Here is a 72,089-nt window from a genome sequence, read left to right as displayed (position 1 = left end):
TTCCTCTCACGAGCTTTCAAGAGCTCGGCGTTGGTGAAGTTCATATCTTCTGCAACAATAAAAAAAAAGAGAGGATCAATGACAACATAGAAGATGAAAAAGAAAATGTCGATGATAAAAGTAAGTTATGGATGACCTAGGTATTTAGGAGTCCTTGAGAGGCGAACGCCCTCAAGGACTGTTGAGCAGTCAAGGATGGGAAGTGGAGCAAGGAGATTCAGGAAGGCTTTGTCGTTGGCAGACAAAGATTCCTCTGAGGGATCGGTGATCCCGTTGGGCTTCTCCGTCCAGTAAAGAGGAAAAAGGGCAGTCCCGTCCCTGAGGGTGAAAGCCTCTGGATAGGCGGGATGAACCGCCACACGAAAGTACCTCCGGGCAAAGGAAGACTTCGCGTTGCTTTTATGGGGATACAAGCACTTCCGGCCGGCTCGGGCCTTTAAGGAGATCCATCCTCTATTTTTGATGTACTTGGAGTCAACATCATAGAGGTAGAAGAAGCTGGCGGGAGATGGGGCGGTGCCAATCGCGGCGCATAAAATTTCAAAACACCGGATGAAGGCCCAGGCGTTGGGGTGAAGTTGACAGGGAGCCGCGTTGATGTCGCGGAGGACGGTTTGGACAAAGGGCGAGAAAGGAAGCCTGACTCCAAGCTCGCCAAACATGTATTCGTACGCAAAGAAAAAGTGGGATCTCTTTACGTCGCCGTTGAGCTTATGAAGCCAGGGGCGGTCCTCGGAACTGCAGGTCCAAATCCTGAGTTTGGCGTTAAACTCATCATCGTCAGACAAACCACCCAGGGTGCTCACGAATTGCACGATGAGGTCACTGGAAGGGGAAGAGTGGTGAAGGTTTTTAATCGGTAAGGAGGGATCTCCGGGACCTCTAAGCGGAGGCCGCCGGCTGCGGTGGAGTCAGGGTCGCTCCCGGAAGAGGAAGAGGAGTGGTTAGGGGAGGGGTGATTAGGGGAGTTAGGGTTTGAAGCCATTTTAGACAGTGAAATGGGAAAAAGGAAAAGATGAGTATATATATGATGCAGAGATAAGAGCAGTAGGACTCACCGGAGAAGGATGTGAAGAGTGGGTAGCGGAAAGGGTGATAAGCGACGGCTCCAGAGCGGAAGTTGGCAGAGGGAGTTTGGTAAGCGATCAGGGAAGTGAAGAGAGGTCTCGGAAAGGGGTGATTGTAGGGAAGAAGGGTTTTTATAGGAAAAGGGGGAAAGCTGGAAGGGTGACGCGTGTTGGACGCGTGTGGAAGGTTGGAAGTCATGATGCTTTTTGGGAAGTGGGTCGCGTGTAATGGGGAGTTACTGTGCACGATGGGACAGTTATGAAAAGTGAAGTGACGGTTCCGGAGAAAGAGGAAAACTGATGTAATTGACGCGTCACATGGGGTAGTTAGGAATTTGAAAGGGTTTTGAAATAAGAGGAAGCGCGAAAGGCCTCGCCACCATAGGAACCAAACACCATCGCCTGACAAGTAACACCAGCATTAAAGTTTAGTCACTCGCCAGGGACTTTGTCAGCCGACGCTTGGGAGATCAGTACCCGATCATTGCTTGTCGCCTTTCTCGCCGGCGAACGATCGTTCACCTACTCCAACCAGTCGCCAGTACGGAACGGTCGTTCTCGCCGCTTGTGGACTTGTGAACTTGTGGACTAGCCGGTTTGGGTTGCTCGCCAAAACCAAAAAATGCTTGTTTCCTTTAGCTTACGCCGTGTTGGCGACGTAGTTACTCCTTTTTTTCAAGCCATGTTGGCAGCTTAGATCCCAGTGTGCTGTAGGTACATGTAAGGGCATTTAAAAGACATGCTTAGCTCTCATACTTCGAGCTCGGTGTCTTGTGGACTAGTGGACTGGGCGAGCCCCTAGAGGGGCAACTCCCAGTGTGTAGCCCGCCCCAAGGTGAGGGCCTGGCCTTAAGTTGGGCCTTAGCTTCGGAGGCCCAATTGGCCCAATAGGTAGTATCCAAACTCTATAAATAGGAGGTAGTTACTAATTGTAGGGGACTTTTGGCTCATTTTATGAAATTACGCATGAAATTCAGCATTCTCTCTCATTCTCATTCTCTCTCTAGCACAATTCTCCACACTCTAGGTACTATACCTATCCTCAATGTTCATTCCTAGAACAAGTGTAACACCCCGATTTCGGTGGCGTCACTTTAGTAACCAAAAATAAAATAAAGCGGAAAAGCAGGTATTTTTTTTCCTTTTTTTTTTTAAAATAAAAAGACTTGCCGAAATAAAGACTCAACCCCAATCGCGATTAACAGCGATTAATATACAATACAAGCACAGCCCTCGCTGCAACTAAAAACATCGTCACGAGTGTCCTCAAGTGACGGAAAGTAACATCAAGTAACTAAGGTGTTGCCCAGCGGCAGACAAGTGCGACTCATAAATGGAGTCATAAGTCTTATAAATACAGTCCTCCGAAAAGTAAGTCAGCCCAAAAAGGCTTCCAAAAAGACTTCTTACGTCCAACTACTCCATGCGATTCCCGTCTACGGAGAACCACACCGAAAGCAACCTGTCGGAAACTACCCTGTCCCAAAAGTACAAATGACGAATCAGAGCTATGACAGTAACAACCAACTCAAAAGACTCTAACCACCCATATCCCACACTACTATCATCGACTCTCCCTCGATCAGGCATGAAGTCCGCGTCCTCGTCGAAAGCTTCAGTAATAGTCATTTCGCTCCGGGTCTTTCCCGCACAACGAATCATCACGAACCGGCTGACGGACGCCTGGCAGCAGGCCGACCGCCCAAACACAAACATACAAACAAAGCCAAGGCGCTAGGGTCAACTTACAGAATACAATAGATATACAATCAACATGCGATAAAAGGGGTATATATATATGTTGTATATATACATATAAGTTCTGCATTGCCTACCCTAAGGTATATACATGGCATGTTATCTAATCTCTAGTAACAACACAATATTCAATATCTCAACAATTCAACAAATAACATAACGATGTTCACCAATATCAAATCATCAAAAACTCATAACGATGTTTATCAACATCAAATTATCAAGATCTCAACAAATATAGTTAGAGTGCATGTTATGTCAATGCAACGTCAATTCAAAAGGTTCCGGAAGAAATAGGCTGGGCACGATCGAGTCGGTCCTAGCACTGGCATTGTGTCGACCATAACCCTCGAGTGTCACTTACAACCTTGACATAGTCGGATCAGTCCTAACCCTGTGGGTCGACTTTTCCCTCCGCTATGCCTGACATCAACAGGTCGATCCTAACCATACGGTCGATCATATCCCCCATCGAATGCCCGAGTTACCCGAAGGCATGCTGTACCCGAAGGTATATATTGTACCCGAAAGCATATACTGTACCCGAAGGCATATAGATATACTGTACCCGAAGGTATATACTGTACCCGAAGGCATATAGATATACTGTACCCGAAGGTATATACTGTACCCGAAGGCATATAGATATACTGTACCCGAAGGCATATAGATATATTGTACCCGAAGGTATATACTGTACCCCGAAGGCATATAGATATACTGTACCCGAAGGTATATAGATATACTGTACCCGAAGGTATATACTGTACCCGAAGGCATATAAGGTCGTCATTGACCAAAAACTTGCTTAATCAGCAAAAGTGTTAGAGTTTATTAGCTCTACTGTACCCTAAGGTAAATGTCGATTCGGCGACAAAAGACAATTAATTATGAAAGGAGTGCAATCACCCTTGATGACTTCTTGAGTCATCTGACTCATCAAATTTCGATGGTCAAAAACTGCTCAGCGAGCGAAAAGTAACAATGTACTTGGAAACTTATAGTTCCCTGACTTATCCTTCAGATAGTCAAATAAATAAAATGCTCATCGAGCGAAAGAGTATAAGCATACTCAAAAACTTTTGAGCTTCCTCAAAACTTCGATTCGGCGACACTTCTCATTTTTCAAAATTAATATCCAAATCCTAGAAGTTCATTTGAGATCCTTAACATTTAGTTAAAAGAGTTTGAATGTTGTTTAAAGCATTATGGAATTTCTTATGAAAATATTTTCTTTCCAAAATTATAAGTTCAAAAGATCCCGATATCCCCAAAATCCCATGAGAAGGTCTTGAAACCACAAAAGAAGACAAGAGCATGAACCTCAGTTCGTCCTGTCGAAATAAACCTTTAAGAGTTCGCCACCAACGGGGCATAACTAACTGTTATTCCTCACATTTGGTTAGTCCACGAATAACCGATATAAGTTGCACAATATGGTCAGCATATTCCAATAATAATTGCATGTTCCAGAATAATGTGCACAAGTATTCACATAGCCTAAGATTAACCATTTAATCACTTAGCAAGTATGGCATGTGAATTAAGTAATTGCGGTAAAACATAACCCTGTCCTATCCACTAGGAAGCAGTAATACTGAAACCAGTAAACGGCCGAAGCCTCTCAAAAAACGGAGACACACGTCTCATATAAGTTCATTCGGCCGAAGCCTCCAGAAAACACTTTCCAATTCAAAGCGATAAACAATATCCAAGCAATATTCAATATCAAGCAATATTCAAGTCGAAGTTATCGACGCCTACAATACAAATAGCTAGTAAGTAAGTTGCCCTAACCTCGAGTTGTTCTAGTCTCGCGGTGCAGGTCTCGCACACAAGCTTGTTCAGTCAATCCCAAAGTTTCCACAATCGAACCTTTGAGCAAACAAAGCAATAATGAATCAAAACAAGTTGATACCGTCGAAACAATCCTAACTAATGTTCGACTAAGCTCAAGAAGCTTCAGAGTACCACATTTAGGCACGAATGGAAGGGCTTTCCCCGAATGGATGGGTTTTGACTCGATTCAAGTTTTGTACAAAAACACTTTATTCGCTAAAACGTGCATAACTCGAGCTACAGAACTCGGAATGATACGAAACCGGCGCCAAAATTTCGACAATTGAAAGAGCTACGCAATGGCTCAGGTCATAGAGACCCAAAAATTAGTTTTGGACACGGTACCCAAGCAAATAGGTTTCGGTCACTATGGAAAATAGGGTTTTCGAACTTTTTCTTCGATCTAAATCAATTCCTAGGTATTCTTAGGCGATATCTAGGCCAGGGAAACTCTCAGAAAAATTATCGGGTCGAAAATTGTCGCAGGGGTATTTTGGTCATTATTTTTAGCTCGGAAACTCAAAATCAGAATTTCGAAAAACAAATTAGATGAGCTCGATCCTAACGACATTTATAACAACTAATCCTACTAAAGCTAAGCTCAGTCGTGAATTTTCAGCTTAAAGAACGGAACTTTACCCAGAAATGGGTTTTTCCAACAGAAATTGATCCCGGCGGCATTTCGGCGACATTCAGCAGAAAACAACCGGATATTCACGCTCTAGAGCACGTAGGCAATAAGTTTAGACACTGAAATCAGCTTATTTGGACAGTTTTACAAAAAGCTCAAAACTTTGAGCACAGAAAGACATAGAGAAAAGCGACAGAATTGACGATCAGAAGTAAGGAATAGTATCAGTACCTCGATGTCTACGCGTAGCAACGAACGGAACGACGATCGGTCAAGATTTGGAAAAAAAATCACTTTTCCTCCTTTCCTCCAAGAGCTCTCGGCCGTGTGTGTGTGTTTTGGGATTTTTTTGTTTTTTTTCATTTTTCATACTATATATAGGAAATGGAAAATGCGGAAAAATGAGAATTTCGCGATTCTGATTTTTCCTACTGATTCCAACTTATTTTAGACACGATATTCTTCCCGCTGAATCTTCTAATTCTTCAAAGAAATATCAGTATGATTTTTTGGTTTTCGAGGCTTGTTTTTAATGTGTACCGGCTTAAAAATGCACTTTATGCACTTTATGGTTTTGACCTCGGATGCAGAAACTTCCTTATGAAGAAAGATTCTGAACGTCGATTAGAGTGGGCATGCGCGAATGAAATCTTTATTTGAAGCTCCGAATGGAAAAAGTCTTCATCGTCCGTCGATTTTAGGGTTTCTGAACTATTAGGGTTTCGGTTTCGGCAAACTTCCGAGTATTGGAAATTGACGTTCGTACATTCCAGGGTTTCGTATCGAAACGCTCGTTTTGAAAAGGAATAAGATAAAGTCTTATATTCCTCTAGAAGATTTTTGGAATTAGTTTCCATCGTGTATTAAAACTTAAACTAGCCATTTCTAGCGTTCTTGACCTAAGTTTAAGCGAATGCTAGTCATGTTATAACTTTTATCGACTCTGATACGATCCTTAGCCTTTTCCTGAACTTTCTCCTTCACAAATTAATTCCATTCCATAAACACTTGTTCAGGTTTTCCTTCACGTCACATTAAATTAATCGTGAAAAGGAATTTTATTCGGTTTATTCCAAACTTAAAAACTTGGGTCTCACAACAAGCGCCATGAAGGAAACATGAATGCAACAACTAGCGTCTGAAATAACCATTTGGTCCCTGCCACCTTCTTTTACGGTTCAGTATCTCATATTAGCTTTCATTTAGTATTTCATCGGCATTTTAATTAATTAATATTCGACTAATGTTTTTCAAACAGATTGATATAAATGAAAAGATGTCTATTTTGAATCTGAAGGCCAAATACAAATCTTGGATGCCTGCTTCCCCCGCCATCAAATATGTAAGATTTAACACAAATATAACCTGAATATAATATTTGTGAAACGATGATTCTTAGAATTGATTCGTTATGTAGATATACGTTCCGATACTGGATGTGTCAACGGATCACTGGTACTTAATGGTTGTATCAATTACTGACCGAGTCATTCATCATTTGGATTCCAATATTCAAGAACACCAAATAGAGGCGCAGAGGGAAACGATGACAATCTTGGTAGAAGCAACATTAAAACAATTGGTAAAATTATCAAAATATTGAATGGGCAGTGATTAACGTCTGTTTTTAAATTATTGTAGTGTAATGTAATTCGCCAACTTCTTACCCCGCCCGATTATCCTTCGGATTTTCTAGACAATGTATTTGACCAGGAGAAGTGGGAAATTACTGATGCTGCAGAGATTCCCGTTACTCGAAACAGGTTTCATTTTTTTTTCGCGGGTCTTGAAATGTTTTGTTTACCTGTTCCATTATATAAATTTCGACCGAATTCATTTTTTTATTTTCCAGGAACGACTCTGCCCTTCGCGTGTTGGATTGGATGGGTATGGAACATAAGTTTACTGTCAATATCCCTCCAAAGGTTAGTAAAACTATAGATGAAGCTTACCGTTATTAAATTTGTTATTATGTTAGTTCACTTATGGTGGTGACTAATTTGCAATATTGTATACCTAGATAAATGAACGGGCAGTTAGGATGCGACTCGCAACTGAAATATTCATAGGTAAGCACAACGAGCTTTGGACTGCACAATTGATGAATGATACAAAAATATTCTTTGCTCAACTACCCAAGGTCTAACAAAGTTGTCTTCGTATACGATGATCCTTATGTTACGTGGATCTGTGGTAAATGTGGTCATTTTGATTTTTCGTATACTTAAATTACTTTGACATGCTTAATGTAATGAATGGGGATCGTTTGTGCGCTCTGGTTTTAATAGAAGTCCTATACGGATTCCTTACCTTATTTTATATCTAAATCTCTGTTGTGCTTCAAATTATGGGGACCCAATTTATATCCAATTTTTTTTCCTATAAAAATATATAAAAAATCTTATGTGCATATCGGAAATAAATTTGACTTGGATTTTAGAATCAACTATGGCAGCTGAGATGTCTACTTCTTGATAATTGAACCTTTTTTGTTAGAAAAACCGGGACAAATTACACAATCGAATAAAACTTATATTTCTTAGAAAAAAATAAGTTCCCACAAAATAAATTATACAAATTATATAAACGAATAAAACTAATATTTCTTAGTATAAAATAAGGTCCCATTAAATAAACTTTTTTTTGGTACACGATAAAATAAAATATGTTAAATTTAAATGATTTTTTTCTTTTTATTAGAACAATCATGAATCATCTTAATTCCTATGGAATGTGATCACGCAATTGTTGCTTGTAATTTTCCAATATATTTCTGCATTGGAAATATATATCTTTGCATTAGAGATTATTATTTGACTTAATTTTAAAATTTTGTTTCTTTCTTAAAAAAATGACCAAGAAAAATTGATAAATGGTTTCTAAAAAAACAACAGAGGTTACAAACTGTCGATTAGAAGTCATTTTTGATAAGAACGTTACAAAAAATAAAAACTAATAATCACACTTGCGGTGCCCATTATAACCCACACCCCGTTCATTGATCACGCACGGGGCCCGATGTGTCCTTATCTATTTGCCCATTACCTTTCTTTTCTGATCACATTTTGAGTTTTCTAGAATGAGATGTGACAATAGGTAAGCAATGTGTTGTCACATCAACTCTATCACACCTACTTTATGTCTTTCAAACGTCGAGATCTTCAATATCTAATAAGATTATGCGAATATTGTATGTACACATATTGCTTATCTAAAGCCTTTACGCACTTCGGAAAGCGGTGTTGCACATGGGTCGACAAGACCTTTACGGCACCCATCACACTTATGGATCACGTCCTTATTCACCTTTATGTCACCTTGAAATAGAAATTTTCTATCTTTTTAAAATAGGGTACGTATGTTGCATACTTGCATATGATATTTTTGTATGGTTTTGTCTAAACCACTCTAGGTAAACATTGGATAAAATTACAATTGCTTAAGTCATTGAAAACCAACGATTTCCCAATTTTAACCCACGTGTGATGAACACCAACGATTTCCCAAGATTGATCTCAGCACATGTTGGTGATTGAACCCAGAAAATGTAGAAGTATTATTGATGAAGAACCCTAATCCCAAATTGGGAATTAGGGGAAAGATACATGAGACAGATGCCAAACACCCTCTCTAACCCTTAAATAAGCAACTTATCTAATGATGTTCTGCATTTCGTCATTACATTACATCAAAAGACTTCATAATAGACTTAGCCTACATAACGTAAGGAAAAGACTCAACACTTACATAACTTATCTATTTTGTTTGAATCCTTTTGGAATCAAACTTTCAACTTAGGAATTCAAAAAACAACTTTTTTCATCTTAAATCGACACCCGTAGGGATCAAGTTATTTATTTCAACAAGTAAATATTAAACTTGTTTATTTATTTCAGCACATGTTGGTGATTGAACCCAGAAAATGTAAAAGTATTATTGATGAAGAACCCTAATCCCAAATTGGGAATTAGGGGAAAGATACATGAGAGAGATGCCAAACACCCTCTCTAACCCTTAAACAAGCAACTTATCTAATGATGTTCTGCATTTCATCATTACATTACATCAAAAGACTTCATAATAGACTTAGCCTACATAACGTAAGGAAAAGACTCAACACTTACATAACTTATCTATTTTGTTTGAATCCTTTAGGAATCAAACTTTCAACTTACGAATTCAAAAAACAACTTTTTTCATCTTAAATCGACACCCGTAGGGTTCAAGTTATTTATTTCAAAAAGTAAATATTAAACTTGTTCATTTTCATATATTTCTTAATTTGTTGTATTTTTAAATTTTGCTTTCAGATATTTAATAAAATAAACAGGTAATTTGAAACAAATAAAACACGATTATATAAGAAAGTAAGATTTACATATATTATCATGTAAGCATTCCTGGGCACTTTCACTCTTTCACTGTGACCACTGACCAAGTCCGTGCTTTATTATTTGGTGCTATTGGATTAATTCATTGGCTGAATTCCCGCTGGAGGGGTGCTCGAGAGTACCTCGGCAGGATTCGAATCCCTATTTTATTTTCTTGTTCTTGCTCTCTGTAATTACCGTGGTTTGAGATACTCGTAATACAACTATAGTACAATTTTGCTTATAAAAAAACATATTTAACCTTTCATTATTTATATATTATTTTACTTTCCAAAAGATTTAAAAAATCCCAATGGAAATCACATTTAGGATCAACAACTAAAAGCTAAAATAAAAGTGATGGTTTTGTTAGGTTTACTGATAGTCATATTTGTACTCATGAATCGTATTTGTCGTGGTACCTTGGCATCAAATGGTACAATAATTCTGTTCGGCAATACTAACAAGAAGATAAACATGAGTTCAAAATTGAAGCAAACATTTGGTACATCAATCCTCTTCCTCAAACAAACGTAAAAGATAAAAAAGGGCTGAGATGTTTTCATGGATAGGATTTAACGCATTAAAGAGAGGAATAAAAACAAAAACAAGCAATAATAATGCAACAATGTCAAAATATATTCATATGTGATAAGGTTATCTTCTAATCAAGTTGTTTGCAAGAAACTCATTAAAGGAAGATGAATGACCACGATGGACAATCCGAAATGTACTGGAGTACGGAACCAAGATCACATTTGTCCTGGTTTCATTTATCCCAACTTGACAAAGTTTCCACGGATAAGGGTCGTTTATGTTGTAAGCATAAATTTTATCTCTGGTGGCAAAGATTAAGCAATCTCCATTGACAACAGTGTAGTGATTTCTTATCGGTTCCACGTACATAGAGAAGAGAGAAAAACTTTCACCGGACAGCCCTAGTTCATCCTTGGTAATATGAAGAATTTGAACCCAAGTAGCAATTACAGAAGTCGAGTCTGCACAAGTCCACACAGAGAACGAAGAGTTGATAAACCTTACGAGACATAGACACTCTCTCGAAGTCCATCTAGATCCCCATGTGTAAACCCCAAACTTCCCGTCGAAGGGTTCCTGGAGAACATCAATTGGAAGGTCCAACAGGACAGATGTATGATCATGGAGTGAGTAGGCCACTACGTATGGCAAATAGAAGCGATCAGATCCGAAGAAGCTGTATTCATAATTATCAGACATAAAATATAGCCAATTATTAACAATTGCTGGTTGACCAAGATTGACATTACGGTCGCCCAAACCCATGTTTGGGTTAATTACTTGCCAGTAGTCCCCTACAGGGTTGTACTCCTTTAAGACATAATAGTGTTTGAAAATCGAAGGGCCTCGGATCATTGAAAGCAAGCGGTAGTCATTGGCAGTCGGATTCGAAGATGGGATGATAATTATATTGAGAGTACCTTCAACATAGTAATTAGGGCACGGTGAGGTGAGGGGAGTCCATGAACTGGTTACAGGATCACAGATGAAATAACTGAATGGGTTTTTCCGCCTACAACGAACCACAACTAATCCATTCCACGATGAAATGATCTGGCCAGACTGTTCAATGAAATCCAAAAACTCCTTTGGAACGCCATCAGAAGGCCCGTTCTGTAATAAATGAAGTAGGTGAATCCCTGAATCATATATTATGTGAGAGACCGGAGACGTGAAGATATGCTGATCCCCAAGTGACAGCATATGACTTGCTTGTTCTGCACAAAATTTGGGGTTTGTGGTGTAGTCGAATAGTTTCCCTACACACTTAAACCTACATACAATGAAGGCCGGTAAAAGCTTGAACACGTTGGCCAGTTCATCAACCCAGGAGGTCATGCCTGGACTGAGCGGAACACAAAAGGAAGATGATTTCAACAGGAGAGGAAAATAAGAGGGATGAAGAACTATAGAAACGAGAGCAGAGTAGCAAAATTTTGATTGTCACAGGAATGTTTAAATAGGTGGTATGAACCAGAAACGAATAGCAAACGAACTAGATATAAACGCATGGGATAGATGTGCTAGTGTGATATGATCCGCAACATGCAACATTTATCATAAGGAAATATTACTATTATCATAAAATACTTTGTACTTTTTTTTATTACAAGAATAAAGTTTGGCCGACTAAGAGCATCTCCAATGAGATTGCTTAAATCCAGTTGGCAACATAAGCTACGTTGCTTATTTTTTAGCACCACTGAAGCAACATGACGTGGCAGTTGGGTTGCTTAAATTTAAGCAACGGTTGCTTATTTTCTCTCTCCTTACTTTTTGACTAAAAATTCATATTTTCTCTTTCATTCATGTGCTTGTATAGTGTCATTACCTTGAAATAATATAAATATAAGAGGTATAATGGGACCCAACTAAAAGTAAACTAAGCAACCGTGGTTGGAGCGAATTCTGCTTGGGTTGCTTAAATCCTATGTGTCAGTCTGTACCCACCGAAATCGTTTTTAAGCAACCAAACTAGCAACATGTTTTTGTTCACTCATACTAGTGTTATTTACTCTCATATTAGATTCAATTAAGGTTACTTGAGCATGAATGTACGATAGTGTGATCATATGTGAAGACTTTGAACATTACTATGAGCTTAGGAAACGTGTATTTCTAATAGATTTCAGTAGCCACAATTACCTTTATTAAATTGGATAGTCAACATTTCATCTTTGTTGAAATGTTGACAAGATGAAATGTTGACTATTCATGATACTAATGGTAATTATTTACTCTAATGTTTAGGGTTTAGGGATATATTACTTATATGACACATCTCATGTTGTTGAATTATAAGTTTTTATGTCATTCAAATACAAACATTGTTCATTCCCAAAACCGGATACCAATACATTCGATAGTTTAGTGTGGTATATTAAAGAATAACTAGGTTATGAGATTTTTCACTTACAATAATAGGCTAACTTTACAGTGATTTGTTTTCAAACTTAGCCAAAGGGGTTAAGATTAATTATGCATGTGATTAGACAAAAAATAATCTTGACCCTAAAATTTATTACACATTAGTTTATCCTTCCTATGATTTTATCCCAAGTCGTAAACTCAACCTAGTTATTTTATCTTTTCATCCTTTTATTATTACGGGAACACTGTAGCCTTGCCGCAAAGGAATAGTAGCCGTGCCGTTGAAATACCATTACCATGGCTACGAGCTCAAGCGTTAAATTTTAAATTATTATATTTATTAACTGCACCACCAAAAAAGTCAGTTCAAAAGTGAAACACTGCAGATGAAACTACAATAATGCAAACGTGCATCATGAAAACACGTGCCGCGCTTGCTGTTGTGTATTTCGAAGGGTGCCGGGAAAGGTTATGTATGTCATAGTAAGCGCGTGACCATATAGCGTGACCATATAGATGTACGTCGCTCACAGTGCCTGACGCAAGTTGACCTCGATAACTGCGTCTGACGTACCGCAAGAAATTAATTACCGTGAAGAACAATACGTGACTACGTGTGATACGATTAGCTCGCCCCCGTCGGCTGAAGTAAATCTGAATTGGATTAGCTTGAAAAGTTAAAGTTGATTTTGACCCATGAAGGAGATGGGTGCCGTGAAGTAAAGCTGTTTTGTTGACATAAAGGAGATAGGTTGAAAGCTTCGTCTGACATAAAGCAAAAGATCATGATAAGTTACGGCTACCTATGTCACTTGATCATCAACTAGCCTCGGGTTTCATTCTATTCAAGATATATAAAAAAAAATCAGATGTTAAAATATAATTATTTTTAGTTGTCGCGCACCTATTATAACCTGTCTCCCTCACAGCACTACACCTCACCATAACATGACTGACCTAATGTGGACGACTTTTAAAGTGGTCTAATTTTAGAGCACTTTTTTTAACCTGCTATAATTGGTAAATCCGTAAATACATTTTTCTTAAGAAATTTAATATATGACAAATTTTTAAACATATTTGTATTTTAAAAGAATGTGTTGACCTACTATACCCGGTTAAAGTAGGAGGTATAAAATTACACTATCTAAAAATGGTGAATATTAGAAAGAAAAGTTTTGTATGGAGGATATGTTTCTCTACGTTATACAGAAAGTGCATGAGTTTATCAATTAATGTCATAATTTAACTTAAACACAATTATTATAAATGAGTTATATGAAGAAAAAAAATATAAGTCATTGGTCAGCTATTTGAATACAATATGAAATGAGGCATATATGTGAAATAATGAGAAAAAAATGCTTAGAATGTATTAAAAACAATAAATAGGGAACCAAAAAAAAGTTAAAACTAGATGTGCTTTGAAACGGATGTATCAGGTGTTTACCTTGTCAAAACAGGGTTTGGATCCTCTCCATCCATGTTCCCTCCATCCTCTCTCCATCCAAATCTGGGCCATTGATTTTGAAATTTAAAGGCTTGGATCTATTTAAGAAGAGAGAGAAAAAATGAATTGTATTTAAAGGCTTGAATCAATTTAAGAAGAGAGAGAAAACATGAATTAATCCTCACCTTTAAAATTTAAAATCGATGGCTCAGATTTTGGATGGAGAGGGGATGGAGAGAAGTTGGATGGAGAGGAACCAAATCCGTCAAAACATGTCCTTGTTTCAAGTAGTCGCATAGATATGGCACAGGAAAGTAATTTTAACCCATTGGGAGTCCCTTTTCTGAGCCGGTTTTATAGCTATTGGATAAATCAAATCTTATGAGGTGACAAGTTGGTAGCTGCAAGTCAATCACGTTCATGTCATTGGCTTCATTTAGGAAAGTCTCCTTCTGTTCATGCAGTGTGTAAATTATTACTCACTCTGTTTAAAGAGTTGATTAATTAACAAATATTTGATTGAAATACCAACTCTCACTATCTTCTTTGTATAAGAAGTTTATACAAAGAAGAAAAGAAATCTTATTATTGGTTAAGTAGATTGTGAGAGTTGGATAGACTTTGTTAATAAGAGTGATATTTACAACTTTAATTTATTATTAAGGACCGATGAAATATGATATTAAATAATGATATATAATCATGAAACAGAGAAAATAATCATTGTTTTTACAAACCAAGTTATGTTTTTGAAATATAGTACAAATTATAGTATTATCTACTTATAGTATGAAACTGAGTATTTTGGTATTATGACATTAGGCAGAGAAGTGGAAGTCACCAAGAACGATAGAACAAGAGCAAAGTGTCCTTTATGGAAGGCAAAAGAAGCTCCTCCTCCAACATAGACAACGAGGATATCACAATGTAAGCACATTCACTACCATTTATTACTTTCACATGAAAAAAATGGGTTTGTGTATATGAAATGTTAGTATGTTGTCTGTGGTGGGGGACGGGTAAGACAAATGTTCTTGAGCTTTTAAGACAAATGCTTTGATGCAGGTCAACACCTCAATCTGAGCCCGAATCTTCTTGCGGGGATGTAGCTCTGATTTACTCCGCACTAATGTCTGCATTTTCGGACTTCAAAAGGGACCAATGGAATCGGTTGGAATTCCTAAGGTTAAAAGTTCCGTCTCTATTTAATGATGTGGTCCACATGTCTGGGCGCGTAAAAGTAATATAACCGTATTATTTAATATATTTATTTATTACTTAGGTCTTTCCATTTACTAATTTCCAAATGGATTCCTTTTCAATCAGGAAACTGCTGATGGAATAGAAAATCTCTCAACACGGTTTGCTAGGTTAGAGGCTAAGATTGAAGTCACGTGCAAGAATTTTGATGGTATGATAACTTCAGTGTCCAGACAGCGAAGTGGTTCCATATCTGGCAACCCTTCGTCATCTACCTCTCCAGGGTCTACGGCTACTCCGTCTGCGAGACCACCCAGACCACATTCGAAAGTTTCTCATGCAGCTATTATGCATAATAAGCGACTTAGAGGTTACTACGGTAGTTCTCCCCTTGCACCTATAGGTGCCACTCAAATGTTTGGCCGCTATGACTCTTTTAGGACAACTCAACCTTCAGACGATGGCGCCGCCGTGGACAGTACTCCCCGAACTAGCCACACACCCAAAAAGAGTTGCATTGAAATTGGTACTCCCACCAAGACGGTCAATGTACCTATTGGTCCGGGAATAAAGATGAAAACAATTCGCACAGACCACCCCATAGCTTTGACGAATAAAATGAATAGCTTCCCGCACAGTGTGACAACTTCAACCCTGTCCAACACAGAATTTATATCAACGGCTAGGCCAACAACCGGTCCACCAAAATTTCCATCAAATTATGGTGGTGTCCAAACGCGTGCTGGGAAAAAAACATTACAACTAAGGGAAAATGAAGAGGCGCTCCGATGTGGACCACTATCTATGGTTGTTATGCCAAATGTGAGTGCAGCATCGCTATCCCATTTTTCCTGATATTATCCACAATATTGTGCAAATGTTTGACGTTCATTGTTCGTTTTCAGTCAATCAAATATAAATTTAGACCTCCAAGTGATCTGGGTGTCCCGATCGCAGATGCACCCTTTGTTGCTTACCTTTTTCACACCAATCTAACTCATAGGTAAGTTTGTAATACACAATAGATGTAGTTTTTATATTGTTGGTGACGTAAATGTTGTACCACCGAATCATCTGACATTTTTCACCGACTTCCGCAGCGAGGAGCTCCTGAGGATGAGAAATCTTGTTGCCACCCGAAAAGATTTTGAATGTTTTATCCCGTTCAACAGAATTTCTTCCAATGTATGTCTTGTTGTTACGTGTCTCATTACATTGTTCGTATTGTTGTTAAAATTATAGGTGTATTTATTGTTTTCTCTGTTACAGGTAATTGAATGGAGTTCTACAAAGGCAACACTTAATCAACAACTAGCCTCGGAACAAACCATTTGGTCATTGCCACCGTCGTTTGCAGTTTAGTCTCGGTGTCGACTATTTGATATCACATATATAGTACTATGGTCGGCAAATTATTATTTTAAAATTTCATTTGTTGTTCAAACAGATAGACGTAAACGAAAGCATGACAATCTCAAACCTGAAGGACAAATACAAAACTTGGATGCCTACTACCCCCTCTATCAAATATGTTAGATGCAAATACTTAATTAACATCTTTAAAAAAGTCCTTTATAATGTGTTAAAAGTTGATGCTTAGTTTTGCTTCCTGCTGTAGATATACATTCCAATAGAGGAACGGTCGACGGATCACTGGTACTTAATGATTGTATCTGTTACTGATGGAGTCATTCACCATTTCGATTCAAATCTTCAAAAGCACAAGATAGAGCCCAGAAATGAGATGATGAGGAACTTGGTATCCTTTACGACTATTTCCGTGAAAATGTACACAATAACGTCTGTATTTACATCTTGTTTGCACTTTGCAGTGTTTGGTCGTTGGCCAACTTCTTCCCGCGCAGGATTCTGCAGTCAATTGTTCAAAAAACGCATTTAAAAAGGACGATTGGAAAGTTATTTGTGGTAGTCCGATTCCCCCATCCGGAGAAAGGTTTTTTTTTTTGACTTGTTTTGTTTACCTGACATTCTCAGTGTTCATCTAATTATCGTTTGAATTTATGCTCATATTTCCAGTTATGACTCCGCGCTTCGCGTGTTGGATTGGATGGGTATGGAACATAACTTTAGATCCAATATCCCTGCCGAGGTTAGCAACATCATACATGATTGGTTGCTTGCCAATCAAAATAGCTATTTTGCTTCAACTTTTCCTGACTGCTTTGTTTTGCATTAGTAGATTAATGAAAGTGCTATCCGGATGGAAATCGCAATTGAAATGTTTAGGGGTAATCACAACGAGCTTTGGACTACAAAGATGATAGAAAAAGCTAATATATTCTGGGCGAAACAATCTGCGTTGGACTCCAAACATGATACACAAAGCTAATATATTCTAGGCGAAACAATCTGCCCCTTAACTAAATTTCCTTCAACCACAATATTGGGTTGCTGCGTGCATCTCTTGGCAAATGTGGTCATTTTCATTTTGTATACAATATTTAGATTACTTAGACATGGATGTCATACTTAAGTGGTCATTTTCATTTTGTGGGATAGAGAGTATGTCGCATAAAGATACCTGGACATTTTATGGCTGAAGTAAACCTTATTGGTGCCTTTAAATATTTCAACCCCCTTATACTATCGCCGATAGTATTGGAAAACAGGGCTATGAACGCACTCTGCCTCAGCCTATGTCAGAAGTTCTCCCTCCCCCTTCCTTGAAGGGTCTCATCTTATTATGCTCCTGCAAATACGGTTCTGGTGTATTAGTAGTGGAATCAAGATGCTGGCGTTGTTTTCCCTATGGATGCGCTCTTAAAGCTGTTGTGTTACTTTTTTATTTTTCTATGCTCTGGCGTGATGTATATCTGTAGTTGTTGTTTCTGTTCTTCTTTCCCTTATGTCTTTTATATTTTTATCCTTTCTGCATTGGATTTTATCATGTTAGTCCCTTTGCTTGCTTGTATCTTCTTTTTCAGGTGGACTAGAATTCACCTTTCTTAAAAAAAAGGGGCTTTGTCATGGATTTAATGTTTAGTGTGGCATGTATGATCCTCTGAACTGTAATGTGACAAAAAAAAATTTATCTCAACTGGTTTAGCTTTGTCTGTTACTCTTCCTTTATTTTTTAAGTGTCATCCTAGATAGTGGGTTATTGGAGTCTTTTTTCCAATTCTATCGTCTCACGTCATAATCATGAAGTTATAAAGCTTTCTAAATAAGATAGTGGATAATTAATTTTTTTCTATTCTCTCATATGATAAAACCATTTATCATTCTTCCCTCCATATTAGAATTAAAAAAATATAAACTCCCTCCAATTACATCTATTTCTTCTTTGACATAATTTAATATTAACACCTTTTTCTATATAACTTTGGAATATCTTTTCGGTACTTTCATGGAATTTAAATTACAGTTACTAGCCAAGACTTTGATTTGATGTAATGAGAATTTAATTTTCATTTACTAGTAAGGGTATAATAGATAAAAAAGGATCAAAACATGCACATCTAAGGGTACAGTTAAAAAAACAAAGAGTATGAACAAGCCATTATTCTTTTTTTGGCCATCATCACATATTTTTAACCATAAACGGTTAGTAGTAAATTTAATGTGATATTGGCTAGTTAATACCATCGTATATGGATGTCTGGTTAGTTGTTACCATAAACGGTACCTAGTTTTTAATATCTTAAGGAAATATAAGACATTTTACATTAAACTATTAAAACAATATACAAAATACCCCTCAAATTAGTTGTCTCAATTCTATAAATTTGTTCACTCTATCATTAATTATACTTCCGATGTATAAAAAAATATCATATCATTAATTATAAAGAGAAAATGTGAAAACTTAAATATAATGGAAAGTATGCTATTTTCGTAAAGTAATACATTAATCATATTTTTTGCATATCCAAAAACAACTAATCATAGTTATTGTTTTCTAAATATGCGATCTTTGTTGTAAGGAATGGTAGTAAGTAAGCCACGATTATTGACAGTATTTGGGCATGAAACCCGTGTTGTTCTTATTAGGATAAAGACGGATTCCATGAAGCTTCCTTATGGAAGAACGTGCCTGACATCATAAGGTGAACTAGATAATTGTGAGACATAAAGCTAATGAAGGACCAACAGTTGAGAACATCTCAGAGTGTGTGCTATCGCGCCGAAGGACACAATGAAGCGTGACATAAAGCTGAAACATCTCGCAAGTGTGTGACATAAAGCTGATACCTCTCAATAATTGCGTGACATAAAGTTGGCACCTCGATTTTTGCGAGACAACTCCTTTTAGCTGGCACGCCGAGTTCCAAGAACTACACGGGAGCGAGCCAGAGTCACTATTGTAGCGAGCCAGAGTCACTATGGTGTGATACAGCATATTTGAGACGACAGCGAAGTCATAGTCGAATACTCCCTCCGTCCTCGTTTATAAGTCACTTTTACCTAATTCTCAAGAATTAAGAAAAGAAGTTACTAATATTAAATTTGTAAAAAGTTTTATTGAGTTTCCTAGATTACACATCAACTTCTCTCTTCAAATTAATTTCTTTTTCAAAATTACATTATGTCTTTCATATTAAATATAAGGGTAAGTTTGGAAAAAGGCATTAAATACTACATTGGTAATATAAATTAACTTATATTTTGGGATTAAAAAAATCTCAAAAAGTGGCGTATATATGAGGACGGAGGGGAGTAATATCCATAAGTTATGTTGGGATATTCGGTAACGACTTTGTGCTAATGCAACTGAAACTCCTTAATAATGCATTACAATAATACAAAGGCAACAAATAATGGATTAAAACATTACATCACGTTAAACAGTTTCCATAGCACTTATCCAACGATACCGAATGCGAAAGACATGCAGCATATGGCCTTACCCGTCTGTGGCGTCCTAGTAGGCTGCAACATGAAACAAATTAAGTTAGATTTATACAGTTTTTTTGTTTTTTTGTTAATCATGGAAATGATCACTAAAAATCATAGGTATTAAAAAAATAACACCTTCAAAGTCATCAAATTCATGATCCCCTCCCATGGAGGATCCATCGGTGGACGTTCCTTTAACCAATGGGCAAGTTAAGCGATTGTGGCCAATCACTTTGCATGCGCTACACTTCAAGGGTCGCTTGGCCCTCAATCGAGAAGTTGACGATCCACGGGGACGACCCCTGCGCCGGTGAGTCGTTAGACCTGCGTTAGCAGATGGAGTTCAGTGACACCTTCTGGAACTGAGGGATTGTTTTTATTCTCTAAGTGTTGAGTGTGACCTCCAACAATCTCCCATGTCTTGCGAAAGTCATCAATAAGCGGACAAGCAAGTGTACACATTTTCCTACAGGCTTCGAGCATACAAACATACCTGGCAAGGACCGCGGAATCTCGGAAAAGCGACGGGGATGACCCCGACGTTTCACATAAATGATCCTTTGCACCTTGACTCCACCTTTCAAGCACAAGTGACTTGGGAATGTTATGTATATTGAGATCAACCAAGACAGCAATGATGTGGCCACAAGCTAAACCAATGCTTTCCATTCTCATGCATGAGCATCGGAATTCATATGTAGCCGTATAGTATAAAACAAGCCACTCCCTACTAGATTCCTGGGACCGCTTGACCGTGTACATGGACATGCCAAGGGTATCTTCGCAATTAGTAATTATCATGTCAGCGGCAGATACAATGGTGGGACGGAATCGGAAGAATAATTGTCGGGTCAAAATACGTGAGGCTGAAAGCTCAATACTTTGAAAAAGGGGTGGAGCTTTCAAACCCGGGTCTCCATAGCCTGAACGAAAATCAGCTTCAACTTCTCTATGTCGCATGTATTCGAGACAACGATGAAAGTGCTGTAGAAACTCTTTCAAGTTGTATCTTCTCTTGAAAAACCTCCCAAGTTGGGCGTTGAACCCTTCACACCGAGATGTAGTCCTAAATCCGGCAAAAAACTTACCACGAAAGTAGGCCGCAGCCCACGTATGTCTTCTGGCATACATGTCAATAATCCACGGATGTTCATGTAAATTAAATTCTTCAACCAATGATTCCCACTTTCTTTTAAAATCACCTATTTGAAAATCACCGAACATACAAGTCTTGAACTTAGGGAGGAAGTCAGGAATTTTGATATTATCGGTTGCATTACACATCAAGTGCCACGCACAGAGTCGGTGACTGGCATTGGGAAAGACCCTCCGAATGGCATTCCTCATTGCCTTATCTCCATCTGTGATAACTGTTGTTGGACTCTTCTTGTCCATTGCCTCCAACAACTGCTCTAGCAACCATACATATGTTTCTTCTTCCTCGTTGCCAATTACAGCACCACCAACAACGGTTGTTTGATTATGGTGATTGACACATGAAAATATGACGAGGGGACGCCGATATTTGTTTTTTTTATATGTGGCATCGAATGCTAAAACATCCCCAAACACGCTGTAGTTCATCCGACCTATCCCGTCACACCAAAACAAATGTTCCAGATTTTTATCAGCGTCCTCCGTGTGCCGCACAAACATAGATGGGTCTTTGGTACCTAACGAGGCTAGATAATCTAATGCTCTGCGTCCATCTGAAACATGTGCTCGTCGTTGCTTCCCAACTTGGTTCTGCAGATCTTTCAAGCTGTATTGCGTGTTGTTATAGCCCCCAACCTGTGCAACATGTGAATTGTAGACGTCGGCTGTTGTTAGACCCGAACTCAAATGAGTTGTCAAACTCAAGATATCCGCTTCGTGCAGCCAACATTGCTGCATGACTTCTTTGGAGCACCTCGTGGTTATGAGCGTGTACAAACAAGCTGATGTACCACCTTTTTGAGTAACCCTGAATATGGACCCGTAATTTAGCTTTGCATCCACACCTATAATTACTCCTAGCCTCAGCTGTCCGCTTCACATCACTGTTCTTGTGAAAGCCTTCCCTATGACACACAAAAGTTTGTTGGCGTACCTCTCCTTTCTTGGTCCAGCGTTTGGTGTCTTTACGAATAGAGAATCCGGACAATCTTCCAAACCAACAGTAGAACTCGAACGCCAGCTCCAAGCTCACAAATGAAAACCTCATGATTTCCTCCAGTCTCATGGTCATTAGATCCAGAAGGAGAAAGTCATCCTTTGAATCAATTCTGACAGGATTGACCGGTATTTTGCCATGCATTTCGTTATAATTTACCCCCGCTACATCATCTGTATTGTCAGCTGGGTTAGCTGTGTCAGGCGAACCTTCGTCCTCATCACAAAAAGAGCTGTTTTCTTCGCCATCCAGATCGCTTGTCGACCTTTCACCAGAGTCAAGCTCATCCTCATGAAGATCATAATCGCCGTGGTCACCAAGGCCCTCACCCTCAAATTGATAAGATGAATTGTTGTTTTGTCCATCATCGTAGTCATTGTCGTCTTCATTCATAGATTGACCGTCATCACCGTGAAAATAATTTTCAAGGGCCTCAAAATCATATTCATATTCGTTCTACAAACAATCAAGAAGGAGACTCTTAGAGTGCGCAGCCATGGTTAACGTATGTTACAAGGACATAATACACCGGTCAATACATACCTCCTCATTTGCTGACCACGAGTCATTAGATGGTGAACTCTGCGAGTCCTCATCCAGGCCAAAATTCGAGTCAACCTCCATGTTGTCGCTCATTGGATCAACTCAGACCTACACAAGAGATATATATGTATATATATATATATATATATATATATATCAAATTTATTACCTACTTAGAGGACCTTTGACGGAGTAGAAACTCCGGCGGCATCACTATAGTTTTTAACTTCCATAAAATAAAATTAAATGCATGAAACCAAAGACAACAATAACGCACACAACTCAAAGGAGATGAAGTCGATCTCAAGGAGTATACTCACAAACAAATTTCTTCACAAATCCGTGAACAGCACACGGGTAGCCCGATAAATCAATATAACCACGCCAACAATAGTAAGCCGTAACAGATTTGAAGGCCTCACAATGCAACAGGGAGGATCTTATTCGATTGTGGAAGACAAGATAGGGTTTGGATCTGCTCTACAAGGAATACACCTAGTTTTCGTGCTCTAGCTATGCAAGGGAAACGCTAAAAAATAAACATTGAACTGGTCTACTAGAGTGTTATAACTCTTCTTGTTGCTTATCAATGGCGTGTGGAGATGAGGTAGAGCACAGATAAAGATGAATTGGCTGAAGTAGTTTGTCTAAAGACGGATTTGTGCCTGTAGCTTTGCTTAAACCACAAAAGTACCCCTCCCTTTTTTTCCTGGACTAATTCTTCATTGTTTTTCCGGTGGGCTTTACCGAAACAAAATGTTAATTTTTTTTTATTTACGTATGTAGGCTTTTATTGACAGAAAAACATATAGGCCGTTTTTTGTTAACGTGGTCGACGGCCCAGTAGTTACCTAATGATTTTTTTTTTGGCTGATTTGAGCTTAAAAACATAATCTTTTATAGCCGATAATATAGCTGAGTTAACCCTAGCTTATGATCATAGACAATTATAATTGGTTACCTTATTTGGTACAGTACTATATTTTGTTCAACCTCGAGCATAGACAACTGAGAGTTTAACTAAGACAGTATTCACGTTACATTGTCATTAAGTCAACTAATGTTAGTTAAGTTGATAATTTTAACAATAAACTTGGTTATTCAATTGAGAGTATTTTATATGTAGTCATCAAGTTACTTTGTCAACAAATAACTAATGTTAGGTCAAGTGGATCATTGGAACAACTAACCCTATTATATGAATGACTAGAGCATGACTAAGTAACATTTAGTTAGAAGGGTCATTGGGATAACTAACTCTCCTCCATTGTAGACTAAATTTCATCTACCTTTAATTGTCTATCAAATAACTAATGTTAGGTTAAGTGGATCATTGGAACAACTAACCCTATTATATGAATTGCTAGAGCGTGACTAAGCAACATTTAGTTAGCAGGGTCATTAGAATAACTAACTCTCATCCAATAAAGACTAAATTTCAACTACTTTAATGTCATCTTCTTCGTTGTAACAACTAATAATGGGTTAACAAGTCATTGAATTAGATAGTTGTAGTTTAACCTAGATGTTCAATAGTCCCTCCACCAAGGGTAGTACTTCCGACATTTGTCGATAACCAACACTCGTTTAATCGAACCATATAATAACTAACCCCAGGTTTATTCAAGATTATAGAAGTACTAACATTATGTTAGGTAAGCCATTATAATAGATAACATCAGTTTATACGAGATATTAGAATCACCAACGTTTGGTTAAGATGTTCATCAACATAATTTAACTCACTATATAATAACTAAGGGATAAGGTCCCTACTAATAATTGGTTCAAAAGGAGATAATAAAAGATGACTGTCGGGACTATTGTACTCCTAACAGTTAGTAAATAGGGACATAGGGTCAGATGAAAAACTAAATTATTCATCATTACGTTGCTTTAAGTGTACCGTAATTGTCATATAATCAAATGGAAGACCTCAGTTATCACTGAGGTCATGGTAAAAGTCTCAAAAGAAAGGTGGTATTAATCTTTATCCATCTTTAACGAATTTACATAGAGCACAGATAAAGATGAAATGACTAGCAGAATATGCATTCATGTGAAGAAAGTTGAATTGGCTCAAGTATTTTGTCTAAAGACAGATTTGTGCTTGTAGTTTTGCTTTTTTTTTTTGGTCAATTGCCTGTAGCTTTGTTTTTTTTTTTGTCCAATCTTGTAGCTTTGCTTAAACCACTAAAGAACCCCTCCCATTTTTTTCTGGACTAATTCTTCATTGCGTTTCTGGTGGGCCTTACCTTTAAAATGTTAAGTTTTTTTTTCCTGTAAGCCTTTATTGACAGAATAATATATAGGCCGTTTTTTGTTAACGTCATCGACGGCCCAGTAGTTACCTAATGTTTTTTTACCTGCTAATTTGAGCTTAAAAACATAATCTTCTATAGCATATAGGTGAGTTAACCCTAGCTTAAGATCATATACAATTATAATTGGTTACCTTATTTTGTACAGTACTATATTTTGTTCAACCTCGAGCATAGACAACTGAGAGTTTAACTAAGACAGTATTCACGTTACATTGTCATTAAGTCAACTAATGTTAGTTAAGTTGATAATTGTAACAACAAACTTGGTTATTCAATTGAGAGTATTTTATATGTTGTCATCAAGTTACTTTGTCAACAAATAACTAATGTTAGGTCAAGTGGATCATTGGAACAACTAACCCTATTATATGAATGGCTAGAGCATGGCTAAGTAACATTTAGTTAGAAGGGTCATTAGAATAACTAACTCTCCTCCATTGTAGACTAGATTTCATCTACCTTTAATTGTCTATCAAATAACTAATGTTAGGTTAAGTGGATCATTGGAACAACTAACCCTATTATATGAATTGCTAGAGCGTGACTAAGCAACATTTAGTTAGCAGGGTCATTAGAATAACTAACTCTCATCCAATAAAGACTAAATTTCAACTACTTTAATGTCATCTTCTTCGTTGTAACAACTAATAATGGGTTAACACGTCATTGAATTAGGTAGTTGTGGTTTAACCTAGATGTTCAATAGTCCCTCCACCAAGGGTAGTACTTCCGAGTGTTGTCGACAACCAACACTCGTTTAATCAAACCATATATTAACTAACCTCAGTTTATTCAAGATTATAGGTAAAACTAAACTATTCATAATTACGTTACTTTAAGTGTACCGTTGCCGTCATGGAATCAAATGGAAGACTTCAATTATCACTGAGGGCATGGTAAAAGTCTCAAAAGAAAGGTGGTATTAATCTTTATCCATCTTTAACGAATTCAGCAGGTAAAACTAAGACAACAATTTTGGGAAAAATGTCAAAATCTGGGAAATATCCAGATCTGGAAAATATCCAGATTTATTAGCCGGAGAAGACGAATGTGTGGTGGCGCTAAGGCGGAGTTCCGGCCGGAGATGAATGGACCACCCACGATGATGTGGGATTCTTCTAGAGGAACGAAGGTGGTGGATCCGCGGACAAGTACACGTTTCAGATTATGAATGTCGCCGGAAAAATGATGTTCGCGGTGTCTATCTTGATGATGATGAAGAACACGGTGATGCTGATGATGATGATGAAGAACACGGTGGCGCTACGGCGGAGTTCCGGCCGGAGATGAATGGACCACCCACGATGATGTGGGATTCTTCTAGAGGAACGAAGGTGGTGGATCTGCGGACAAGAATTCTCGTGTCAGATTATGAATGTCGCCGGAAAAATGATGTTCGCGGTGTCTATCTTGATGATGATGATGATGATGAAGAACACGGTGATGAAGCCCAGATCTATTTTAGAGGACTAGTACCTAAAATATACCATATTATAGGCGTTGGATATGAAATTAAAGAGAAAAAGGGACTGTAAGTGGAAATGAATCTTGAAGTTTGAAATAGACCCCTAGTGGATTTACAAATATGGCGCCAAAAATAAAATATTTGCAGTTGTAGTCCTTTTTTTTTTTGGTGGACCGGTACCTCCTCAGAGAGATGCCGTATGGAAGATTTCCCCTAAAAATATATGCAAAAAATATAATAAATAAAGTTTAATGGATATTCCGTCACAACACATGAATAGCTATATTGGTCTTAATTTACTTAAAATAAAAATATATTTTTGGATTTGTTGAAAATTAATTAGATTTTGTGTAAATAAAATTTACACTAACAATCAATGCAATTCTTAGAAAAATGTCTAAAAGAGTAAGGTGCTCATGCATGTGGTAGGAGAATGTAATTTTACAGATTCAATAATTTAGAAATTTAATTCTTTACCTACTTTTCTTTACGTTTTCAATTACTCCAACGCCAAGATTTATATTGATTGGTATATATATTAAAAATATCCACCATTGGCTCTCCCCACCATGAACCATCACCATTGGCTCTTCTTTTAAAACAAAATGAAAATGATAAAAGCTGCTGCTGCCGACAGTCTCTGGAGAACAAACTCCAATCAGAAACTATATACGTACATTTACTCCCCAACGCAGAGAGACATAATGTGAAGCAGCAGCTTCAAACCTACCCTGTTCATTTCTTATCACACGACTATTTTATAAGCAGCAGGCTTATGGAGTGTACGAGAGGCTTTTGTACCTTAGTAGTATAGTTTTTTTTGGAAATTATGGCTTTGATGTACTTTTTCTTTTATTTATCAATCTAGTATAAATCGTCATTGACAATGGCGATTCTATTTATTTTTTTTAATTTTTTTAAAGAACTGCCAATAGTATTTGCGTTTTTTTTTTCGTTTTTTATATAAATCGCCAACCATGTTGGCGTTTTCTTATTTTTTATTTTTGTTTTTTCTGACAATCACCAATTATGTTGGCTTTTTTACCTTTTTGTTTTTATTTAATCACCCACACGTTTTTTTAATTTTTTTAAATTAGTAATTAAAATGGTATTTAATCAATTGATATTCACACAGAATTTTGTGTCATTACTCACTTTTGCAGCACTTTAATCATAAATATTTGAACCGATATTTAAAGATAAACATATGCATTACATAGTTTAGTTGGGGATGAAGAGTATTGACCATCTTACTCAGGTCCCAATTGCATGCCAAATCCTCAGCTTAGCGCGAGAACTTGCCGGTAGACCAAATAATTTATTATCAAAGTGCTGCAAAAGTGAGTAATAACATAAAATTGTGTGTGAGAATCAATTGATTAAATATCATTTTAATTACTAATTTAAAAAAAAACATGTGGGCGATTTTAAAAAAATAAAAAAGGTAATAAACGCCAACTATGTTGGCGATTGTCAGAAAAAACAAAAATAAAAAATAAGAAAACGCCAACATGGTTGGCGATTTATATAAAAAACGAAAAAAAATGAAAACGCCAATGCTATTGGCGATTCTTTAAAAAAATAAAATAAATAAATAGAATTGCCACTGACAGTGACGATTTATACTAGATTGGTAAATAAATAAAAAAGTACCCCAAAACTGTAATTTCTAAAAAAAATTATACTACTAGGGTACAAAAGCCGACAAAGAGCTTTAGCGAAAAAGGGGTCCCATTCTGTAAAACGCATAATGTGAAGCTGCAGCTTGAAACTCAAACCTTTCATTCCTTATCACGACTCAAGGGTGGAGCCACTCTTATGTTGCTACATGTCACGGACTATAGGGGATTTGGGTTTAACACCCCACCCATTAGGCCCCACGCCCCACCTGAAGGAGCGAAATTACCAAAAAACCAGTTGATTAATAACGGTAAATGATTACCCGACACTATAACGGGTAATCATTTACCGATCGTGACATATAAACTCGACAGTTTGGGTTTTGAAACCCATTATTTCAAAACCCAAATTTCCCTCCCCAAATCACACCCTCTTCAATCTCTCTCAAAGCTCGGTTCCACCACTTCAATCATCTCAAAGGTCGGTTCTAATCATCATCAAAGCTCCCTCAAAGACCCATTCCATTACATTCAAAAGGTAAGTTTTGACTTCAATAATTCTCACATTTCAAGTTTGAATTAGGTCAATGGTTGAACACTAGGGTAGTTGATTGATGATTAGAGGTAGGTTTTGTCGTGTTTTGTTGCCTGAAATTCCATGAAATGAGTATGGGCACGAGTGGGGTGCATTTGGGTCTGCTTCTGGGTTCACTGTAATATCGGAAAATTAATTTCCGATATGATAATGGAAAATGATTTTCCGATATGATAATGGAAAATGAATTTCCGATATTACAGTGCAGACTTCCAAAATTTATTTCCAATATTTAACCATGGCATGTATTTAACTTCCAGGATTACTTTGCTGATTTGTTGAGAATTGGAAAAGATCAAGATAGATTTGAGTTTCATATTCTTCATGTGTTGTAATTAGGAAAGTTGTTTATTGTTTTTGTTTGCTTGTGATGATGGTTGCTTGACCTTAACACAGCTAGAAATTTAATTTAATCACATTCACATGCAAACTAACAACTAATTCTCTATATTTTCCTTTTCATATGGTTAGTTGCTAAATGATTGGTTGGAAATTTCCTGATTAAGTAAAAAAATGACTCAAATGATATGCTCATATGTGAAAATGCTTTACTTATTATGACAAGTATTGTTAAATTTGTTTGTTTTGCACAGATAGCGAGAATGAAGGGCGGGAGGAAGAGGTCGCGACATGCTTGTACTAGTGAGGATCCAGTGGATCGACACGAGCGCTTGCATGCTTCTACCAGGCGCGGCGACCATATTGCAGCCACTCAAGCAGTAGAGGCTTCGGCTCCGTCTCCATCTCCATCTGCTACTCCGGTCGGGGCTCCGTCAGCTACTCCGGCTCCGTCTGCTACTAGGGATGCGACTGAGCTGGATCCTACTCCGTTGTCTCCGATGGTTGAGTTACCTCGTCAGGAGACATCTGGGGAGGAGTCTTCTTCTGAGCCTAGTGGCGAGGAGTCTTCTTCTGAGCTTAGTGGTGAGGAGGAGGAGCCTCTTATTCTCCAGGAGGAGATTGATGCTGCTGATGTCGTGCCAGAGGAGGGGGCACAGGGCGGTGTGGATGACCTCATCCAGAGGGTGGCACCGTTTCCCGGGGGGCCTGAGGATCTGTCGCTTCTTGCGCATTTTCCCGACCACAAGGCTCCTTGGATGTGGCAGGCACTTCTACGCACAGACCCGCGGTACGATGACCTTCGGACACTGAGGGTGGCCACTGTTGGGGGGAAGGTATGGAACCTCCCCTATGATGGCGATTCAGAGGCCCATACACATGTGCGATAGCTGCTGCAGCAGACGGGTTTGTATCACCTGCCTTGGTGCGGGTTACCGGAGACAGACCCACCTCTCATACTGGCCCTTGTTGAGAGATGGCATGAGGAGACGAGTAGCTTCCACATGCCGTTCGGGGAGATGACTATCACCCTGGACGACGTGTCGGCTCTTCTCCATCTTCCCGCGGGGTCGAGGTTCTACACGCCGGACAGGGGGGAGCGAGATGAGTGTGTAGCGCTCTGCGCCCAGCTCCTGGGAGGATCTGCTGCTGATTATCTGCTTGAGTTTGAGGCGGCGGGTGGCCAGAATATCCGGTTCCTTACTCTGAAGGCCATGTATATGTTTGCTTTGGATGGTATGTCTTAATCATTACTTTATTAAGTTGTATTTATTTTTAGCGTCTTATTAATAACTGTTAACTTAATTCATTTCATTGTAGAGCACTGCCATGAGGATGCTGCTAGGATCTAGCTGGTGAACCAGCTTGGTGCCACATTCTTTGCCAGCAAGAGTGGGGGTTACCACACTACTGTCTACTGGATCGGGATGCTGGAGGACCTCGCTCGCGTGTCGGAGTACGCGTGGGGTGCGATTGCGCTGGCATCGTTGTACGAACAGCTTAGTCGTGCGTCCCGCAGGAAGACAGCCCAGATCGGAGGGTTCACCTCCCTCTTGCTGTCATGGGCATATGAGTACATATCCAGCAGCGTCATTATCAGGACGGAGGTACCCGACTAAACACAGGACCAGCCTAGGGCGCAGCGGTGGTCCACGTCCCGGATCGCGCATTCCGGACTCGATGAGAGACGAGTCATGCTGGATGAGCTTACATTAGATGATATCACATGGACCCCATTTGAGGACCATCGGGCTGTTCGACCGCGGGATCCCAGGGCCTTCTATTCCGGCTACATCAAGACACCTTACGGCCGGTCTGTGAGCCGACATCTACCAGAGAGGGTTATGCACCAGTTTGGCTACATACAGGACATCCCTCGACACCCCTCTGAGATCCAGACGACGGGGTCCCTTGCTGAGACCGTAGATGCTGCCTATGCTGAGTTTGAGCCGCACCTCCGCCCTCAGGGGATCCCTGCTACATATCCGCGAGAGGCGGTGGAGGGTTACATGAGGTGGTATAGCAGAGTGTCCCATGTGTTCATCATCCCTGAGGATAAGAGGCAGGAGCTTAGTGTCGTGGTAAGTTTGGATTCTATACTTGTATATTATTTTTATCCATTCAATTGTGATTTTTGTTAATGACATTTTTTTTGTATATTATTTTTATGCAGTCTGCTATACGTAGGGGTGTGGAGTTGTTGGAGCAGTCACTGGAGGTGCCAGGTGCTCTTGCTCCAGGGACACAGCCCTGAATCCTCACTGAGAGGGCGCTCGATCTCTTTCGACGGAGTTCCTTCGTTGGTACCCAGGGAGTTGCCTTTTCTGCTATTCGAGGAGCCACAGCTGCGGGAGGCAGAGCTCGTGGAGGCAGACCCCGTGGAGGCGGAGCCCGTGGAGGCAGAGCTCGTGGAGAGGGTGATCCTGGAGAGGGTGTTCGTGGAGGTAGAGCTCGTGGACCCAGAGGTCGCAGGGGGCGGGGTCGGGGAGAGTGATTTTATTACACTTGTTATGTGGGATCCATTATTATGTATATGTTAGGACTTTTTATGTTATGTTATGACTATTGCCTCTTTTTATTTACATGTGTTCTATTTTTAGTCTTAATATTATGACTCTTATAATGAAAAAAACAGTAACAACGACAACATAAATAATTCAAAGCATGTAGTAATCCATGACAATAAGTTAAACGGTTACACAACCAAATTAAACATAAGCAACACCGAAAACAAAATTATTCCTCTGTGATATCGATGAAGTCATGGGGTCCGCAATCTTTTGGGAATACCTTCACTAGGTTGGGCAATGTTATATTAAGATAACAAACAGTTCCTCTAGGTGCAAACACAACAACCTGTAAGTAAAATGCATACTTTAATCAAACCATGCTTATTTGTCCAAAAAATGAAGCAAGTTTCATGTTTAGGTTTCAGACCTTTTGGAGAACGAGAACAGATCCAACAGTTATGTCATTCGCAAATTCACTGTGAGTAAAGGCCTTGCGATGGATGCTAGCATCAACAGCACCCGTGGGGTCCTAAATTTTTGAAATCGTTTGAGAAGTAAATAAGAACGGTTAGTCAAGGGGGACCAAAAACAAGGCCTTACAAAAGCAAGGACAAGACATACCTTGAGGGTAACTTTCGCATCTCCGAACCCATTGGGAGTGCAAGATTTGATAACAACAAACAAAATTCTCCACCCTCTCAACGTTCGCTGTCAGAGAGTCCAGTGGAGTGGCAATTCCCCACTCTTGATCCATGATCTAGCACACGCCTCACGATTTCCTGGGTCGGAATGAATGGTGTGTTTGGGGTAGATCTACGGGCATACATGGCAGCCTGGATGGCGCCAGCCGGGCCAGGAATGAGAGGACGAGAGCTGCTAGATTTGTTGCTTTGACCTTTGCAATGGCGGACGAATGGATTTGGATCTTGTTCCATTGTGTAGAATGAAGAGTAAGAAGAAGAGGCAAGACACAATAGACAGGAAGATGAGGAATGAAGAGTAAGAAGAAGAGGCAAGACACAACAGAGATTTATAGCTCAGGAGTGCGGTCAAATCATTTAAGGTGTATTGGTGGATGGTAGAAGTGTGGTTGGGGCTGGTGGTTGAGAGTAATGTCAGGGTTGGTGGTGGAGGGTAATGAAAATGAAAATGACAAGAGTACATCAAATTAACATTACCAAAAGTACATCAAATTAACATTACCAAAAGTACACGCATGAACCTGCCAATCTACGATAATGTCTAAATAGTTGTCATTAACAACAACCTGTGGATAAGGGCCACAAGATTAAAATTACAGAGAGTTTACAAATTAATATTACACAATACAAGAACATTCAATCTGTGGTGATGTCCACATAGTCCGCATGACCACTAAAAGCACCAAGCCAAGCTTGGAATTGTGCAGCGTACATGTCTAAACGTGGACCATATGGGTTGCGCCAGTATTTGGAGGCAAGATCAGCGTGCCAATCCCACTGGGGAGCAATAGTCGGCATAGGATGTCCAGGAGTTAATTGGAGCTACATTTTAGAGAATAACCATAAAATTAGATAACTTCCACATACAAAAATTAATCGACAAGCTAGTAGGAAACTAAAATATTAGTGTATTTGGTCAAAATATACCTGTACCCAGTGATTTATCACATGTCCAATAGCTATAACAGTATGCTCATCTCGTGGACCGGCTCCTATCAGTGGAAAGTATGTGTTACAACCCATAGAGGATAAGGATACGAGAACCAATTGGTACTTTGTGGCAACAAGGTATCCCATCTCTGGCAGTTGAAACCATTTGTCAGGGGTGGCCGGGTCACCAAGAGGAAGAGTGAGTCGATCATGTAAGCCATAAACAACATTTGTGCCCCACATCCTATTATACATTAACACATTGGTATCAAGTTTTTGTATCAATGAAGCCCTAACCCAAGGCCAACCGTCCTGACCGGCGGAATGCCCCATTAATGCAGCAATGGATCTATAGCCACAGTTACCATCATCCTCAACATCTGTAATTCTGTCAATATATGGATGGAGAAATGCTGGAAAGTTACACATGAAATGGCTTGTATCAGACTTCTTCACACGCTTCTTCCTCGTTGCTGGTTGTGAAGACTTCTTTTCCTCTTTAATCGTCTTGTCAGTAAGTTCAAACGCTGAAGGATCATGAGTCAAGGATCCTATTGCTCGACCCTTGGGTGGATTGCTCTCGTTCAACTTAGGAGTGCGATTGGACTTTATCCGAAGCTCAGGAGTACATAGTGTACTACTTTCATGACAATATATCGCCTGAAGCTTCCTCCTTACCATACTCTGCCCTCCAGTATCCAAAGAATGGAAATAACGTGTCAGTGCCTCAACTTCTGGGTGCATCTCTCCATGGTTTAGTCCGCAAATATCTGAGCTGCCAGTATCTGCAACAGGTACATGCTCCCAACTTAGGCTCTTCCAGAATGGATGAATGGCCTCGTACGGAATCCTCTCATAATCTGCAAGTTCACAAACATGTCACATTGAATCACAAATATAAATAATTGGAAGTAGTTGACATGAGAGTGGTTGACTTGTAACTTGCAAGTTGACAACCGCAAGGTAGTCCATGAGTCTCTCTCTATAAGCAATCGCATCTGCCGCCGTAGGACTACATTCTTGTCAGTTCAGCATCAATGAGTTTCAGGCATTTGATTGACACAAATCCCCTAATATTTGTGTAGAAAGGGGTCTTGAAAAGGTGATCAATTTTATTCATACTGCGCTCAAACGATGCTACTATCTCAGTGTGACGATTGATGGTCAAACTATGCGACGCATCCCATGATGTGGCTAGGTCACCCTTACTGTTCCGCAACATCAACTTCAAGCTGGCATGTGCACCTTCAGCCCTGCAAACCAACAACGCGCATGTAAGAATTAATACTGTAATAATCTATGAAATGAAATACATATAACAAGTCATAACATAATTTTTGTACCTGTTACTTGTTGTTGTTCCAAAATGCATCACATGATTTGTCCATGCCTTGGCAAATTTCTGCTTGTGGACCAACCATGTAGTAGAACAATAAGTGGCAATTTTCAACTTGTGTTTAAGCTTGCACATGTTAAACAATTCAATCCAATGAGCTTCAAATTCTGGAACTGTTGGAGCATCTACCAATTCGGCCCACTTGTCCATAACCTCTTGAGCAAAATCATCTGTGCCAACATACTCTTTGCACTTTGCCAAAACACACTTGTTGATGTGCCACAAGCATAGTAAATGGGTAGTGGTGGGAAGGCTTTGTGAAGCAGCACTCAATAAGGCAAGATCTCTGTCCGTCACAATCACTCTAGGCAACCTGGATTGGTCGGAAATCAGAGACTTCATACACTCCAGTGCCCAAATGTAGTCATCTGTGGTCTCACTGCCAATGTAACAGAATGCTATTGAGTATGTTTTATCTGTGGAGGTCAGGCCAACAATCTCGAGCAAGGGTAGTTTGTATTTGCTGGTCTTGTATGTGCAATCCATGATCACTACATATGGGAATGTGTTGAAAATTTTGACGGCATTCGGATGAGCCCAAAATATATCTCTAATCACTTCCGATCCTGGTTCATTTCTTTCGAAGTGAACATACTTCTCACCGTCCAACTTCTTCAGCAAGTATTGCATCTTTGTCAGTGACCCACGAACGGATTGTCTGAACTGCTTGCAAACACCATAAATTTGTTGGATGGTAGTCAAGTTTGAAGGATCTTTTTCTTTCAAGGACGCCAACATCTTTCTAGGTGGAACCCAAGTCTTAGCCTGATTTATCACGTCCTCCTTCTCCTCACTATTCAGTCGACCAGCGTAATTGTGGCCAAGTAGTGACTCAGTTGCGAGATGGATGTGTCTACCCTCCATCACCTTCAACCACCATCCTTTACCATCTTTCGTACGTCGTCCTTTTAGCCTAAAAGGACAACCTGCCTTTTGTGTTGACGTTCCTTCAACAAGATCAGGATCTCTGTAGGGAATATACACACTATGCTTCTCACACCCCAGAATGACATATTCTTTTCTTCCCTTCGCACCACTATCAGACTTTGTTGTCACCAAAACAAAATTATTTGCCATAGAAATGTCGCGAACCCATTTCATAAGATCATCTTTCAAAGGGAAACACTATTTCAGGATAAACAAGGCATAAGGCATAAAATAAGGCATAAACAAAGCATAAACAAAACATGCAAAAATTTGTGCAATGAGTACCTGATCTGTATGATACAAATGAGAGACATCTATAGATATAATCGGAGGTTCAACTAGTGATGGTTGCTCCTCTGGATTATCATTTTCCAATCTAGCAGCATGTATCAATTGTGATTCACCAAAAAAAAAGGACTCTGTCATCCCTGGAGCCAAAACGGTAAATCAATATCCGACACATTAACGGCAAATCAAAATCCGGTACTATAATGGAATATCATAATCCGATCCATTAACGGAAATTCATTTACCGATGCAGTTCACGATACAGCAGCCTAAATTACCAACTTAACTAACTAAACTAACTACTTAAACTAACAACTAACTACTTAAACTAACAACTAACTACTGAGATAAAACCGAAAAGCTAACAACACTTACCGGGAGTTTAGAGCTTCCCCTTGGTGGAGGTGGTGTTGGTGGTGGTGGTGGTGGAAAATGTGGAGATGGTAGTGGTGGTGGGAATGTGAAATGTGAGGGAGGAGTGGAGTAATGGTGGAATAAGGTTGTGTGGGCGAGTTATGGGGGGCAGGTGGAGGGAGGAGTAATGGTGGAGGGGTTGGTGGAGGGAGGAGTAATGGTGATAATGTGATCAAACTGCCAGAAATCATAACGGTAAATGATTAACCGATATAAATATAGACATCGGTTAATGATTAACCGATATTGTTCTTCGTGTTCTGGTAATGGGATGAAGGTGTTCATACAGAGGAAAAATAACGGTTAATAATTAACCGATGTCTATATTTATATCGGTTAATCATTTATCAATGGGTACTTTTGAGATAAAAAAAAAGGCTGGGGCGTGGGGCCTAAAGGGTGGGGCGCCAAACCCAAATCCCGGACTATAGGAACCCCTGACATGATAATTTTGACATGTGCGAGTTCTTTTACTTTGAATGTACGAGTTAAATGGTGAATATTGTTCTTTAATTAAATAGGCCTCTCATATTATACAAGTTTGCTATAAGAGGTAATAAATAAGTCATTCACAAATATGGATAGATATAAGAGTACGAGAGAGATAATAGATTATGTGATAAAAACATCAATATAAAGAAAAAGTAATTGAATAAAATTAATAAAAAAAAATGAAGTGTGAATGAGTAACAATTTTAAAAAGAGTGTGAAATGAATCAAATGACACATTCCAGTATTTCACGCTAGTTTAATTTCTCCTTAGCGGAGGAATATATTATACTTAATAGATAATTTCGTATGTGTGTTAAAAAATCTAGACCCACTAATTCATATTTTTTTTATCACCTATATAAATTTTAGAAAATAATAAAAACTTTGTTACAAAAGAAAACGGTACATTCATGATAAGTAAGGGTAACAAATCTGTCGGATAGTCTTCAAGCCGCACAAATTTTTTGAAGATAAAACTTTTTTAACAAGATAATCAGCTACAACGTTACATTGACTCTTAACATAAACAAAAACTACAAGGGTTAAAACCAGAAGACGAAAACAAGCAATTTCTAATAATGGAAGATAAATATGAAGGATCATTATGTTTTGAGACCCATGTACTGTCTAGAACCTGGCAGTCATTCTCGAACGTAACTGTCACAAAATATATTTAAAAGAATGTTGTTGACGTTTTTTAAAGAAAAATATTGGGTAAACCACTTAATGATAGTAGACCATCAGATGAATACCATATATAAATTCAAGTCTTGGATTTGGGCTTGTTTTACTTACTTGTATTGGGAATTGAGCCTTGGATGTAAGGCCCAATTCCCCAAATTCCATAGAGTTACAGATTCACCCTCTATAAAAGGGGGTCCTCTGTTGTACTCACTAGTTTTTTACTCATTAATGACATAGTACACTTTTATTCCTTTAGATCTAGCTAGTAAGACCTTAACACGGAACATTGACTGGGTGAGTCCCTCGCGAGTATGAGACCCGCCAGAGACATAAGCAAGACATAAGATAAGGACTCTAGGTCAAATCGTGTGCGGGCTCTCAGACAAGGACATGACCGCCAAAGGAAGACGGTCTCAGCTAGGCAGGGAGAGTCGCCTGCCCAGGTGTTGGATTTGGGCTTGTTTTATTTACTTGTATTGGGAGTTGGGCCTTGGATTTAAGGTCTAATTCCCCAAATTCCATAGGGTACGGTTACAAATCCACCCTCTATAAAATGGGGGGTTCTCTATTGTTCTCACTAGAATTTTACTCATTAATGATATTGTACACTTTTATTTCATCATCTTTCCTTATTTGTGCTCTGCTAGAGTTTGCTAGAATATTCCTTTAGATCTGGTAGGACCTTAGCACGAAACATTTTTAAAAGCTAGTTTGAAATGCTTGATAGTAAAGGTTTGGTTTTTATAAGTTTTGAGTGAGAAAAATCCTATCTTCGATGTTTGAAGTTTCAGCCATGTGATGTTCTTCGGGTTGAGATTTTGCAAACTTTATTCTAAGTCCACCAGCGAGATCCAGCTAAGGTAAGGAACTTTGTGTCGTGGCTGCTCCACTTTACCGCGGTCTCATGAAGACGGTTTTTTTTTATGCAAGACGAGTGAAATGGGAAAAGAAAGGTCTTTGAAAGTGGTTTTAGGAAAACGGTAAAATTGGTTGTGTTTTGTGGAGTTGATTACAAAACTCACAAGGAAAATCCTGAGTACAACTAACACATGTGTAAATCTCTCTCGTACAGCAGCTAGGGTTCCTTGAACACATTAAGTAGATGCTCCACCGTCGGTGTCTTCAATGGGCTTGAGCATCAAAGAGTCCATGTAGCAAAATGGAAGTAAATCTTCAAAAAGATCTCCTCCAAAAATAGCACACCAAGACCAATTTCACATATTAACTTGGTCTACACGAATTAATCCTATTCCTCCAAATAGGTTAATTCTTCTAATCGCAGAAGATACGTTCAGCTTATAAAACGCGTGATGTCACCGACGAATCTTCACAATTAAAACTCAACGTGAAACACGTAAAAATCTCCCAGCAACCCGAATCACAATGTCCTACCAGATGCTTAGGACATGGGGTTGCACAACAGACAAAGACAATGTTTGTCACACCATTTAACATATCAAACAACTTAGACAAAATGCAGCCAACACTTAGAAAATCTTTATCAAACAAAATACTCAACAAATTTTATTTTGAAATAATTACTATTCAATTTTTAATATAAATTCTAAAAATTATTTTCTTCATTTAGAAAAATATAAGCTTATTTTATTAAATTAAAATATTTATTAATTTATTTTATTCTATTTAATTTAAAGTTGAAAAGTCTTATAAGACTTATCAGACCTCATGTTGCAACTGCTACTTGAATCTTTCTTTAATGGGTTTTCAATAGACTTGATTGCTTGGTAGTTTTTTTTTTTTTGAAATCAACAATCAAATAAAATTAAATCAAAAATGAGTTCGGCATAGATGCCAATACATCATCCCTCAAAAGACTAGACAACCCCAGAGGTCCCTCCTCAATCCAAACAGAGTCTGGATAAGAAGAAACATTCCTAGCAAAGTTGTTATATTCAGTGTTTTTGGATTGTCTTTTGTTTTATCTCGAGATTTTCTCTTAAATTTGGACTTTTGAACCATACAACTTTTATTAACAAAAAAATAAGTTCAGCTATTAGCTACTCACTCAATTCCTTAATATTTGCCATTTTAAGGTTGTGACATATGTATTAAGAAATAATATTTAAAGTTCTACTTTTTCTTTTGGAAAAATAAGGAGCATTAACTCTTGAGTTGGAACAAAAATTAAAATAAATTTGTAAATAACTTGGATTTATTTTGGGAAAAATATAAACATGGCATGATGCCACCATTTGTTCTCTCCCAACCTTGTCTTGTTTTATTAAAATTGATATATAGCTTCCTACTATACCATATATATCTCTTATTACTCGTGACCTTTCAATATTCATTCCACCATTAAATGAATGGTAGAATTAGTAAAATATGATTAATGCTCTTTTGAAATTCTACAAGTGACAAATAAATAGGAATAAGAAAAAAAATCAGAATAGTGACAGATATAGGAATGGAGGGAGTAGCTTATAAACTTTTAACTAACATTTTAGCTTTCAGCTAGCTTATTATCTAGGCGTGCTAAACATAGACTATAATTTTTAAATTAAAAAGTAATTAATTTTTTTAAAATAAAAATAAAAATAACCATTTTCAAAAAAAATAATAATAACTATTTTTAAAATTAAAGATATGCGAAAAATATAATAGAAACAAAGCTTAGTGGATGTGCAATCACAATATTCATGTAGGATGAATAGTAACATTCATTTTAATTTTACTTAAAATAAAAATATATTTTAATTTTGGATTTTCCGGAAATCAATTGAATGTAACTGTCAATACAATTCTTAGAAAAATATGTAGAAGGTACTGATGCGTCATGCGTGTGGCGGCAGGAATGTAATTTACAGGTTCAATTCTTTACCTTTTTAATTACTCAACGCGACGGTTTATATTGATTGATATATACATTAAAAAGTTCAAGACTTCGTAGTAGTTTCATTTATACCTTCATTTATATATATTCAATTAAAATCTGGACCATCAGCTACAAGGCTGACAAGAATATCCACAAGTGGCTCTCCCCACCATGACTCCATGAGTCCATGAACAATCACGATACAGAAAACTTGGAGCTGCTAAAGTATGAGCTACCCTATTGGGGCCTCTTCTTTCAAAAACAAAATGACCTAAAAGGAAAACTTCCTAGCCGAACAATCCTGTATTTTTTTGACCAAAAAAAAAAAGACAATCCTGTATTATATTATATTATAATTAAAATATATAATATAGGATTGAAACTCCAATCTGGAACTACATTTAAGCCCCAATGCAGAGACACATGATGTGAAGCAGCAGCTTGAAACCAATCCTGACAATGCCAAGCCATGTTGATTAATTGATCATCATCGCACACAGTCTCTTGAAATAATTGAGGAAGGAATGGTAAGTGCTTGTCTTGAAGCTAGCCTCATTGTGAATTGTGTGGTCCTAGTTACCTCACAGCACCCAACGCAGAGACAAAGAGACATACATACACAAAGTGCCTGTTTGGCATCCCGTTAGAAACTGGTGTTTGAATTAACGTGATTTTGTTAAAATGATTTTGAGTAAAATTGTGTTTGAGTAAACGTGATTTATGTTTGGATGATTTGTAACAAACGTGATTTTAAAATAATGAATACCGTTTGGATGATTTTAACAAACGTGAGTATTTTCACCCATCAACGCTGAACGCCCAACGCCAACGCTCAAATTTTTAGATTCCAAAAAAACGTGATTTTGATGCAAAATAGCGTTAACGCGTTAAGAAAAACGCAGATCCAAACGGCTTGGCGAAACGACAAAACGGCGTTTACGGCAACGCAACGCACGTTTGGCCTCTCCAACGCCAATCCAAACAGGCCCTGAAAACCACATATATATGGCGGTCCAAACTCCAATATGCAACGATAAGGGGTCCCATATCGCGGACTGAATAGGGGACCCCTGACATAATAATTTTAACATGTGCAAGTTCTTTCATTAATATTTAAATAGACTTCAAGCATCACCCACACATTATACCAACATAAAACAGTGCGAATATCTTTGGATTTTCTTTTCCGATTCATGATTGTGTTGTGTGTGCGGTCCTAGCTCCCAATAAACCAACCAGTGTTATCAGACTTAGATCGGTGATCGATTCGGTTGAGACACTGGATCAATGAGTCAATGGTTCAACCATTGGGTTAATTGTTTGACTCGATTTATATTAAAAAGTTATAATAATTTAAAATATAACCTTAGTATATCATATATATAAAATAATATGCATTCTTCTTAACAAGAACAAAGTGGTGTAGTGCCAATTTGGATTAGCTTTCCTCCCTTTAGGTCCTATGTTCAAGTCTTAGCTATGACAATTTTTTTAAATAACTCTCAATTGAATATCATTTGACCAAATAATTAACATTGATTATAAATTAATTACAGTTTGAACATAAAAAACAGCAGGCAATGCTGCTACATGGGACGGACTGACTATGGGACCCTTGACTATGCCATGTCATTCTGTCAATAGCAATAGTATGGCAAATGATAATTTTGACATATGCCACTTCATTTATTATTTTAAAATTACTAGTGTTTTTTTACCCGCGCGTTGTACGGAGAATATGTTTATTCTATTTGATACTGTAACACCCCGATTTCGGTGGCGTCACTTTAGTAACCAAAATAAACCTAATGCGGAAAAACGTGAATATTTTTTTTCGATATAATAACTAAGACAAGACTGAATTAAATAAAACCCAAATGCGAAAAGCAATAAAACTATTATACAATATATATTTACAACCCCCGCTGTAAGTACCCAACCTCGTCACGAGTAACCTCCAGTGACGGAAAGTAGTAGAAAAGAACGCCCGTAGGCAAAAGGTATAATCCAAAAGAAAGGCTAGGTGTCTGCAACACTGTCCCTCAAAATAAGAATAAGTCAGCCCAGATGGCCTAAAATAAGACCTCTTAAGTCCAACCAACTCTCTGTGATTCCCGTAAAGGAACCACACAAAAAGCTATAGGTGGGAAACTACCATGTCCCCAAAGAAAACAAATGATGTTCAGAGCTAAGACTCTACTCCTACACTAATCCCATCTCGAGGAGCTCACACCAGCACTAAAACCTACATGCTAGCATGATTGTCGTCCGAATTCGAAATCCAGAACGACCTAGTCTATGTACACCATCCGTCCTCCGCTCGCTATCGCGATGCGCTCCTGTTCCAGCATCCCAACTCTAGTTTCCCCCGAAGGGTGAACCGTCGTGAACCAGTCCGCCAAAGACATCTGACAAAGGGCGTTTGTCCGCCAAAGCACACACAGAAGACGCGAGGGTCAACTCCAAAGAATTACATAAATAATAGCACCAATAGATATAGATAAGAGAATAGCCACTTAGGCTTATAGCTAGGGATAACATCCTAGGGTTGCATATTCCATAATGAACTTAACAGCAATAATAACAATTAACATGTTCCAAATAGGATTAACAAATAACAATCACACTCGACAACTAAATCAGTATGCATGAATGCAGGATGATTAGTCAAACAACGTCTCTGACTCTCACTCGACACGTCGCCACGTGTTCTAGGTAAATTAAATTCTCTAAAAGCTTACCCTAAGGTAAAGTCGATTCTGCGACAAAAGACACTTCTTCACATCAACATAGTAACTCATGATGATCTCCGGATCATCCGACTCATCTCAATCCGATGGTCACAACTGCTCAACAAGCAAAGAGTATCACATACTCGGAAACTACCGGTTTCCCGGACTTATCCCCAGGATAGCCCAACAATTAGGCATGTCAAGTCGATCCAACCCCTTGGGTTGAACATACGGACTCGCACACGCAACTCCCACAATTAGGCATGTCGAGTCGATCCAACCCATCGGGATGGACATACGGACTCGCACACGCAACAAATGACAACGCCAAGTCGGTTCACTCAAAGGAGTCGAACATACGGACGTTGCGCGTGTCCAATGACTATCGCCGAATCGATCCAATCCATCGGATTGAACATACGGATCCGCGCGTGTCGAAAAGTTGTCGCTGAATCGATCCAATCCCTCGGATTGAACATACGGATTCACGCGAGGTAAAATGGCAATCGCTGAATCGATCCAATCCATCGGATTGAACATACGGACTCACGCGTGCCTGAATGACTACCGCCGAATCGATCCAATCCATCGGATTGAATATACGGATTCGCGCGTGTCAACAATTATTGCCGAATCGGCCCAACCCGTCGGGTTTGGACATACGGATTCGCGCCGCAAAGTCGAAGATACACCCAACAACATAGCTGCTCCAACAGCACAACCCCAATAGCTGCTCCAACAGCACAACAACAAACGCTGCTCCAACAGCACCACAACATCTACATTCTCGAAGCCCCTCAACTTTCTCAATACTGGGATCCGACGACACTTCTCGTTTTCCAAAACTATGATTTGCATCCAAAGCTTCCTTCCGAGATTATTACCATTACTTAAAGATTTAGAGGTTGTTTAATGTCTTATGAGTTTTCTTTACAAAATAATTATCCTTTTAGTCTTATCTCAAATCCTATAAGTTCTCGGGATCTCCTAATCCCCAAAGACTCCAGAGAATGTCTCGATCCATAAACATCATAACAAGGCCCGAATCTCATTCGTCCTTTCAAGCTTCCTCAAAACTCTCAAAATAAAATCGGCATGACCTGCCCGCTTTTCTCACCGTTCAGAAACTCAGATTCCAGTACAGAGCATATTCAATTCATCACAATCAACAACATGTCATATATCGATAAATCGCATCATAAACACTTAGCACTTAGCATATAAAGCATGCACCACACATCCTAGATTACCCACATAACACATAGCATGTAAGTCAATCTCAAAAACATTCAGTAGATGAATCATCTACATTGTCAGCCGAAGCCTCAGAAAACATTTTCCAATCACACACAATTCCAGTGCATAAACAGTAAACAATGTCGAAACATCGACCCTAAGCATTAACTAGAGATTCAGTGAGAAGCCCTCACCTGTAGATTCTCCAGGACGATCTCCTAACACTTGTTCACAATCAAAGGCTTGCTCCTCTGGGAATTCCTCAAAATCACCTTTAGAGCAAAACCACAGAAATACTATCAGAATCTATCGAAAACTAAGCTATCGATACTTACTAAGGTTACTCGAAGTAATCTATACTCTAAGGTACGATAATCTAGCGCGAAAAGACAAGTTTTCGGAAAAGGAAATTTTCCCCTTCCTCCCCTATAGGGCTCGGCCACTTTTCACAATTGTGGGGCTCGATTTTTCTTCGATCAAACTTGGTTCCTATGCTTTCATTAGCCGTAACTAAGGGTATTCTGAGCTCGGAAAAATTATCGGATCAAAAACTGTCGCAGGGGTATTTTGGTCATGATTTTTAACTTAGAAATTTCAAAACTGAAATCCCAAAAACCAAATTTTGCAGGGACGTTACTAACGACGTTTATGACAACTAATCCTACTAACACTAAGCTAAGGCGATAGTTTTTAGCCTAAAGGTTGAAGCTTTACCTCAAAAACTCCAAAAATGGGTATTTAAGGCTAAAATTGATTCCGGCGGAATTCCGGCGACATAACGGAAAATCTAATCCGGCAGAAGTGATCTTGGGCACATATAGAAGAGGTTTAGAATCAGAAATGAAAGATTCATGATAGTTTTGCAAAAACCCATAAACTATCCGCTCAGAAAACTCTACATAAAAGCTATGGAAAAAGCGATCGGAGGTAAGGATTAGCGACTATACCTCGAAGCCTTGAAGTAGCAACTAACGGATCAACGATCAAGCAAGTAATGAAGAAAATTCTTCTTCCTTCTCCCTTGGATGAACTCGCGGCCTTGAGGAGAGAAAATGGAGGAAAATTTGAGTTTTTCTTCCTTTCTTTGCTATATATAAAGGTTGGAAATTCGCGGGAAAATGAAAGTTTCGCGAATCTGATTTTTCCGGCGTCATTCTCCGGGAATTCTAAGATAGGTTTTGGCGAAAGAATTCCAAAACTAAAATGAGGTCTTTTTGTATTTTTGGCAACTAAAGCATAGTCGGTATAAAACTATTTTACCCGATAAGTTGCTTTTTGCATCGGATGTCGGAATGGAAAACTTCCTTCGGAAGAAAGATTGAAATCATCAAGAGAAATGGGTGTACGCGTGTAGAATCTTCATTTGAAGCTCTGAATAGAAAAAGTCTTCATTGTCGAGAAATTCTAGGGTTTTGAAATACCAGGGATTCGGTTTCGGCAAACTTCCGATGATTGGAATCAGACGTTCTTAGATTCTAGAGTTTCGCCTCGAAACGATTGTGTTATATGGAAAAAGAGAAGTTCTAACATTTCTCTGAAGATTTTTGGAATTAACTTCCGTCGTGCCTAAAAGTGAAAATTAGCTATATACTAGGGTTTCTGACCTAGGTTTAAGCGTAAAACGATCGTGCTATAACTTTTATCGACTTCAATACGAACCTCAGACTTTTCCTGAACTTTCTCCTTCATAAATTTATTTCATTTGGTAAACTCTAGTTCAGGTTTCCCTTCACAATACATCAACCCTAATCGTAAATGGAAATCTCTTCCACTGATCCTAAGCTTAAAATCTTGGGTCTTACAGATACGTTAATTAATACCTTAATTATTATGAATATATTAAACAACAGATGAAAAAAAATTGAAACGTATCTTTTATCTTTTTTTTTCTCAAATAAATATTTATTTGATTTATTTAATTGTCATCATCATTTTTTAAATTTTAATATTTTCGAGAAATATATTGTATTTTCGAAATTTTTGAGAATTTTTTAATTCATAATGATTTTTAATTGTGGTAATATTATTTCATAAATTTTTATTTATTTTTAAAATTTACTTTTGATATTTGAAATTTTAATTATTATTTTTTGACAGGAAATTGAATATTTTTTACGTCAATATATTTGGTACATTGGAAATAATTAATCCAGTATATACAAAATAAAAAATATTATTTTTGAGAAAATCAAAATAAAAAAATATTGATGTTGTAAATTTAAAAAAATTCAATATCAATTTGATTTAGAAAATGATAACATGTTTTTGAAATTTCTAGATTCAATGAAATTTGAATTTCAAACGTAAAATTAATATTTACTTTCCCCCTTTTATAGCTTGACATATTATTGATTCTTTTTTGAACTGGACATATTATTGATTCTATTTATCCTTAATTGGCTAGAAAAATAATAAATGTTTTTTTTCCTTAAAAAAATAGTTAATGTGTTTTTATTTTGTATATATTTCGAAACTTATATATTTTTGTGCTTTTTATATTGTTATAAAAATTATATGGAATATTAATTTTAAAATTTTATTATTTTCGAATTAAAATGTGAATTACTTCAAATATATACAAAATAAAAAATATTTTTTTCGGGAAAAAAAAATTGATGCTGCAAATTAAAAAAAAAAAAACAATATCTATTTGATTTAGAAAATAAAAGAATTTAAAATTTAAAATAAAACTAATAATGATGGTGTTAACTAAAAAAATCAATATTTAATTGCTCATCATACACCTTTTAAAATCAACAATCAAATATTAAATAGATTGTAAAAAATTTATATAACTATCTAACAAATTGACACGTGGAATTTGTTATCTAACAAATTGACACGTGTAATTTTTCTCCTTTGCTCATGGATCTTCTCCGTTGGGTGGAAAGAATCTCACCATACATACTCGCCACTATTGTCACATAAATCATACTCTTTAACTTTCTTGGTGCCCCCACAAGTAAATTGCCCTCATATGGGCCAATTCCACAGCAAGCATTAATTCCTTCCTTAAAACCTTCAACGAAAATCAAAATTGAATTGGTAACATACATTGTGATTGATATACAGTGGCAGTATGGAAATTAAGAGTAATGATTCATGGACATCAGCACACTGAAGACACTTAGCAGACACCCTGAGTGAAAAATGAGATGTCAGTTGAGTGTCTAAATTATTTGGTTGTTTAGGTATGGTTGGGAAATGAGTGGTCTGCAAATTGCAATACATACCATAATTTGCAGGGTTGTTTATTCTATCTTGTAGCCAATCATAGAAATTAGAATGACAGTACTCAAACCCTTTAAGTATGTGATCAAGGCTTGTGAGAATACTGCTCAAAGCATTATTGTGTGCTAGAGAAAGTCCAGAAGCTGCTTCAAAACAACCACCCCAGCTTCCTGGTTCAGTGCTCTAAGAGCTGGCAAGCATCCCAAAGGAGACAAACTTAGAAAACCAAAATTTCTAGCTCTTTTCTCATATAGAATCTGCACAAATAAAATTAACAACTTGTTACATTCTTGTATTACTAAAAAAGCTAACTTGGAATTTATTTAGTTAGTTTAATTTTGCAGGTGGTTAGGCTTACTTGGATTGCTTGTGTCAAGTGTCCATGTGACAGATTTAATGGCACAACGACTGCTTGAAAATACCCCGTTTATCGTTCGAAAGTGCAGATAAGGGTTTTTCTATTAGATCATCAAGTTGTTATCACGATCATTCCTGAAATATTTAACAATTAATCTCTAACAATTCACCTCCTTCTCTTTTCCAAGTAAAAAACTACTTGCGTGCATCATGTAACAAAACAAAGATAAATCCCAATCAAAAGAGAAATTTAAACTGAAAAGCAAATTCATGGAAAGTTACTTCAACCCATGAATAAAGTTTGTTACAATGTAGTTGCAACCAATTATCAATTATAATTGAGCATAACCATCTTGTAGAAAAGATAAGAAACAAAAGAAACAAAATAACAAAATTAATAAGCCATAGATAAGTAGGCAACGTGCTCCATTCATTCTCAAACAACCAAGCTTATTCTATCCCACCACTCCACCACGCACCGGAGATAAGCACGCCAATGGGTTCATCGAACCACCTCTCTCCTTCGCTTTAAGCCATGGCCAAGAGCAATATAAAAAATATTTTTTCAGAAAAATAAAAAAATATTGATGCTGTAATTTTTTTAAAAATCATATTTATTTGATTTAGAACATAAAAAAATTTAAAATTTAAAATAAAACTAATAATGATGTTGTTAACTAAAAAAATCAATATTTATTTGCCCATCATACACCTTTTAAAACCAATCAAATATTAAATAGATTGTAAAAATATTATATAGCTAAAGCTGCTCTGTCGGCCGGGTTGTTCGGCCCATACACATTACCAATCACGTCAAGCAAGGAGGAGTTATCAAAATTAACGAACAGAAGAAGGTACCTCTGGTTCTTTATAATTTGAACTACCTTGAAGGTGGATTTTCTCCAAAGAGACACTAATCCCCCAGCCACACCAAGAGCAGGAACAAAGTCAAATTCCATACCCATAGATTTTTTGAAGATTAAACCAGAGGTGTGTTTGCTTCAGGAATCAAAGATGGATGAAAATAGAAAGAAGACGATTGTGAGTTGGGCCAAATCTATGAGTATGGAATTTGACTTTGTTCCTGCTCTTGGTGTGGCTGGGGGATTAGTGTCTCTTTGGAGAAAATCCACCTTCAAGGTAGTTCAAGTTATAAAGAACCAGAGGTACCTTCTTCTGCTCGTTAATTTTGATAACTCCTCCTTGCTTGACGTGATTGGTAATGTGTATGGGCCGAACAACCCGGCCGACAGAGCAGCTTTCTTCAATTCCTTGAGTGCTGATTTACGCTTGGCTACTGGGAGAATTATCTTGGGTGGTGATTTTAATGTCATATTGAATGATGGTGAAAGAAGAGGAGGCGATGATAATACTATGGGAGATGCTACATTCAAAAAATTTGTTGAGGAAAATGAACTTACAGACCTGCCTCTGTGGAATGGGGAGTCCACTTGGGGGAGCACAAGGAATGGTGGCCTTTGGAGCAAGCTAGATAGGTGGTTGTTGAATGGAGAGGCAATTCAGCGCTTTGACGGGGCGTCCTAGGTTGTAGAAGATTGGTGGATTTCAGATCATAGGGTTGTCTTACTAAAGCTTGGCTCTCAAAATTTTGGCCCAAAACCCTTTACCTTCTATAATTGCTGGCTTGTTGAGGATGGCTTCAAGCACTTAGTCGAGGAGTGGTGGATTTCGGCTATAGTTGAAGGCTGGTCTAGTTTTATGCTCCAAGAGAAATTAAAAGGCCTCAAAGGAGAAATTAAAGCATGGCATTCCCGTAGGGGTGTTTGGGGATCTGAAAAAATTAAGGCTCTTGAAGAGAACCTTCACAATACAATGGCTCGGATGGAGCGAGAAGGTGTGTCAGAGGAGTTAAGAAGAGGTAGATTTGTAACTCTTAATCAGTTATGGTCTGAATACCGAAAAGAGGAAAGCAAATGGATCCAGAAATCGAGATTGAGATGGTTAAAGTTGGGTGATAAAAACTCTCATTACTTTCACAACTCTGTAAAAGTTAGAGAATCCAAAAACAGCTTGGCTAACCTGATTTTTAATGGTGTTTGCCTGTCCGATCCGGCTGCCATCAAGCTGGCCATTCTTAACCATTTTCACTCTTTCTTCAAGAGGGGCCCTAGGTGGGGGGCAAGCCTCAAGAGTGATAACTTGCCAAAGGTGTGTGTGGATGATAATTCCATGTTGGAACAACCGTTCACGGAAGAAAAGATATGGGCAGTTTTACAGTCTTGTGATGGAAATAGAGCTCCGGGGCCAGATGGCTTTAATCTGAATTTTTTCAAAGCATTCTGGGACACTCTGAAAAGTGATATTCTAAGAGTTTTCCAAGACTTCCATTCTCATGGAAAACTTGTCAGGGGCATGAATTCTGCTTTCATTGCACTCATCCCAAAGAGTGTCAATCCAAGCTTCATCTCTGACTTTCGCCCGATTAGCTTAATCGGAAGCGTTTACAAGCTCATCTCAAAAGTTCTTGCTGCCCGTCTACAAAAGGTTCTGCCACTTATCATTTCAGAAAACCAATTCGCTTTCACATCGGGGCGCCAAATAGCTGATTGCATTTTTATAGCTAATGAAATCATTCACTCTATGGAAAATCGAACTGAGGGGGGGCTGATTGTGAAATTGGACTTCGCCAAGGCTTATGACAATATTGACTGGCTGTTTTTGTTGGAGATGATGAAGGAATTGGGCTTTGGCAATCGATGGATTCAATGGATTGAGGAGTGCGTCTCAACGACGTCTCTTGCGGTTTTGGTCAACGGTTCACCCACCGACTTCTTTAATATAGAAAAAGGGTTTTGTCAAGGAGACCCACTATCACCATTACTCTTCAATATATGTGTAAATGGTTTATCTTGCATGCTGAATAAACTCCTAGAGTTTGAGGAGCCATGTGGTTTTCATGTTGCGGAGGAGCTATAGATCAATCATCTTCAGTTTGCGGATGATACGTTAATTGTATGTGACAATAATATAGCACATCTAGAATCTATTGCAGCTGCCATAGAAGTGTTCTTGGCAATCTCAGGGCTCAAGATAAATCTGTCCAAATCTCAGATTTTTGGGTGCAATATTTCTCATGAGGATTTGGCTCGAGCAGCGGATGTCTTTAGTGTGCAGATTGGTACCCTCCCAATCAAATATCTTGGAGCTCCTCTTGGTGACAACCCCCGTAGGAAAAGATTTTGGCAACCCCTAATAGAAAACATGAGACTAAGGCTCGGCTCTTGGGGATCTAAGTACCTTTCCCTTAGTGGAAGGCTTGTCTTGTTGAAAGCAGTTTTAAGCGCCATTCCAATTTACCACATGTCTCTATTTCTGGCTCCGGTTGGTGTGGTGGGCGATCTCGAGAAATTGATGCGGTCTTTCCTTTGGGGGAGGGTGGATGGTGGTCGTGGTATTTCATGGATAGCTTGGGAACAAATCTGTAAGAGCGCTCAAGTAGGTGGACTCGGTGTGGGATTTCTTGGCTGGAGAAATAAAATCCTACTCCTTAAGTGGGCATGGAGGTTTGGCAGAGAGAAGAACGCTCTATGGAGGAAGATGATTTGCAAGAAATATGGGTGGGATGATAGACTTCTTCTTTTACATCTTGCTGCAACTAATTTTAATCGCTGCTCTGTCATGCTCTTGGACATTTTTAAGGTCCTGCTTGAAGATTCAGTTTTTGCAAGAGTATTTAGAGAAGGGTGCTGCTGTAGTGTCGGAAGGGGAAATAATATTCGCTTCTGGCATGATCCGTGGCTAGACTTTAACCCACTGCAATATAGATACCCCCGCTTGTTTGCCCTCGCCATAAATAAAAATGCTATGGTTGCGGATTTGGGAATCTTCCAAGATGGTCGTTGGTTGTGGGATTTGGGGCTCCGCCGCCGGCTTTTCGATTGGGAACAACTGAGAATCCAGGAACTAGTGTCAAACCTGAATCTGATCTTCCCATGTGATGAGGAAGACACAATCGTTTGGTCGGGCTCTCCCAATGGCATCTTCACTGTAAAAGAGGGGTATTCTGCTGCGGAACTGAGAATTTTTTGACCGGTTTCGTGGTTAATTTCCAAGCAATGCAGGAAAATAATCCCCCCCCAAAGTTGGATTATTTGTGTGGCAAATGCTGGAAAACCGGGTGGCTGTCAAGGAAAATTTGATAAAGAGAGGTATTGTTATTGAAAATGGTGGCTATTGCGATCTATGTGGGATGGCTCTCGAATCTGTCCATCACCTAATGTAGTGGTGTGCTAAACCTTGGAGATTCTGGTCTTCCATCTTGACTAGAGATGGGGTTCAATGGTGTGTTCCGGGTTCTGTTGGTGACTTGTTCAAGGAATGGCCTTCCCTTCGTGCTAAATCTGATCGTGTGTTGTGGGAACTAGTGCCATGTGCTGTGGTCTGGTCAATTTGGTTAGCCCGTAATGATTTGGTTTTTAACCAAAAGGAATTTGTTTATGAGCATGTGTGGGACCTGCACTTGTTAAGGGTTATGTCGTGGACAAAAGCATGGTGGAAAGGTTGTCCCTACTCTATTGTTGATTTCTCTCAAAATTTTGAAAACATTAAGACTTTGGGGAAAGTGAGGAAGATAAGAAACTGTGTTTGGTGCCCTCCGGAGGCTAATATTCTCAAATTTAATGTTGATGGTTCTGCTAGAGGATCCCCCGGCATTAGCGATGCTGGTGGAATTCTGAGAAACGCGGAGGGCGCTGTCTTGGGCAGGTTTTCTAAACCTTTGGGGGTTTCTTGGGCTTACCAAGCTGAAGTAAAAGCCATTCTTCTGGCGCTGATTTTTTCCAAAGAATTTGGGTTCTCTCAAGTTCTGGTTGAAAGTGATTCTACACTTGCGGTGGGTTGGGTCCGTTGCAAATCCAATAGACCTCTAGCGCTTATAAATGATCTGAATGCTATAGATTGGATTATGAAGGAAGTAGCTTGCGTGGGTGTGGCTCATACACTTAGAGAAGCAAATGGTGAGGCCGATGAATTAGCAAAGTCAGGGTGCGATAGAATTGAACCAATCTGGGAGAAGCTGAACTGAATCTTCCTTACTCTTTGACTATATATATTTTACTGCATGTTTTCTTTACAGCTCCTCTGCCATTGGTAGTGTTTCCCTGCACTGGTATCTGCACATTTTGCTCTGTGATCATGAAGCTGTGTTATTTGCTAGTTCCTACTTGTTGTTATCCTAGCTGATTGGTCTACTGAAGCTTGGCTCGTGACTTTCTATAATGGAGGGGTTTTTTTGAAGGCTGCTCTCTCTTGAATGCTTTGCCCCCTTTACTTTTCTCATTCTCTGCCCCTTGTAATGCTTCCTGTTCTGCATCTGCGCTCTTTTTCTTTTTGCTGCCTATTAGTCCTTTGTGTGGAACTTTGTTGATGCATCTTATACTGTTTCTTTGAGCTACCTTTTTGCTCTTGGTTACCTCTCCTTATCAATAAAGATTTTGCTTTCAAAAAAAAAATGCTATATAACAAATTGACATGTGGAATCAATATTTATTTGCCCATCATACACCTTTTAACTAAAAAAATCAATATTTATTTGCCCATCATACACCATCAAGTTATCATTTCGTTTGTTGTATTTAAAAGTTGTTTATATTTTTTTATTAAGTATTTGATAGTTGGCACCACCAAGACTAATATATTTGAAGCTTTGAGATTAGATTAAGTGAGTAAGTCTTTTTTAACAAATCTTTCTTTATATACACTTCTCAAAAATTGAACCCTTGAATGAATGCTTAATGATCTCCGATATCTACGAACTGTGTTGAATTGTTGGTTGATACTAGTTTTTGTGTTGGTTTTTGGGCTAGAAAGATTTGTCCAAAGGAAAATAAAATGCAATTTTTAAATACATGAATGCGGCCAACTTAACGTTATTAAAACCCATCATGAGTAACAGGATTATTAAATATTACAATCATTACACTGCTGAAATTTAAAATCATCCTAATCTCTTAGGTATGATCGATCCAAGTGCAGCAAATTAAGAAGCTCTGTGAGCACATGAAGATCTTATTCAAGGAAAAACAAAGAAAGGAATAAATTAAAAAACACATTAAAGTAACTTCCTGCTTTCTCATGAGGTTGAATGCATTCAATTAACCTTCATTTATTAAGCGATAAGTTGGAATCGCTAGCAAATTCTGAGTTCTTGGCGTTGTAAGGCCAAATTCCTCAGTCATGTCCATGTCATCAGTAGACACGCCCGGTGGAAGCTCCCAGTTGAAGCAATGCACTAGCTGAGCTAGAAGAAACGGAACCGTAGTTAAATCCAATAGCATCCCGGGACAGCGTCTACGACCGGAACCAAATGGTGAAAATTGATAATTGTGCCCATGAGAATCTATGTCGGTGTTATGAAATCTTTCTGGATAAAAATCCTTAAAATTATCTGACCACATCTTAGGATCTCGTCCTAATGTCCAAGAGTTGACTAAAACTCGTGACTTTTTCGCAATGAAATAACCATTGATTGTAAAATCTTCCGTACACTCACGAGGTGGGAGGAGTGGAGCAGGTGGATGTAACCTAAAGGTCTCTTTCATCACCATATCGAGGTATGGCAACTTTGGTAAGTCAGCTTCTTCTACCATCCTCCCCATACCCACTACAATATTCTTTAACTCATCTTGAAGTTTCTTCATAACCCTTGGGTGCCTTATTAGTTCTGCCATATTCCAATCAACCGACATGATAGTTGTGTCAACTGCTCCGATAATTATATCCAACAAAATAGCCTTGATGTTTGTTTTGGTAATAGCATGTTTATCCTTTGATTGGTGCATATGTGATAGCAATATGTCAATGAAGTCAATAGATTGCACGCTTTTCTGGTCGGTAAGGCGAGCAGAAGCCTCGTGATCTTTGATGATTATCTCTAACACTTCGTCAAATTTCTTGTGCGCTTTCTTGAACCTTCGTACAAGTCCCTGAGATATGGATTAAATTTGAGTAAAATTTAGTGGACAATGTAAAATCTTTTAGGATAAGAATAAGGATTAAATATGGTCAAAGTCTTAAAAATAGGAGTTTTTAAAAATAGGAATGCTTATTTGGTTTTACTCCCGACATTTCAATTTCTTTAATATAAGTCTTTAAATGTAAAAAAAAGAGGCAATAGAGATTAATGATTCACTCACACTCCATTTTTTCTTCATCTCGTTTTCACTCATTTATTTCTAGAGAATTTCTATATCACATGACAAATTCAATGCACGACGGGAGATGATTGTAGTTTGCACGTTTTGATGGAAAACAAGGATTGTGGGCTGATGATAAAAACCCCAATCTGATTAAGATCACACGGTGGGAATTAAGTCGTGCCTTGTCGTAAAAAATATAATCGTGTACAATAGCATTTTCTTATTTCTATCTCCCTCTATATTTTCACATCACTTATTATATCACTAATAAACAAAAACTTATTATATCACTCATTTCTCAATCTTTTTTTCTTATATCATTAAAGTGAAATTGGAAAAAGGTATGTGAACAAAGTATTATTGGTGTTTGCAAATAAACGTGGCTAACCGATGACATGTAGCCGGTTGACAAATAATTAGTTAGTCTTTAATAGTAACATTCTACTTAAAATTCCAAAACTTTCAAAGTGAGGATTCAAACACGAGAAATCTACCACTATAAGATCTCATGTTCGAATCATCATTTTGTAATTAACATTTGAGATTTTTATCATTGTCAATATTGTCACGTCAGCAGATAACATGGTGTGTCATATAGTCTCATAACTGATGATGCCACTAGGGACTAACTGATGATTCGTCCTCCTTGGTTAGCCACATAAATTAAGGTTTTTAACAATCAAAAGTAACAATAGTACATGTATGCAAATCGTTCTTCAATCACATTTAAAGGCAAAATTGATTCTAGGAAAAAAAGTTTATTGCGTATCAGAAATGATTATGAAGGGAAATAAGTAGATTCAAACATCTAGTAGTAGTTGTAGTTGAAGTACCTGAAGATCAAAGGCCCCAACCCAAGGTATATAATCTCCCAGATCAAGAACTCCCATGAGGAGAAAAACGTCACGAGCAAGCTGTTTTACACCAAATTAAATTTATCATCAAATTTACCCCAAATCATTCTATGGACAGTATTCTCTACAACATCCCCAATTTTCTCACTGACATTCACAACCTCACGTGAGGCTGCTGATTTCTTAAGTGATTCCACAAACAGTCCTACTTCATCTCTCCTTAAAGGAGCAAAGCTTTGAACTTTCGGCATGTTTAAGAGCTCAAACATGCACAGTTTCATCATGTTGCGCCAGTAGGAACACTACAAAAAAATGCATTTTTAGTGGCATTGATATTGTTAAGTTGTGGCATTTATTAAATGCCACAAGTGTTATTAGTGGCATTCACCTTTAAGTGCCTCTATTACAGGTGCCACAACTGTTTTGTGGCATTTTTTGCTTAAATGCCGGTTTTGTATGCCACAACTGGTATTGGCATCTTTTAAATGCCACGAAATACACCAACCATTGAATTAGGCTCAAACAGTACTGGCATCCTTTAAGTGCCACAAAATGCATAATTCAGGTTTTGACCCATCCAAGTGAATTTTTTATTTTTTATTTTTTTATTTGTGAATCAATTTAAATGAATTATTAAAATCTCTAATATGTTGGTGATTAGGGATTAAACTAACACCAAATTAAGCAAAGAGAGAATAGGATAAAAAAGAACATAATGAATTTTAAAAAGCATGAGCATGAGCATGATAATGCTACAAGTAATTGCAAGACCACTCTACAAAGGTGGTTCAGTCACTCAAAAAAAAAATTACAATTCACTTACATATCTCAAATATGCAACATCTTTACTAAATTCAGAGTATGCCTCAAGATGTCACAAGGTTCAATCTAACTCACAAATGGGCATGAACATGAAAGGAAATATATGGTTCCAACATTTGAATTTGAGTACATAAGGATTTAAAGACTCGATTATTTTTAGACATTTCTTCATTATATCTATATTGTCATCAATTGACCCTGCAATGAAAAGGGTAGACATTTGTCAAATTTCTAATCAGTAGCTGAAACTAAAATCAGGAAAACTGATAAAATATGATTTAGATGCAGCTTTGGATGTCACAGCATCGTTTAAGATATGACTAGAAACATTTCTAGATAATGGGATCTAATTCTGATTAGTCAAGCAGGGGGATAGACATAAATATGTAGCTTAATCAATATGGCTGTAATCTTGTACATAAAATATTAAGGCAAATCAAGGATGACTTTACCATATTATTTATTACCCAATCAAGTAATCACTTCAATGGAGAAACAGAAATGAAAACATTCAGCATTCAAAACTAAATTTCCAAAGTAGAGTAGCAAACATGACTAACCTCACTAACATTAGTGAAAACCCTTTGCATGATCAGCAGTTTGAACTGGTTCATCATTAGCATTGGCATTGTCCTTAAAAATTAAAACCACACCAAATCAACATTTGTACTCATTAAAAACTGCAACATATTACCTTAGTTAAATCAATAAGCAACATTACCATTTGAGTAAAAGTCGCGAACAAAGCACCCAAGTTTGCTGAGATATTTAATTCTTTCATTTGCATAAATGCAAACATTATAGTTTGCAATGTTGAAATATTCTCTTCAGAAGTTGCTAACTTGCTCTTTACAAAATTAAGTTCTTCTTTCAATTGAGATACTTCAGCTGAGCTATTATAGGCTATACCACTAGTCGATCCAAATGCAACACTATGAAGAGCACCTAAGCCTAATCCACGCACACATCCAGCTCTATCTGGACCCAAAATTTTGGAAAGAGCATCATTTTTTGAAACTTCTACAAAATTGTTGGTTTGACTTAGTTCTTGCTCAACCTGCTCCTACATGTCATTTGGGTAAAATGATAGCATGTCATTAACTTTAACTTATTCTAAATCAGCAGCGCAAAGATTCTATTTCTTGAAAAAAAAGCACAGCAAGATTCTGGTTTTAAATTCCAATTTCAGTAGCAGGGGAATAAACATTTAATTTTGTAACTTACCCCTACAAACCTTGCCTCCTCATTGACATAAGACCCATCTTTTCTCTTGTGAGTTGCAATATATAATTCTCCTCGACTTATAGCATGTCCAACCTCTATTTCCTATACATATGTGTGTGACTCATATAAGTCCAAATATCAAATAAAAATAATTAGATCAATCTATTAAGACCTAACAAGGCATAACATGAGTTATATACCATTTCATGTTGTCTCCTTGATAAAAGTTTAGATCCGCCGGTATGTGGAATTGTTTGCTTTTTACGCGCCTCCACATTCTTTTGACATAACTCCTATTATATGAACAACACGTTAACTAAAATATAATCTGAAAAAGATAATTATAGATAACAAACAACTAGGAAATTATACCTTATATTTTGGCTTCAAGTGATAATCAACAAATGATGACCATTGATCTTTAGGAACTCCTTTAGGGACATTACCAATAAGTTGTTCTCTAGAATAACAAGGGTTATCTTTAGAATTCCATAATTTCAACTTTCCATTCCTATATGTTGGAACATGTTGCCTTGCATTTTGTCAAAACAACTAATTGTCGAAGCAGATGCCGTGGCATCTGACCTCGTGAGGCTAGGACATCAGTCCTCAGCTTGTGTTTATATTGTGGGCCCTCTGAAGATTTACTGAAGATATGTTTTTGAGTTACTTGAGGAGCAAGTAGCTATCCAGAAGGGTTTTAATTGTGGGGTTGTTATTTGTTGAAACAATCTTTGCTAAAAGATTGGTTTCTATCGTTACTTGTGCAATAAGAAACCGAATCTATCAAGATTGTGTTTTTGAATTGTTGTTACTGATATCTGTTTCTTCAGCCCGTGCCAACCCTAAAGCCCATGCTACCGCTGCTGAAGTCTATAAAAGGATGAAGACCTAAAACGTGAAGATGACCGAAGCTGATAGAGAGAGATCGAGTGTTTTAGGATTTGTTATTGTGCTTCGTTCTTGTTATTTGTGAATCCTCTTTGCTCACTGATTCTATAAAGCAAAGAAGGGTTCTGTGTTGTTTGATTACATTCAAACTCTGATTGTTCATTGTGTTTACCAATCACTGTGGCAGTGATTGAGAGGAAGTGAGAGGGGCTCTCATACTTAGGTTGAGATTCTAAGTAGAAATACACTGGGTAGATTAGGAAGTGAACTATGAACTGAGGTGTTCATGAGTGTCTGTAATTCCTGAATCTTGAGATAGTGGATTTCCTTTCTTTGGGTGCAAACCCTCCAGACGTAGGTGAAAGTTTTCACTGAACTGGGTTAACAATTACTGTGTGTTATTGTTTCTGTTGTTAAGTTTTGTTTCACTGTTAAGCAGTTGTCGAACCTCTTGTCCCAGCATCGTGCAGGACAATCGTGTCAGAGGGAACCTGAATTTACAATTGGTATCAGAGCAGGCACCCTGTTCTGGTTGGGTGAGCTCCAGGGAGTTTTTATTCAAGTTCTCATGGATAACAAGGAGGGAGGATCAGTTAATAGGCCACCCATTCTGGATGGTACTAACTATGACTATTGGAAGGTTCGCATGACAGTCTTTCTCAAGTCAATTGACAATAAGACTTGGAAAGCTATTGTCAAGGGTTGGAAGCACCCCACTAAGGCTGAGGTTGAAGGCACCTCTACTACTGTTGTGGAAAAACCTGAAGAAGAATGGACCAGTGTTGAAGATGAAGCTGCTCTTGGAAATTCAAAGGCTCTAAATGCTATCTTTAATGGAGTTGACAAAAATATGTTTAGGCTGATCAATACGTGTACTGTGGCAAAGGATGCTTGGGAAATTCTGAAAACTGCACATGAAGGAACTACTCGAGTAAGGATGTCAAGGCTTCAGATGCTTACTACTCAGTTTGAAAATTTGATGATGACTGAAGAAGAGACTATTTCAGAATTCCACATGCGTGTCCGTGACTTGTCTAATGCTTCATTTGCTTTGCGAGAGCCTATGTCAGATGAGAAGCTTGTAAGGAAGATCTTGAGATCTCTTCCTCATAAGTTTGCTATGAAAGTCACTACAATTGAGGAGGCTCAAGACATTGAGAACATGAAGGTTGATGAACTTATTGGCTCTTTGCAGACATTTGAGTTGAAACTGAGTGGAAAATCTGAGAAGAAGAATAAGAGTATTGCTTTTGTGTCAAACACTGATGAAGGTGATGATGAAGATTGTGAGGGTGAAAATCTGACTGAGGCTCTAGCCATGCTAGCAAGAAAATTCAACAGAGCATTGAGAAAGATTGATAAAAGAACCAGGCCTAATGTCCAGGACATGAAGTTTGATAACAAACCCAAATTTACTAATTCACAGAGGAAGACCAAAGAAGAAGAAAAATCTGGTCAGAATAAAGGAGTGCAGTGTCATGAATGTGAAGGATATGGTCACATCAGATCTGAATGCGCCACTTATCTAAAGAAGCAGAAGAAAGGTATGATGGTAACTTGGTCAGATGAAGACACTGAAGATGAGGAGGAGATATCTGCAAACAAAGTCAATGCTTTCTCTGGAACCGTCTATGAGTCTGATACAAGTGATGAGGACATTACAGATGAGGAACTGGCTGAGACTTACAAGCTGCTACACATCAAGTGGGAAGAAGCATGTAAACTTGTGAGAGAAAAGCAAAGTGAGATAGAACAACTTGTCTCTCAGAATGAAAGGCTGAAAGAGCTCAACACAAAGCTGAAGGAAGATCTGGAGGAATGGCAAAGTAAGTTTAATAATGCTGATGTTATGGAAAAGGCTAATCTAGTGTTGATTAATGCAGGACTTCAAGAGGAAGTGGCAACTCTGACAAGAAAGCTTGAAGCTACTCACAAATCTGTTAGAATGTTGAACAGTGGTTCTGATATGCTTGATGAAATTCTGAAGGAAACTAGCAAGCAAGGAGGGAGTTTGAAGGGAATTGGCTTTGACTATAGAACTGCAAACAAAGAAAATCAGAAAGGTTCAAAGAAATTTGTGTCTGCTGCGAAACAAACTGAATTCAAGAAGCCTAGAAATTATCAGTTGTCAGATTCATTGCCCAGACATGTACCTCTGCATGTGAAACCCCGGCTTAAGCTTGATAAAACTGTACCTTGGAAGTGTCACTACTGTGGTAAGAATGGTCATATAAAGCCCTACTGTTACAGGTTATATGGTTATCCTCAGATGCACGATAAAAAGCCTATTCAGATGAGGAAGCAATGGAAGCCCAAGGGTGAAGTCAGATGTCAGGTAGCCTACACGTCTTTCAGAGCATCATCAAAGGAAGATTGGTATTTTGATAGTGGTTGTTCAAAGCACATGACAGGAAACAAGAGCTTCTTGCAAGACATCAGAAGTCACTCCACCAACTATGTTACTTTTGGAGATGGAGCTAAAGGAAAGATCAAGGGAGTAGGAAATCTTGTTAGCACAGAATCTCCTAACTTGAACAATGTGTTACTTGTAAATGGTTTAACAGCCAACTTAATCAGCATAAGTCAACTGTGTGATCAAGGATATGATGTGAAGTTCAATAAGATAGAATGTGTTGTGACCACTGATGATGAGAGAGTTGTGATGAGAGGAGTCAGATCAAAAGACAACTGTTATATGTGGACATCAGAAGATAAAGCTCATGTTTCCAGATGTTTGTTAACTAAAGAAGATGAGGTGAATGTATGGCATCAAAGACTAGGACATCTCAACTACAGGAGCATGCAAAAGATTCTTGCAGATGAAGCAATAAGGGGATTGCCCAATTTGAGCTTGGGAGAAGGAAAGCTATGTGGAGAATGTCAGATTGGTAAGCAAACCAAGGTGCCACACAAGATGCTCCAGCATCAGACCACGACAAAGGTTCTGGAATTGCTTCACATGGATCTCATGGGTCCCATGCAGGTTGAAAGCTTGGGAGGAAAAAGGTATGTGTTTGTCTGTGTAGATGACTTTTCAAGGTATACATGGGTTGAGTTTATGAGAGAAAAATCAGAGACTTTTGAAATATTCAAGAATCTATGTATGAGACTTCAGAATGAGAAGGACTGTGTGATTGTGAGAATCAGAAGTGATCATGGAAGGGAGTTTGAAAATTCAAAATTCTTGGAGTTCTGTGGAACAGAAGGTATTAGCCATGAATTTTCTGCCCCTATCACTCCACAGCAGAATGGAATAGTTGAGAGGAAAAATAGAACTCTCCAGGAATCAGCTAGAGTAATGTTACATGCTAAGAAGATTCCACACCAGTTCTGGGCTGAAGCTATGAGTACTGCCTGTTACATACATAATAGAGTCACCATCAGGGCAGGGACATCCTCCACACAGTATGAGCTATGGAAAGGTAGAAAACCGTCTGTAAAATACTTTCACATATTTGGAAGTAAATGTTATATCCTTGCAGATCGTGATCCTAAGAGGAAGCTTGATCCTAGAAGTGATGAAGGAATTTTCATGGGGTATTCTATGAACAGCAAAGCCTATAGAGTTTTTAACTCTCGCACAAGGACCATGATGGAATCTGTGAATGTGACTGTGGATGATGAACCAAGCAAGAAGGAAGAAGCAGTTTTGAATGAAGATGATGATGATGCAGATGTTCCAGCCGATGCTCCAGCAACCGCCCTCGACAACGAGTCAGAAACAAGTGCTGATGAAAAGGAAGACAAAGATATCACATCAACCAAAGCTCCATCAATTAGGGTTCAGAAGAATCATCCTCAAGAAAACATTATTGGTAATCTTCAAGAAGGGGTGACTACCAGATCCAGGAGTATGATTGCTCACAGTTGTTTCATCTCTAAGACAGAACCCAAGAATGTCAATGAAGCTCTCACTGATGAATACTGGATAAATGCTATGCAAGAGGAGCTAGAACAGTTCAGGAGAAATGAAGTGTGGGAGTTAGTGCCTAGACCTGAAGGAGTAAACATCATTGGCACTAAGTGGATCTTCAAGAACAAGTCAGATGAAACTGGAACAGTCACAAGGAATAAAGCAAGGCTTGTTGCTCAAGGATATACTCAGATTGAAGGAGTTGATTTTGATGAGACCTTTGCTCCAGTAGCTAGACTGGAATCTATAAGACTCTTGTTAGGTGTTGCTTGTCTCTTGAAGTTCAGACTTTATCAGATGGATGTGAAGAGTGCTTTTCTGAATGGCTATTTGAATGAAGAAGTCTATGTTGAACAACCTAAAGGATTTACAGATCCGCATCATCCAGATCATGTGTACAAGTTGAGGAAGGCCTTGTATGGTTTGAAGCAAGCACCTAGGGCTTGGTATGAAAGGTTAACTGACTTTCTTGTAAGCAATGGTTACAGCAAGGGTGGAATTGATAAAACTCTGTTTGTGAAGAATGACAAAGGTAAGCTCATGATAGCACAGATTTATGTGGATGACATTGTCTTTGGAGGAATGTCGAACTCAATGGTGGAGCATTTTGTCCGACAAATGAAATCTGAATTTGAGATGAGCCTAGTTGGTGAATTGAATTATTTTCTAGGACTACAAGTCACACAAATGGAGGATTCTATGTTCATATCACAGAGCAAGTATGCTAAAGGGTTAGTCAAGAAGTTTGGGCTTGAAAAGGCTGGTCACAAGAGAACTCCTGCTGCTACACACATCAAACTCTCCAAGGATGAACAGGGGGAAGATGTAGATCAAAGTCTCTATAGAAGCATGATTGGAAGCTTGTTGTATCTCACTGCTAGCAGACCAGATATCACCTTTGCAGTTGGTGTATGTGCAAGATATCAAGCAGCTCCTAAGGCTAGTCATCTGCTACAAGTCAAGAGAATTATCAAGTACATCAATGGCACGAGTGACTATGGTATTCTCTATACTCATGATACAAATTCTTCGTTAGTTGGTTTCTGTGATGCAGATTGGGCAGGTAGTGCAGATGATCGAAAAAGCACATCTGGTGGTTGTTTCTTCCTAGGGAATAATTTGATTTCATGGTTTAGCAAGAAGCAGAATTGTGTCTCATTGTCTACAGCTGAAGCGGAATATATTGCAGCAGGAAGTAGTTGTACTCAACTCATGTGGATGAAGCAAATGCTGAAGGAATATGATGTTGAACAGGATGTCATGACATTGTACTGTGACAATCTCAGTGCAATTAATATTTCAAGGAATCCTATACAGCATAGCAGGACCAAGCATATTGACATTAGACATCATTTTATTAGAGACTTGGTGGAGGAGAAAATTGTTAATTTGGATCATGTGACAACTGACAAGCAGTTGGCTGATATTTTCACAAAACCCCTTGATGCTATCACTTTTGAAAAATTAAGAGGAAGTATAGGGATTTGTCTTTCTGATGCATAGCAATTAGCGTGCCCTAGTGTGTCAACGGCTAGTTTATTCTTGGTCATCATTAACAGCCGTTGTGACATCAGCAGAGAGAAAGTTACTTCATGGTTCACATATCCTATAACTACCTCCAACGGGCATATTGTGTTCTCTCAACCGCTTGTGCATCTATCTTCTTCAAGACTCATCATCTCTCATTTGCAAATTTGTTTCATTGTTCTGAACTTTGTTTGTATTTCCTCTCGATTCGTCATGTCTCAAAGTTCAGGAAAGAAGGAATCTGTCAAGGCCAAGATTGAAGGAACTGCTAAAGGAGTCAAGTGTATGGGTTTGAAGAGTGATCCTTCTCAACCGTCTTTTGTGTCCAAGAAAGCCTCCAAGAAGATGCGATCAAGAAACCCAACATGTAAGGTCTACAAATCACAGGTCAAGAACAGCAAAGCCCCAAATGTTTCTATCCTTGAGGATGTTCCTGACGAAGAAGAAATCAATGATGAAGATTCTCCAGTGAAATCGCCTCCTGAAGTTGTGCCTGATGTTGTGGCTGATGTTGAGGCAACTGGGTCTAAGGAAAGTTCTGCTCAAGAAACTCCTGGAAAGGATTCCACTTCTCATGAAAATTCAGGCGATGCTACCACGCCTAATATCTCTGTTTCATCCTCTTCGAAGGATGCTGATCCAGCCTCTGTTCAGAACATCTCTGATGATGCTTCTGATGATGTTCCTCTGACTGAGACTTTTGCTGATAGTGTTGCTGCGAGAATGAAGAAGAAAAGAAGGATTTCTTCTCCTGAAATCACACCTACTCCATCAAAGAAATCCAGACATGTCAGTGTGAAGAGTAAGGGGAAGCAAAAGGATGCAAAGGCTCCCACTGAGAACAAGCAGAGGAAGATTCCAGTTGAAGTTGAAGACTCTGAGTCAGATGTTGAAGTCGGTGTTCAGGACATTCGATCTTCTGATACAAAGAAGTTTTCTGGTAAGCGTGTTCCTCAGAATGTTCCTGCTGTCCCTATTGATAGAGTGTCTTTCCACTTAGAAGAGAATGTTCAGAAGTGGAAGTTTGTTTGCAAGAGGAGAATGGCCAAGGAAAGGGATGTTGGTTCTGATGTTCTTGAATGCAGAGATGTTATTGCACTTATTGAGAAAGCAGGTCTGATGAAGACTATCCAGAATGTTGGAAGGTGCTATGAGAAGCTTGTGAGAGAGTTCCTGGTGAATCTCTCTGTTGATGTGGGACTTCCTGATAGTGCAGAGTTCAGAAAAGTCTATGTACGGGCTGAATGTGTATTGTTTTCACCTGCTGTGATCAATCAAGCACATGGAAGAAGTGCTATTGAATTTGTTGATGAAGAAGTGTCCATGGATGATGTTGCCAAGGAGCTTACTGCCGGTCATGTGAAGAAGTGGCCCAGCAAGAAGTTGTTGTCTCCTGGAAATCTGAGTGTGAAGTATGCTATTCTTAACCGGATTGGTGCTGTGAATTGGGTTCCTACTCAACATACTTCTGGTGTTTCTGCAACGCTTGCCAAATTGATCTATAGGATTGGCAAGTCTATGGCTTTTGACTTTGGAACTTTTGTGTTTGAGCAGACATTGAAGCATGCTGATACTTGTGCTGTGAAGCTGCCTGTTTCATTTCCTTCACTTCTTACTGAGATAATCTTAAAGCAACATCCTCAGATTCTGAGGGCAGATGATGTGGCTATGTCTCGTGGAGTTCCAATCACTTTGGATCACCGTTTGTTTATGGAGCCACATGTTCTAGACATTGCCTTACCAACCAGCAGAACATCTGCTCCTCCTGTGACTGAATCTGACGCTAAGGCCATCATTGCTGAATTACTGGAAGTTTCCAAGGCTTTGCAGGAGACAATCAGGGTGAGCACTGCCAGGAAGCTCAAAGTTGATGCGTTGCTACTCAAGCTACAAGAAGAAGAACGTCAAGATGGTGAGCAACGTGCTGCTGCTCCGAATGTGAGTAATGAAGAGGAGGAAGGATCTGAAGAGTGTGCAGAGGAAAATGCAGAAGGATCTGGAAAGGACTCCAGTTCTGAAGACTAGTGTGTTTTGTTTCTGCTGTATTCGTGCACCCTTTGCAAATTTGTGCTAAAAAGGGGGAGTAGTATGCATGTGTTTTATGATCAGATGTTTAAGTGAAGATCTATGTTTCAGCTGTTTTGAGGTTTCAGAAGTTAGTGAAGAGTTTTTTTTCAGATGTTTCTGTTCAGAAGTTAGTGGTTCAGAAGTTGTTTTTGTTCAGATGTTCGCAGATCAGAAGTTTGTTGTGGTTCAGATGTTCATGTTCTCAGAAGTTAGGTGAAGTTGCTTCTGTTTCTACTGTGCTACGTGTGTTCTGATAGTGTTAGCTCTGGTCTGAAGACAAGTTCAAGACGATGGCTATGTTTGTTTTCTGAAATGTTACTTCTGATGAGTTGTATTTCTGACGGTGCTTCTGATGAGCAGTATTTCTGTTAGCTGTACTTCTGGGTATGTGCTGCCAGCTTCTGATGGTAGTATTTTTGATATGATGATGTCCAAGCTGACCCATTTTGAAGACATCATGTGCTAAGGTTGATTGTACCTCTGGTTGTGTGTTTGTGATGTTAAAATGTGTTTGTTCCGACTATGCCTTCTGAAGTATGGTAGTTGGTTGTGTAGATGCATCTGTTTGAGGGGGAGCTCTGACTAAGGGGGAGAGTTATTTCTCTTGTTTTTATCCTCTCTGATTGTGAGTTGTTTTAGACAAAATTTGACAAAGGGGGAGATTGTTGGAACATGTTGCCTTGCATTTTGTCAAAACAACTAATTGTCGAAGCAGATGCCGTGGCATCTGACCTCGTGAGGCTAGGACATCAGTCCTCAGCTTGTGTTTATATTGTGGGCCCTCTGAAGATTTACTGAAGATATGTTTTTGAGTTACTTGAGGAGCAAGTAGCTATCCATAAGGGTTTTAATTGTGGGGTTGTTATTTGTTGAAACAATCTTTGCTAAAAGATTGGTTTCTATCGTTACTTGTGCAATAAGAAACCGAATCTATCAAGATTGTGTTTTTGAATTGCTGTTACTGATATCTGTTTCTTCAGCCCGTGCCAACCCTAAAGCCCATGCTACCGCTGCTGAAGTCTATAAAAGGATGAAGACCTAAAACGTGAAGATGACCGAAGCTGATAGAGAGAGATCGAGTGTTTTAGGATTTGTTATTGTGCTTCGTTCTTGTTATTTGTGAATCCTCTTTGCTCACTGATTCTATAAAGCAAAGAAGGGTTCTGTGTTGTTTGATTACATTCAAACTCTGATTGTTCATTGTGTTTACCAATCACTGTGGCAGTGATTGAGAGGAAGTGAGAGGGGCTCTCATACTTAGGTTGAGATTCTAAGTAGAAATACACTGGGTAGATTAGGAAGTGAACTATGAACTGAGGTGTTCATGAGTGTCTGTAATTCCTGAATCTTGAGATAGTGGATTTCCTTTCTTTGGGTGCAAACCCTCCAGACGTAGGTGAAAGTTTTCACTGAACTGGGTTAACAATTACTGTGTGTTATTGTTTCTGTTGTTAAGTTTTGTTTCACTGTTAAGCAGTTGTCGAACCTCTTGTCCCAGCATCGTGCAGGACAATCGTGTCAGAGGGAACCTGAATTTACACTATACTTTTTCCCCATGGTAAGAAAGCAATAACGCTTAGCAATTAACTCCGGTGCCTGAAAATGAAAAAGATTCTTCAACAAAAAAGATAATTGTTAGTGTTAAGGTTAAAAGACAATTCAATACTCAATAATTTGTTTTTAGAAATACCAAATATATATATATATATATATATATATATATATATAGAAGGAGGGGGATGAGATGAGGATTAAGAAGAGAAGTAGGACGCCACCACGGAGGGGCTTCTAGTAGCAGAAATTTAAATTGCAGAAATTAAAAGACAGGAATTAAAACAGGAGGCTCAGCCTTCCATAAACAGAAAAATAAAACTGGAGGAAATATATTACATAAACATAGGTTACAAAAACTGAAATATAAAAACTGAACAACTGAAAAGATTGAAGAAAGGAAAACTGAAAGAGAACTTACAGAAGGACTCTCAGTGTTTTCTCTCTCTATAACTCTCTATCTAGGCTATGCCAAACTCTGCCTAACAAAGCTCAGAAGATGCCTATTTAAAGAAAAATTTGGTCACTGTTTGAATAGTTCCGGTTGAATAGTTCCGGTAGACGGTACTATTTGACGGGCACTATTTGCTACAGTAAAAAGTTCTACTGTTGCTACAGTGGAATACAATAATTGAGATTGAATTATTACAAAACATAATGAAAAAAGACGACAAAGCTTTAGCAGAGGTCATCTTCACTTGATTCCAGTGTTTCCGGGACAAGATCTGACCCGAAAGAAGATTGTGAGGAAGTTTTCTGCTGAGGGGCCTTTGAGGATGAGGCCTGCTCCTTTGGCTCCTTTTCTTTCAATAATTGCAGAGCTGTTTGGAGATTCTTCAGCAAGTCTTCTTCTGTTGAAGCTCCTGCAAGGGCCGCTGTGATGTGGGCCTTTTGATTGAGCAAGAGACTAGATTGCGGATTGGCATGCTTAAGGCACCTTTGGTTAGACTTAAACCACTGATTGACATTCTCCTTATGAGCTTTGGAAGCATCAAAGACCTTCCACCATTTGATTAAGGGTTGTTTGTGGAGAATTGGTTGGGCTTTTGTCTTGAGACCATAACGCCAGGCAAATACCCAAGAAAGGGAAAAGATTGTGTAAAAATTCAAACAATCAGGATAATTGTTTAAATCTTTATTCCAATGCTTTAAAAAATGATTGTAACCCTCAAGAACTTCAGAGGGAAAGATTTCCGTAGTAGGTCCAAAGAAATCCCACCAAGAGTGAAACCAATTTGGAAAAGAATATTTGTTGGACCATTTAAAATAAATGAGCCAAGAGTGTTTGAAATTCTGATTTTGTAGACCAAGGATTGTATTCTCCCAAGCTTTCATATAGTCCCAATAGTTGAAACCTACAGGGTCAAAGTTCTGAGAGAATTTTTTGTAACCATTTGGATTAGGTCCAAAGTCAGTGGGACGAAGGACACGGAGAATTTGGAGTGTAGAATGAGTGATAAGGGAGTTATCAGATTTATCCCTAAAGTGTTTGATTTCTACACTGTTTGTATCTATAAGGATAAACTCATAGAAAATTTGGGATTTGTTTGGGTGAATGGGATCAAGGTGATTTGGGAAGAGTTTAATGCCAATTTTGTTGGCAAGGTCGACTCCTCCAGAGCTATCCCACCATTCTGGTTCAATAAAAGTTTGGAATTTGGAGTTTATTTTGGCTAGATAACCGGTATTTTGGTTGGGTTGACTGGGTTGAGCAACAACGGGTTTTTTCCCGCAATGAGTTGCTAAGGTTTTGGTTTTATCAATGATGGCTTGGAGAGATTGAAGGTCATCATCTTCTTCTGTCATGCTAGCCCAGGATTTTTTGGGTAAATTGATGAGTCCCTGAGGAACATTATCCAGGCCTGCTTGTTTGAGGGCAAGGAGAGTTGGAATTGATAAAGCATAATCTGCTTTGGTTTGTTTTGGTTGGGGAGATTGATTTTGAGCAGTGGGCTCAGATTTTTGATTTTGGACAGTGGGTCCAGATTGATGGGCAGTGGGCCCAGAGAGGATTAAGTCAGAAATTGTAATACCTTTGTTCTTGTGAGAACCTCTGCCTCTTCCTCTGGATGAGGAAGAGCCTTTGGAGGCCATCTTATGATCTGCCCTGCAAATATTCACGAGTGAGGAAATCAGGGAGAGAATTTGAAGATCCTTTTATATATTCAATTTCAAAGTCAAAAACACTTAAAATAGCTTGCCATCTGGCGAAGATATGTTTTGAAGCTAAGTTTTTGACATCTTTTTGTAAAATCTCTTTGGCAGATTTGCAGTCCACTCGAACCAAGAATTTTTGATTGATCAAATCAGATTGAAATTTTGAAATAGACAAAACGATTGCTAAAACTTCTTTTTTGACAGTAGAATAATTCTGCTGAGCAGGGTTCCAATGCTTTGAAGTAAAAGCAATAATTTGTTCTTTGTCAGAAACCTTTTGTTTCAAAATGCCACCAAAACCAATATCAGAGGCATCATTTTCAATAATTTTGAAAGCTTGAGGATTAGGGAGATAAAGACAAGGGAGATTCTTGACACGAAGTTTGATTTGTTTGACCACATTGGTATGAATATCGGACCAAGGTGGAGGATCCTTCTTGAGTCTTTCATGAAGGGGTTTGATTATGGTACTGAGTTGAGGACAGAAATCCGCAACATAATTGAGACAACCCAAGAATCTCTGTAATTGGGTTTTGTCAATGATTTGATCAGGGAATTTATCAGTGAACTCGATGGCTCTATTGATCGGAATGATGGTTCCTTGGTGGATATTGTGACCAAGGAATCGGATTTTGGTTTGGAACAAACTGACTTTTGTCTTGGAAACAGCCAAGCCATTCCTTTTGATTACAGAGATGAACGTATTGAGATGTTTGAAATGTTGATCAAGAGTTTGGGAAAAGATTAGAACATCGTCAATGTAGACAATAGTGAATTTGGAATAAGGATTGAAGATTTCGTTCATAATCCTTTGGAATTCAGAAGGGGCGTTCTTTAGCCCAAAAGGCATAACGTTCCACTCATACTGCCCAAAAGGAACAGTAAAAGCAGTTTTATACCTATCCTTCTCTTGCAATTGGATTTGCCAAAAGCCAGATTTCATGTCGAATTTTGAAAAGACCTTAGCATCATGCAGTCTGGCTAAGAGATCTTTCTTGTTGGGGATAGGATATCTGATCCAACAAAGGGCTTGATTGAGAGGTTTGTAGTTAATAACCAGCCTAGGGGTTCCTCGTTCTATCTCAGCTTGTTTGTTGACATAGAAGGCTGCACAGGACCAAGGGCTCTTACTCCTGCGAATAAGTTTCTTTTCAAGGAGATCATTGATTTCCTTTTGGCAGAAATGAAGAAGTTCTTCATTCATTTGAATAGGTCTAGCCTTGGTTGGGATCTGTTTGTCTGAAAATTCTTTTTCATAAGGAAGTTCCACCATATGGCTCTTCCTTTCCCAAAAAGCGTTGGGTAGATCAGAACAGATGCTGGATTGAATATTTTCCAAAATATCCTCAATCCTTGATTTAACAGAAGGTTGTTGCAATTGTTCCTCAATGGTTCTGTAAGAGATTTCTTCCTTGAGGAAGTTGATCTGCTTCTCCTTGTAGGATATGACGTTCAAAGTCTTATCTATGGGAGGTTCAGAGAATTTGAACAAGATAGGTTGTCCAAGATGCTGAACAGTGATGCCGTTTTCGTCAGTATTATAGGGGAAGAGTTTCTTAATGAAAGGGGTCCCTATAATGATTTTTTGACTCAAATTTCTGACTAACAGAAATGGAGTTTCGATTTCAAGACTACCATTTTTGATGATAGCTGAGGGGATTTTATACTTGATCTTTAGTCTAGATCCTTCAGCAGCGCTGAGCTTCTCAGTTGTTTTCTCAAAATATCTGGTGGGAATGAGTCCCTCCGAGATACAACTGGAATCTGCCCCTGTGTCAAAGAGGGCAGGGATTTCGAGAACAAAATCTCCAATGAGGATTTTAACATGGATAAAGAATTTCTGAATGGTGACCTGGTTAATATTCTCCAGAAAGTCTTCGCAATTGTTGTTAGGAGCAGGATTGGAATCAGGTATAGAAGAATCATCTTCTTCATAATTTTTAGTCAATTTCTCCAAAATAAGTTGCTGACTTTTTTGGATTTGCTTGAGACTTTTGACCTCAGTCTTGAGGGAATTGACTTCAAATTGAAGGTCTTGAATAGTAACGTGCTTGACCGTAGATTTCTCAAGACGCT

At 38.4% G+C, this 72,089-nt stretch overlaps 4 protein-coding genes across 4 annotated transcripts in view; all 4 read right to left on the bottom strand.

Annotated features, from left to right (window-relative positions):
- Positions 1-44, bottom strand: part of LOC130743591 (probable endo-1,3(4)-beta-glucanase AFLA_105200) — a 905-nt gene extending 861 nt beyond the window's left edge. Inside the window, exon 1 of the mRNA XM_057595833.1 lies at positions 1-44. This exon is cut by the window's left edge and continues 613 nt beyond it. Within this exon, the coding sequence (XP_057451816.1) occupies positions 1-44 (44 nt within the window).
- A 10,278-nt stretch (positions 45-10,322) lies between these two features.
- LOC130743590 (uncharacterized) lies at positions 10,323-11,540 on the bottom strand. Its single transcript, XM_057595832.1, has one exon. It carries the CDS (start codon positions 11,538-11,540, stop codon positions 10,323-10,325), a length of 1,218 nt encoding a protein of 405 aa, XP_057451815.1.
- A 21,423-nt stretch (positions 11,541-32,963) lies between these two features.
- On the bottom strand, positions 32,964-33,686 carry LOC130743589 (uncharacterized). Its single transcript, XM_057595830.1, has 2 exons — positions 33,255-33,686; positions 32,964-33,149 (listed from the first exon to the last, which is right to left on the bottom strand). The coding sequence occupies exons 1-2, from the start codon at positions 33,684-33,686 to the stop codon at positions 32,964-32,966; spliced, it is 618 nt and encodes a 205-aa protein (XP_057451813.1).
- Positions 33,687-53,738: 20,052 nt separating this feature from the next.
- LOC130748958 (cytochrome P450 CYP736A12-like) lies at positions 53,739-56,151 on the bottom strand. The gene is made up of 2 exons (XM_057602211.1): positions 55,841-56,151; positions 53,739-54,794 (listed from the first exon to the last, which is right to left on the bottom strand). The coding sequence occupies exons 1-2, from the start codon at positions 55,895-55,897 to the stop codon at positions 53,964-53,966; spliced, it is 888 nt and encodes a 295-aa protein (XP_057458194.1). The 5' UTR covers positions 55,898-56,151; the 3' UTR covers positions 53,739-53,963.
- Positions 56,152-72,089: the final 15,938 nt, after the last annotated feature.

Source organism: Lotus japonicus, chromosome 3, assembly GCF_012489685.1.
Source record: "Lotus japonicus ecotype B-129 chromosome 3, LjGifu_v1.2".
NCBI lineage: Eukaryota > Viridiplantae > Streptophyta > Magnoliopsida > Fabales > Fabaceae > Lotus > Lotus japonicus.
This window is presented reverse-complemented; position numbering and strand designations above follow the sequence as displayed.

Excerpts from the sequence above, each read along its gene's own strand:
- LOC130743590 (XM_057595832.1), bottom strand. The coding sequence starts at position 11,540 with ATGACCTCCTGGGTTGATGAACTGGCCAACGTGTTCAAGCTTTTACCG.
- LOC130743589 (XM_057595830.1), bottom strand. The coding sequence starts at position 33,686 with ATGTGTAACTTTCCAGCATTTCTCCATCCATATATTGACAGAATTACA. Across the intron at positions 33,150-33,254 it reads TGATAAATCACTGGGTACAG|CTCCAATTAACTCCTGGACA; the intron begins GTATATTTTGAC and ends TCTAAAATGTAG.
- LOC130748958 (XM_057602211.1), bottom strand. The coding sequence starts at position 55,897 with ATGGGAGTTCTTGATCTGGGAGATTATATACCTTGGGTTGGGGCCTTT. Across the intron at positions 54,795-55,840 it reads TTGGGGCCTTTGATCTTCAG|GGACTTGTACGAAGGTTCAA; the intron begins GTACTTCAACTA and ends TCCATATCTCAG.